The sequence below is a fragment of the Lytechinus variegatus genome, chromosome 4 (assembly GCF_018143015.1).
Source record: "Lytechinus variegatus isolate NC3 chromosome 4, Lvar_3.0, whole genome shotgun sequence".
In the NCBI taxonomy this organism is placed as follows: Eukaryota; Metazoa; Echinodermata; class Echinoidea; order Temnopleuroida; family Toxopneustidae; genus Lytechinus; species Lytechinus variegatus.
This window is the reverse complement of record NC_054743.1, coordinates 40,128,626-40,182,774: the sequence shown is the minus strand read 5'-3', so window position 1 is coordinate 40,182,774 and position 54,149 is coordinate 40,128,626. Positions and strand designations below refer to the sequence as shown.

At 36.9% G+C, this 54,149-nt stretch overlaps 2 protein-coding genes across 2 annotated transcripts; one reads left to right on the top strand and one right to left on the bottom strand.

The window, feature by feature from the left end:
• Positions 1 to 14,206: 14,206 nt before the first annotated feature.
• LOC121412691 (Golgi-associated PDZ and coiled-coil motif-containing protein-like) lies at positions 14,207 to 18,905 on the bottom strand. Its single transcript, XM_041605467.1, has 3 exons — positions 18,506 to 18,905; positions 17,368 to 17,532; positions 14,207 to 14,420 (listed from the first exon to the last, which is right to left on the bottom strand). The coding sequence occupies exons 1-3, from the start codon at positions 18,707 to 18,709 to the stop codon at positions 14,241 to 14,243; spliced, it is 549 nt and encodes a 182-aa protein (XP_041461401.1). The 5' UTR covers positions 18,710 to 18,905; the 3' UTR covers positions 14,207 to 14,240.
• Positions 18,906 to 25,621: 6,716 nt separating this feature from the next.
• LOC121414042 (protein MFI-like) lies at positions 25,622 to 39,937 on the top strand. Its single transcript, XM_041607089.1, has 11 exons — positions 25,622 to 25,674; positions 26,624 to 26,695; positions 28,959 to 29,088; positions 29,912 to 30,009; positions 31,393 to 31,720; positions 33,538 to 33,684; positions 34,497 to 34,733; positions 35,589 to 35,728; positions 36,791 to 36,961; positions 37,889 to 37,944; positions 39,258 to 39,937. Exons 5-11 carry the CDS (start codon positions 31,478 to 31,480, stop codon positions 39,416 to 39,418), a joined length of 1,155 nt encoding a protein of 384 aa, XP_041463023.1. The 5' UTR covers positions 25,622 to 25,674; positions 26,624 to 26,695; positions 28,959 to 29,088; positions 29,912 to 30,009; positions 31,393 to 31,477; the 3' UTR covers positions 39,419 to 39,937.
• The last annotated feature ends 14,212 nt before the right edge of the window (positions 39,938 to 54,149 follow it).

The window sequence follows — 54,149 nt, the reverse complement described above, 5'->3', positions numbered from 1 at the left end:
GCATCCTCTTTTGAACCAGGCACCTTTATTTATTTATGACCAAGGAGTGTTCAAAGTTATGGAGCACTTCATGTGCATATTCTTTTGAGTTTGGGTGATTATGAGCTAAAAATGCATGTTTTAGAAAGACTCTTGCTCAGATGCAAGCTAATCTCCAATGGGTAAAAAAAATAATCAAAAGACAATTGGGATCAGGGATGGAGACTGAATGGGTAAACCAAGACTACACGTAATGTAGCGCATTCATATGATACGCATGTAAATATCAGTCCTGAGGAATACATTTATGCAAAAGAACACACGTTTCAACTTCCTTCTGCTCAAGAAACGTCAATGGAAATGAATATGTGTGTTGCTATGCAAGGTGAACCTAATGCAAATACCACCAAAGACCCACAGTACATGTAGTTCAAAGTTTTCAAGTAATTCTCATTACCTGCACATGCATGCGATGGGAACATTACCATGTACTTGTGTGCAGTTTTGAAACAGTGATGTTTCATACAACTTGTTACAATAACAGATTTTCAGTAGCTGACAGTTATTGTTGGTACTGAAAATGAACTTCTTCATTCTGATTTGCTGATAGTTAACTCTTTATAGAAATAGTGCATTGTTATTATAATGAGTCTTTATAAGACGGGACCCTGAGGCTGTGATCTTAAGTAGATGTGAAAATCCTAAAATGCACAGACTGACTGAAAATGTATTTTGCTCGATACATACAGTTTATCAGCACATTTCAAATTGCAATAAATCAGAAATGAAAAGTCAACAAATACTGGTATTGTCTGTAATGGTAGTCTGTAATTGGTACTCAAAGGATATGCATCACAAATAGTTTGACTAATGCTTAGACACCGTTCTCTCTACCTTCCTAAAATCGAATAGTGGAAACTAGTTTTATATATCAGAGCTGCCAACCTGAACAAGAACATTTCAGTATTTCTAAAGCAGAAAATCAGTATTTTGGTGAGGAAATCAGTATTTTCAATGAAACACCATTGGACAAGATATAAAACTGAAACATTAGAAATCAGTATTTTGCATAAAACCATCAGTATTCTTTTTATTTTTCAGTACTAAATACTGAAAATCCGGACTACTCGGCAGCTCTGTTACGTGTTATGAGAACGGTCAAAGCGGCCTTGGAAGCGATCTTCCAAACTGGTTCAAAAAACCACCTTGCGATGTGGTTTTTGAGAATGCTTTGCCTCGTTCATCTGGTTTTAGCATAAGTGAGGACACAACTGTTCTTCGGGAAGTGATCTTCACAAAGGAAGGAAGGAATTTTGAGCGTGCTACTCCACTGTGTATTGAATTTTACGCAAAATCTATCAGCTCACTGAGAGCTTTCCCATAGCAACAAGATCGCTTTATTACAGTTCAGTGATTTTGAAAACCACTTTCATGTGATCAAATGGGAATGCTAGCAAAGCTGGCAAAGTGATCTTCCAAACTGGTTTCCTGAAAAGGTTTCCAGAAAACTACATGTTCATGTAGTTTTAGACATTGTCAAATACTTCTATGCAATTTTGTGATAAGGGGGGGGGGATAGCAGATGTGTACAAAAACACTTTAACGCATGCATCCCATCCCCCTGTATTTTTGTACACAATACTACATGTACCTCCATTCAATAAAATACATGTACATGTACTATCAAGATCAGAACCCTGAAAAGAAAACCATACACAGATGGTGGACACCTTAATAATTAATCCCCTCCACAGCAAATTAATTACCCTATATTTTTAAGTAGAAGCCGTTCCCTACTCCCCATAGCTCTGAAATGAGTAATCATCAAGGGTTGGAGTACACTAAAGTCGCACGTGCTGACATTTATCATGGAAAGGTATAAATATTTAATGAAAAGAGAAGTCAATATTTTAATTCTAGACTTCCACGTCAAGCCACGCTGAAATTTCATTTTTTATCAAATTTGGATAGCACGACCCACAATTATCATGGGATAGGATAGCAAATGGAAGAGAGAGAGAGCAGTAAAATGGGGGAGGTTCAGTGACTGAGGAGGGCTAATTGGAAGGAATTCTCTATCACCTGCCGGTAATCATAATAATTTGAAGCTGGGAAGGGTGTTGGGGGTACTTGTTGAAAGCACATATTGACATTTCTTCCATGGGAGGCATTATTAAAGGTCATCAAAATTGTGATTTAGATTGAGATTTGAAATAAAAGGAACTGACAGTGAAAGACACTACATGTAGGCCTACATTCCAACAGAGATGTGTACATAAAATGTAGAAAATTTCAAAATGGTGTACATTTCATCAATGATGTATTCCATTGCACTTTTTGTTTCTGGAGTAGTGAATTACTGATTATCAGAGCTTGGGTATTCTGTACAAAACATCAGTTGCCACTTGCCAGCAAGATCTTTACAGAGTTCAGTTGGCCTTGTGTATTTAAGGTAAACACATGTACATGTAGATCAGTGAGCCTGTGGATCCAGAAAACACGTAAAAATTAAGATCAGAAACATCCAATAAACTGTAAGTACATGTACACATGTACATGCATGTACATGTACATTGTATGTACCTTTCTTGTACCGTGTACAGACCATGTACATGCATGCAAACCCATCCTCATCCCCCACCACCCTTCCTCCTCTGTGCCTGGCAAACTTGTCTTTATGACTATAAGAACCATGTTTGGAAGCCCTAGACTATCCAACACGTCACACACCTTGGGAAGGCTGGGTCAATACCAGGCATTTACCAATCAATTCAATATTTACATTTCACCATGAGAGAAGGTGACAGGTGCCAATGTTCCAATTTGAACGAGACTGTGAATTATTGCCATTAAAGAAAGTATGTAGTTGCAGCATATAATTATTTCATTGAGAGTCTTTAAAAATCAAGGTTTACTGCCACCATATTATCATAGCTCTAGATCTGGTACATTGAAATTAGCTTATCTTTGTGAAATCATAATATCTTAGCTGAAAATGATAATTCTGATGATTACTAGTATCACACACAAAGAGACATGTGACACTGTTTATTATTGCTTCGAAAAATATCAGAAATTTTAAGAAATTTTGTGTTTACTTTGCCCATTTCTCAGCACAATTACACAGTTTTTCCCAGTGCCATTGGGACATTTTTTTTTATTTTACATACAAAGACTTGGGTGGTCATTAATTTATTGGATTCAGCTTGAACTCGTTTTTGGATCCTTACCACAACTGGCATTTACCTTTCAAATAGAAAAGATCCTACTACCTGTATCATGGGTGTGAAATGTATGAGATGGATCAGAGGTAATGGAGCTTCAAGGATGCTACATGACATTCATATATTTGCCAATTCGGTAGAATTTATCATTTAAGTGCTACTTATCTACCAAAGTGCTTCATTTCATAGCCATGTACATGTACATGGATGATTGTCATAATGAAGGTTAAAACAGAATGAAAATGTGTGTGCAGTTCAGTGTATTAATTGTGCAGATTTTCAAAACAATATAGATTTTCACTGAATCTTGTCATGTACATGTAGTTTCCACTTTTTTATTTTGGTATAAAATCAATATGCTATCTAATTGAACTTTCAGATCATGTACTACATGCACCTACATTTTATACACATCTAGTTTTCTTTTCTGTACATGAAGGGGTTCTTCCTTTGCGAAACATACAGGACTCGAACTAGAAAACTACATTTATTTGGATCTAGTTTTCTATTCAGAGGCACAGCTAGAGAATTACACGTATTACACGGAGAAATACATATGTATGATGAGAATAGATATATCTTAGGGTTGGCTTTGAATGACTCTATAGACTTGCCATTGTGTATTGCGGAAGAGAACTGTATTCCGCAGAAAAGTTGGAGCACTATGAGCGAAAGCTTTTCCACCAAATGAGTATTTGATTCTACAAGTTGTCAACAACCCGGTTCCTGAAGATCTTAGATTTCTAGGGGATACATATTCCGAGATATTATCCTTAAAAATAATGAGCACAATAATTTTCCATGCATGTAAGCAACAAAATCTTGAATTTTCTTTTCTTCGCCACAGGCAACCAGGGAAGTGCTTTTTCAAACAGGCATTACTGTAATGCGTACATCTAGATCAGGGATTCTCAAATGGTGGCGCGCGCGCCACTTTTGGCGCACCGAGCCTTGCGGAGTGGCGCTCGGGAGCCGGTATAAAAAAAGTTAAAATAAGGAAAAAGTTGGGGAGAAAAAATGTATCTATTAGTAACCTGGAAACAAGGATTAGGTGATCATTTTAATACAAGGAGAAAACAAAAACTCTTTACTTGACACTAATTGCTAATTGATTTCCTCAGATTTTTTTTCCAATTTAGCACTCGATAACTCCTGTTATGGAGGATCGATGGTGTTCTCCTTTTTATTTATTCTATGATGTACAAAAATTATTTGCCACACAAGTGATTTGAAAACCCCGTTTTTCATGTTTGTAGGATTTCTATTTCAAAGGCGGGAAATTTTGCATTTACAGGGTATACGATTTGGTTAATCAAACAATATGATATTCAAAGAACATCCTGATCATAAAAGATTATGAATATGGGACACAACAAGCAGAAACTTTGTTTCCGGAGCCGATTAAAATCCGAAGTGGCAAAAGTGAAATACATGTATGCTCAGATGTATTGCCTGCCGTGATTGCTTACATGCACTCTTGCTTAATACGAACTGAATGAATAATACTGAGTTGTAGAGAGAGAGAGGGGGGCAGTTTGGGGCGTAAGTGCAGTGCAACGCCTAATTTTCAGCCCTTGCAAAATCGGGGATGTAACTTCAGCCACTGGCGCACAGATGGGGGTTATGATTGGGGGCCCCCAAGTGTTTCACGGAAAGGGAAAGAGTGGAATATTATTTTCTTAATATGTCAAAATATAGATTTTTGTATTGAAAAATTCAATACTTTTGCTTCAGCTGCCATATCTAGCCCCCTCGTTTTTTTCTCACGACGCCACTTGCTTCAGCCAATAGATCTGGTACAGTCTGAACTAGTGGTATCATTGGTATATTGTGAAAAAGTTCCTAAAGTCATTGGTCATTTTTTTTAATATTAATATTGTGCAGTTTGTTGGCATTTGTATTTCTTCTGTTGATATTAATTAGAGCCCCTCTGGGCAATTAAAAGGCCTTATATTCCAAAACTTCTGGAGGCTCTGCCCCCTCGACCCCACCAAGGGCCTCTGGACCCCTCTGCTGATACATTGCTGGTTTGCGTAATGGATAGTGGAGCATTATAGATTCTCAACAAGAAATATGGCGCTTCAAAAAAAGTAATTGAGAATGGCTGATCTACATGTAGATAGATACTGTGCAGTACATGTAGTATGGTATGCCAGTCAAGCAGAGGTTCATCAATTCCTAGCGCTTTTTTAGTCGATGTGATAGTCTCATAGTCTCAATACACCAACCTAGAAATGTTCTTTCCGATGAAGTTTTTTTCTTGATTCGTGTTCCTATGGGGTCCTAGAACAATGTCAGCTTGGTTGCCCAAAGTTGCCGTTTGGGCAATTTTGCTAATTTGCATAAATCCAAAATGGCCGCCAGATGCCATCTTGAAAACCTAACTTTTGAACCCCTTTCCCCAAAATGATGAGTAATGACTCGTTTTAGGGGTTTAGAGATGTGTAGAACCGATTTCTGTAATCATTTTTGCAATATAAGGTCATCTTCAAGTCAAATCCAAGATGGCTGCCAGATGCCATCTTGAAAAATAGACTTTTGATCCCCTTGCCCCTGAATGACGAGTAATACCTCTGTTTAGGGGTTTTGGGGTGTGCAGAATCCATTTCTGCTTTCTATTTTGCAATGTAATGTTATCTTCAGGTCAAATCCAAGATGGCCGCCAAATGACGCCATCTTGAAATATCAACTTTTGAACCCTTTGCCCTAGAATCATGAATAATAACTCTATTCATGAGTCATTTGGTATGTTGATTCAATTCATGCTGTAATTTTGCCCCGGTGGGGTCACCCAATATGACTTGGGGACCGCATGACCGTTACCAAAATCGCGGGAAAAGGGGTCAATTTCACGTAACGTCCGCGGACAGAACACTCCTCGAAGTAGTGAAAATAGGGGTGCTCACCGTCCTCGATCTGATGGAAATAGGGGTCAGGAAAAAGGGGAGAACGATCACGGGAAGTAAAATCCGTCGCCGAGTCACCAGCCGCAGAGGGCTCGCTCATCATGCTCTGTATCGTTATGTGACAACTCTATTTATTTTTACAAAGAATTCTACATGTACTTTTCTTATTTTTCAAGAAAAACAAAGTTCTTTTGGATTATTGTATCAGTATGACATGGCTCTTGGTCATCTGTAAGGACTGAGCACTCTGACGCCTGTGCTCCAATTTCCTCTAGTGAGGAAAGGGTATAAATGCCCTGTCCTTGAAATATGGTAAATAGGGGTAAGTTTGCGAAATGGGCAAAATGGGCAAAAGTGTCCTTACAATCTTATAATTAAGGGTGTTTCAAGGTACCATTTTACCGCAATTTTGTCCTTGTTTTGCGTGAAAATAGGGGGGTAAATTTCGCAAAATGTCCTTGAAATTGACTGCAATAGGGGGTTACGTGCATTTGTGGTAACGGTCATACGTGTCCCCCTCTGCGGGTGAGTGACCCCACCGGGAATTTTGCATAAAGGATAATCTTTAGATCAAATCCAAGATGGTCGCCAACCGCCATCCTGAAAATTACTTTCCGAGGCTTACGTGTTAGAACTAATGTAAAGGGATTTCAGTAAGAATACTCATTTCTTTCATTAATTCTCAAGTTTTTGTCCCAGAATCATGAATAATCCCTCTTTTCATGAGTTATTTGGTATGTTGATTCCATTTCTGTTAATGATTTTGCAATAAAGGATAATCTCCAGGTCAAAATAATCCAACATGACCACTAAACGCCATATTAAGAAAAAAACTACTTTCGAGACTATTGAACCTTGAAGAAGTGCTCTCCCCAATAAGGTTGTTAGTATGTATTGGAGCTCATGTAAGGGGATTTCAGTGAGAATGATTCATTTCTTTTAATCACTCCATTTTTAGTTCGAAGTCAAGTCATGGTCAGATGGTTGATAGATTTCGTCATTAACCGCATACTTTAGAATGAAACCATTCAAGATTTGGGCTATGATTTCGGGAGTTTTAATCCTTTTTTATATCTATGCGACCATACTTTTCCAGTGAAATGACTTTAAAGAATTATTTGAATTAAAAAGTGATTTCTCCGTATTTTTTTAAATAGTTAACTTATTAACTTCCTTTAAAATTATTATTGGACTTTTCCTCCTGACAAGAGCCATTGACTTGGTCAGCAGGAGTGCACTCTTTAGCCTCCTGCAGAAGATAGGCTCCCCCAAGACTGTTCCACGGTCAGGATTGTTCTCATTCGTGAAATGTTTTACAGAAACGATGTCGCTCCTGCTTCTCAAGAAGTGGGAGTACAAGACCTCGTCATACATAACAGCTGCCTGATCTGTGCATGTAAGGGGTTTGGATCATCCATCAGCCTTTGAGACAGTCAGAAATCCTGATAGACTCAAGACACCGACTGTCCTCCAGATATGTATATCAACAGCACACACTCGTCTGGTTGTGGTGGACTCCTCACCTACCTTGGACCGACTATATGTCTCTAGCCCCCTTTCACACGACAAGCATATAAGCATCAGGATTGTAAAATCTGTCAAAGTCATGGCCAAGCTCCTGCACGGAAGTTAGTCCTGGAAAACATACGCCGACCAAGAAAAGTGGCTAAACACCTTCCATGTCAGCTGCCTCGGACGTATCATACACGTTAAATGGCAGGACAAAGTGAAAAATACAGAGGCCCTTCAGCGTACGTGCTGGCATCAAAAGCTTATTCTCGCTCCTTAGTCAAAGGCACCTCAAGTGGTTGGGGCATGTTTGCCGCATGAAACCTTGGCGAATCCCTTCTTGGATTTGCCAAGGTAAGGTGAGCTGTGTGATTGGTCTCACCCCATCGGTATATCACACTTCCGTTATAAAGACACCTGCAAACGAGACATAAAACTTGCCAGCATAGACACTAACACTTATGAAGGTGTAGATGGTAGTCGCCATTCTATGGAGAGCTACTAAGTACTGGGGTCAAGACGTCAGAAAATAATCGGAATGCTAAATTGGCAGACCAAAGACCTAGGAGGAAGGCTAGGGCAGCATCTCTATACGGTCTCAGCGCCATCCTCCTTCATCTGTAAAAATTTGCTCTATAGAGACTGCCACTCTAGAGTGGACCTCTATAGTCACTCTAGAAAATGTAAGGCCTAGCGCTACACCACTAATATTTTAAGGCGAACTGATGCCTACCAATCATTGGACAAATTGATTTAGAAAAAATATTGACAAAACACTTTCAAATTCAAATAAGACCGTAAAAGCATCTTCAGTACAAAGGTATGGATGGACATTAAAAAAAATGAAAATACACTCGAAATGGATCCATAGCCCAAACCTAAAGAGGATTCATTCTAAGTTGAGCAGTTAATATCGAAATCTGACATCTAAGATGTACATGTAACTTCACCTTGACTTTGAACTTGAGAATTGATAAAAGAAATGAGTATTCTTACTGAAATCCCTTTACATTAGTTCTAATAGGCCTCGGACAGTAATTTTTCAAGATGGCGGTTGGCGGCCATCTTGGATTTGATCTGAAGATTATCCTTTATGCAAAATTACTGCATGAATTGAATCAACATAGCAAATGACTCATGAATAGAGTTATTATTCATGATTCTGGGGCAAAGGGTTCAAAAGTTGATATTTCAAGATGGCGTCATATGGCGGCCATCTTGGATTTGACCTGAAGATGACATTATATTGCAAAATAGAAAGCAGAAATGGATTCTGCACACCCCAAAACCCCGAAATAGAGGTATTACTCGTCATTCTGGGGCAAGGGGATCAAAAGTCAATTTTTCAAGATGGCATATGGCGGCCATCTTGAATTTGAACTGAAGATGACCTTATATTGCAAAAATGATTACAGAAATCGGTTCTACACATCTCTAAATCCCTAAAACGAGTCATTACTCATCATTTTTGGGACAGGGGTTCAAAAGTTAGGTTTTCAAGATGGCATCTGGCGGCCATTTTGGATTTATGCAAATTAGCAAAATTGCCCAAACGGCAACTTTGGGCAACCAAGCTGACATTGTTCTAGGACCCCATAGGAACACGAATCAAGAAAAAAACTTCATCGGAAAGAACATTTCTAGGTTCGGAAAATGTCAAATCGACTATTTAAGGAGAAGTTCACCCTGACAAAAAATTTGTTGTAAAAATAGCAGAGAAAAATGAATATCAATTTTCAATAGTTCGTGAACAGTTATTTTTTATTTTCTTTTTAGGAGCGGGTGTGAAAAAAATTGTGTACTATAGTACAGGTGCACAAAAAAAACATTTTCAATTTTCTGAGAAAAGGATATTTCATTGATTTTTTAATACATCTACATACATGAACAATATAGGGGAAGGCGTGGTACATGTACATGTAAGTTGTGACAGTTTTTGCTTTTTGCATGTTAGAATTGATATGATTAATAATCTTGTCTAAATAAGTACCTTGCCTTGAAATTTCATTCTTCTGAAATATTTTCCACCTATATATAACTTTCTACCCCAACACTGAAAGTCATCGTGACCTTAGAAAAAAACGATGTCAAATGGCTCAACTTGCCCCATATATGGGGTAAGTTTGAGCCACCTTCTGGGGTAAGTTGAGCCACAAAAACTATGTACAAAATGTATGGGGGGAGAACCAGCATGTCAATTTTTTGTTTAAAGTCTTTTCACTTGCTAATTCTCTATAAATACTAACATCCTGTAAAAGGAAAAGAGCAGGCATGTAAATTTGCTCCTTTCAGCCTGCATTTCAATCTATTTTTATGGTTTGTTTGTTTTTTAAGATACATTACCATAGGAATTACCATGGCTCAACTTGCCCCATGCTGTTTGGCTCAACTTACCCCAGTCCGAACTTAGTGCGATAATTTTGTATCCACACATTTATTATGCATCCATCATATAAAAGACTATGACAAGAATGAAGATCCATACCTGGACTAATAATATTGTTATCATGTCTTTATTATATTAAAGACGTGTGTGTTTATAAAGCACTTATCTATTTCACACTCTTTTTTACTTTTTTGGCTGAAATTCATATTTTTCCCTCTAAAAAACTACTTTTTGTTTCAAAGTTGGAAACAATGTGGTGGGGTTAGGGGTTATGCTATGGGTCATCAATACATGACACCACCACAATGTCTGACTCATTCATTATTGGCCTGGGGCTGGTGGCTCGACTTGCCCCTATGCTCAACTTACCCCGCCTACTTGTAGGAATGCTGCTCGCACATCACATCAAATCAATTTAATACTGGATTACAAACTACATGTAAAAACTTTTTTTATTCTCATATGGATTTTCCTCAAAACTTCGCCAATATCTTAATTTTTTTATTTTTACAATAAACTTTATGTCAGACTGAACTTCCCCTTGAATTAATGCAAGTCTAATTGTAGCATACTGTATGTCGGCCTACTGATTTAAAACTTAGGGTAATCACATTCACAAGACAAACTTGGGAGATGTTCTGGCTTCAAAACTATACTTGGCGGTGATGAGTCAGAAACTCTGGTTGCTTCGCTGATCCTGCTAATTCAATCCTGCTCAGTTTGTTTACTGTAAAAACATGGATCTCATTTAGCAAATTAGTACGTGTCTGCTTCATTTTGCAGCTAATTCACACTGTCAATTGACATTGTCTGGTGACATTTCAAACTTGTCATGAATCCAACCCAAAAAATATTAATTGATAGGAAGTACATGTACAGTATCTTTCAGTTTAATTGCTTTCAAACATAATTATCAATAAACAATAGGTGGTTTCAGACCGCCTCGAAGTTCGTCAGTTCCAGGTATTCTCTGATTGGGAAATTTACCCCGATCAGAAAATACCAGGTATTTTGGTAATGTGAAAGCAAACTACGCGTAATCTCCCCGAAAGAAAATACATGCTAAATAGAACTTTCGCTGGGATTTTTCCAAGGTCACAGGTATTTTGGCGATGTGAAAGCAAATTACGGGAACTTTTAGCCCAGCATGTCGTTGGGCATCGTTGGGCGCGGGAGCTGTGGGTGGCTGCTGGGCTAGTGATTTTGAATCTCGCGCCTTGCCTGCTCATCAGACCATACTATGCGCATGCTCTTAACTTCAGGAACTTATCCCGAAGGACATGTTTCGGGGCGGTGTGAATGCAGGAACAATTAATGGGTATTTTTTAGCCGAAAACAGTTCCCGTAATTTAACGGGGATTCTTGTGATCGAGGCGATCTGAAACCACCTATTGTTCATTGGCGATGGTTGAGCGCACAAGAAAGGTTCACCAGTCTTCTTAAAATCGCTCTTAACATGCATACGGCTTTATGAAACGGCCTCCAGATTTTGGAACAAAACAGAATAATTTGAAGCTGATATTGAGACAAGGAATATACTGTCTAATGTTAAATTAATTGTATGAATACGTACATGTACATGTACAGTATGTTCAAATCCGTGACTAGAATAGATTAAAGGTAAATTTAATATCTACAGTGTAGTCCTAATGTCGTCATTGCAATCTTTGGTGGTGAATTTTTTTTTACTTGATTGCTAGGAAAGCATGAATGCTGTAAGCAAGCAACCAGAGGACCAACGGCTTATTAAAGGTCCTCTCCGAAGGACCTGGTACTGAGGATTAATGCCTTACCAAAGGGCACAAGCGCACCAAGTGGGAATCGAACCCGGGTCACCGGAATATGAATCCCCCACTCTGCCGACTGAGCTATCGCGCCTCCTCTTTCAATTGGCTACCATTTGAAATTGGTAGCCAATCTACCATTTGAAACTAATTTGGCCTTTACTCCAAAACAAAGGCTTGTAATCATCCCAAAATTATATTTTCTGTTTGAACTGCAAATAAATAGGTACTTTTCATTCACCTTTTAAGAAAAAGAGCAAAAATCGTGAACAAATCATAAGAAGCATAAATACATGTATGGGCAAGTCCAAGAATTCGCGCACGTTACGTATGGGACATTTCAGAGGCTTTAATGACCTGAAAAATAGTGTTAAATGATTTTGATTAGATTGAATACCCTCATTATGGTAGACATCTAGAAGAATAATCATGGAAAAAATTGTGACATTTGACCTTGACCTTTTAGAGAGAAAAGATGGGCTGTTACGTATGGGACGCAGAAAAAAGACAACTTTTGAAACATTTTTTCAAGTTGAGAATTCTCTGAAAGTATTTCATTTGACAAGTTGTAACTTAGTGTGATAGAAGTCACAATACTTTAGTATATCTAAGGCAAGTTTCATGTCATAAGCCAAATCCCTCTAATTACAGACTCTGATTAAACAAATTAATGACATGTTACGTATGGGACAGTTACGTATGTGACATTTTGTCCCCAGAAAGAATGTACACAATTTTCCCCATAATTAAAAAATTGAAATAATTTAAAATATGGAAATAACAAAAGAGTTTCTGTCTTTTAAAATTTTCTATTGAGACCTATTTGATATGACCGAAGAGGAAATTAGCCATTTCAATATTTTTTTTCTTGTTTTTCATGGTTTCATGAATTTCTTATGTATTTTTGTTTTTCATTTTTTTAATATTTTTCCATTTTCACAATTTTTTTGCTTCAGTTGTTTTCCTTAATCAGTATTCATACCAAATCAGTCTTTAAAAACTTAAGAAAAGGTAAATACTCACTTTTTAGAGCACTCTAGAAATTTGTTTTTCTCCATTCACTCTGTACACAAACCTCCCCATTGACATTATGTGTAAATGTCCCATACGTAACATATTGTCCCATACATGTACGTAACAATATTTTAATTAACTTTTAATTAAAAAGTAAACTCTATTTTTGAAACTTTTTGGGGTATAACATTTTCATACTTTATAAATTAGAACTTCCCAGAGAAGCAACTATACAAGTATTGTATTATGAGAAATAACTTAAAAAAACATCCTCAAAATGTTACGTATGGGACATTCCATCCTTGGAAAAGACCTAATTTGCATTTAATTAATTAGATGACACCACTTTTTTCCCCAAAAAGTAATAAGATGTTAGGGGATCCATGTCCAACCTATGACTAAATCTTACAAGTTTTCTTTTTATTTTCTATAAGTTTTTATAATTGTCCCATACGTAACGCCCATTTTACCAATTATGCAAATTAGGTGCCCGAAATTAGCATAAATATGCATATTATCAAATTTTTCTTAATGAAACTTTAAAATTCAACATTTGGGCCTTCTTACCCCACCAAAGATAACTTCTTAAATTAAAGATGAAATTTTGCCTTCTGGGGTGACCTTTTCTTGGACTTGCGCGTATGTACCCAAGATACTTGTACAATGTAAATCTAGGTACATACATGTAAAGTAGGAATCTCTTGATACATTACAGTTAGGTTAACTTTGGTGCCACTATTTCAATCAGACGTTTATATATTTCAAAAAGACAAATGTATGTTTCTTGGAAAAATACATACAATAGTGATGTTGAATTATGGAGAGACAATACATGTAGCTCCACAAACAACCAGGACCATCAGAATCAAAAGAAACCCCAACAAGAATGAACTGGGATGGGGACCATACTAGCTCTCTTGAAACTAAAAGAAACAACTAAAACTTAAATAATGACATAATTTACGAATGTACAAAATTACAAGATGGTTTTTTGTTCAGTACAAAATTTATATTGGTAGGCCTCGTCTTTGAAAACCAAATGAACATTGGTTCCTCCACCCCTACCCCCCCCAAAAAAAATAATAATGAACATAAATTTTTAAAAATACATGAAGTATTAACGGCAAATATAGGGTGTTAAGACAATGAAAACAAAAGTTGATGAGCGCCAATCACTCAAAGAATATGTATTACATACTAGTAGACAAAAAGCTTTTTCGTAATTTTTGTTTTTACTGAAAAACAATCTTGAAAAATCAAAAGTAAATATTGCACGATTAGAGTACAAATTCAAAGTTAAACAAAGAATCTTTTTTAATAAAGAAAACTAATGACAAAGGCAGATTGTGTATTGGACAATGCCAAGATGGGACTTAAAGCATTCAGTGGTCAATGGAATAACATTCTTACAAAAATGCAATGAAAGATGTACATGCACTCACCTGCCAGCTAGCTCTTTATCCAGGTACTTGGCTGCCAGCCTGGCTCCATACACCTCTCCCTGGAGCCCGAGGATATGCTGACGGAGCTCAGCGTTCTCCTTCCTCATGACATCGAGCTCGGCTTCTAATCTGACCTGCTTGAAGGAGTCTGCCTTGAAGGTCTCCATTTCACCTTCCTGAACAGACAAGGAAACATAGGCCCGAATTCACAAAGGTGGTTTTGAAAACCCACGGTTGAGTCCATGGTTTATGCAGATTTCCTGTATAAATTACGCCTAATTTAGCGCGTATTCGGCACGTGTATAAAAAATTCCAATGCTGATGCGCGCTTTTGTCACAGTGCGCTAAATTGACACCTCTTGCCGTGGTTATCTACGCTGTTTTATTCATTAGTGCACTGTTTTTATTCATGAGTATTGAGTCCACTCTTCAAACAGTGGACTAATGAATAAGATAGCGTAGATAAACAAGGTAACAGGCGTCAATTTGGCGCACTGTGACAAAAGTGCGCATCAGCATTGGACATTTCTTGTACACGCGCCCGATACACGCTAAACTAGCGTAATTTATACAGGAAATCTGCATAAACCATGGACTCAACCGTGGGTTTTCAAAACTACCTTTGTGAATTCGGGCCAAAGAGGCTGTTCTCACTACGTTCCTAAAACTAGTTTAGTGGAAACTAGTTTAACGCGTAGTGAGAACTGTCAAAGCGGTCTTGGAAGCGATCTTCCAAACCAGTTTGGAAAACCACCTCGCGATGTAGTTTTCAAGATCGCTTTGCCTCGTTAAACTGGTTTTAGCGTAAGTGAGGACACAACCGTTCTTCGGGAAGTGATCTTCGCACATTTTGAGCGCGCTACTCCACACGACAGATGTAGAATGCCTATGCTGCGGTTTCGAATTTCGCGCGAAACGTGTCACCCCACTGAGAGCATTTCCATAGCAACAAGAGCGCTTTACGTGAAGTGATTTTGAAAACCACTTTCGTGTGATCAAGTGAGAACGCTAGCAAAGCGATCTTCCAAAGTGGTTTCCTGAATCGGTTTCCAGTAAAGTAGTTTTAGGAACGTAGTGAAAACAGCCTCAAAATTATCAAAACCTGTTTACAAAGGCCACTACAGTGAGCACTTGGGAGTCACTACTAGCAGTTATTACTATTAACTTGTCTTGGGTTTATCAAAAGATCATACATCTAAACCCCTTGCAACAGAGATAATGACGAAGTCCGAATTATTGAATGCAGACTCTTTATTATTATTCAAGTTTTGTATGACAATGATCCCTTTTGGGGATTTTTTTTACTAGAAAACAAATTGGGTGAATAAAAAAAAAAAAATTTTATAATTCTACATGTAATTCTTTAAAGATTAGTACACTGCACAAGCATAATGTAGATAATGGGCAATCAAGTTGAACCAATTGATACATATATTTTTGTTCGATAGAACTGTGATTTGTTTTATAACATACATCACTTGTGTAACTTATTACTCATGCCCTGCTCTTGTTAAGTGAAATTCGCTGACAATTCACTTTGTTACAGGCTCCTCCAAACTTTTAGGAAGGGCTTGACATAAGCAGTGGTCCCTTGGCCCGAGGCAACCAAAATTCTGTAAAATGCAACACCTGGTGGCCCGGTTGGGCTACCAAATTTTTGATAAATTCTGTTGTTTTCTTTTGTTTTAGAACCACTAAATTTGCTTTACGGGCCACCAAAAATATGAAATTGATGATTCATTTTCAACATCATCGCAAAGTCCAAAATATTTGGTCGCATGATGCTATTTAATACAATCAGCATACAGGATATGTAGGATAAAATACTGTCGAAACAATACAGTTGACTGTTCAAAGTAACACCATCAAAGTTCATGTGAAATAAAGCTCTTACACTGTACTATTAAAGAAATGATCAGAGTTAATCCATTACAGAGACAGGAAATTCTACATTTACACCTTATTACCTCTGTAGGAAGTTTGTGTAATTACCTTATATTTACTTGGTTGCACATACCCATTGAATTACATATAATTCACACATGCAGGTACATGTACCATTATTTTGTAGTACTACATGTACATCTATGCACAACTTCAAGTCCATTGTTGAGTCATAGAAAAGCAAGTCAGGACTGAGCACAAACCACAAACAACACCCTAAGCAGGGGACCCTAACCACCAGCCCCCCCCCCCCACCCCACCTCCACCCACAAAGGAGGGCACTGAAGGAATGAAGAATGAATGAATGAATAAATGAACCAACAAATGACCAATGAATGAATCAATGAAGGAACAAAAGAAATGAATATGAAACTTGTTTACAATGTTCAATCAAATTATCAATCCCCTCCAACATGTCCTTTTTTGGTACTCTTTTTTTTCCCAAAAAAAAAACAAGTGACAAACTTTCCTGGAACAAAATTCCTCAAAAATTCCTATTGTTATTATTAAAAGGTCAAGTCCATCCCAGAAAAAAGTTTATTTGAATGAATACTAAATAGAGAAAACTCAAACCAGAATAATGCTGAAAACTTCATTAAAATTGTGTGGAAAATAAGAAAGTTATGACACCTTAAAGCGTCACTTATTTTTCCCAGAACAGTTCTATGCTCAACTCAGTGATATGCAAATGAGAGAGTTGATGATGTCACTCACTCACTATTTCTTTTGTTTTTTGTTTGAATTATACAATATTTCAATTTTACGGATTTGAGAATTATTACCATTTTGTTTGAACCACAAAATGTTAAAACAATCAAATTCCACATACATGTAAAGGGAGGAATGAATCTTTGCTCACATGACAATGAGAAAATTCAAATATTTCATATTTTATACAATAAAATACAAAAGAAATAGTGAGTGGGTGATTGTCATTGGTCCTCTCACTTGCATACTGACAAGGATGTGCATATAATGTAACTGTTTGGTGAAATTTAGCAAAACTTTAAAATGTCATAACTTTCATATTTCAGATCCGATATTGATGAAATTTTCAGTGTTATTCTTGTTTGAGTTTTCTCTTTCTATTCAAATCATCTTTTTGTTGGGGTGGATTTGTCCTTTAAATGTTGGCATTGACCACCCATTCAAATTTCCTGAACTTCCCTAAGTACATACCAATTTCTTCTTGATTGCCTCTGAGTCAACATTCTGTCCAAGGTTGGAATGAAGCTGGAGCTGCACTGCATGGAGTTGAAGAAGCTGATTGTGTAATTCCTTCTCCATTATCACTTTGCTTGCTTTGGAGTCACACAGGTCTGCTCTCATATTCAAAATATGTGCCTGAAATATTTCAGAAAAAATGGAAGTATACAATTAATTGTTTGATCCCACTCCCAATTCACTCTGTTATTTTATCTTGAGCAAGAGAAATTCACTAGTTATAGTCAGTGCTACAATTTAGGGAATGACGATGTTGCACTGCCATCTTTCAAAAACTTGGAAAGCTAAAATAACTTAGAAAATGCCAAAGACTAGAATACATGTAACTCAATAAGACTGAGCGTACTAACACATTTTCAACTTAAGACCCAAAGACCTGGGGCCGATTGCACGAAAGGGTCTTTCCAAGGACCGTCTTTTGTGTCGCCCATCTTTTATGATACGCTATAGGCGGGTTGTTTCTGAAATTTATGATAAAGAATAAGATTTGTTAGTTTGCTTTTAAATCAAATTTTATACAATTTCATGATATATCACATCATTTTATAAACAAATATGTTGTTTAATTTAACGGACGAATGAAATATGTTTGCAGATGACTTATTTAAAATGCGTTTCACATGGCGCATCATAAAAGATGGGCGACACGAAAGACGGTCCTTGCAAAGACCCTTTCGTGCAATCGGCCCCAAATCTGTTGATAGTGATGAACACTGAAAGAACTTTTAAACTTGGGTTAATGATGTGACTGATTTTTTTACAGAAAAATTAGATCAAAATAAAGGAACATCCTGAAATCGACAACATCAAGTTTTAAATAAATCAGGATTATTTTCAATTTTAGTTGGATCATCAATAGCATTATATGATAATCCAACTAAAATTAAAAATAATCCTGATTAAAATTAAAAATAATCGTATTATACATGTAATTAATACATCTCATTCTCACTCTCAGTCAACAATCATTCTTTCTCAAGTTTCTCACTTTCTGTTACATGAAACATGAAATAGACACATGCAATCTCACTCAGTACACAATGTAAGATTTACACTCATAGTAATACATTTTTTGTACATAGATCTACCGTACCTCCAATTTAGCATTATTTTGAAATATTGTCTGTGCTTTGTGGCACAGCTGAGCAAATGCCGAGCTGAGTGCCGTCATTTTGGCCCTTCCTTCGTAAGTCAGATCACACTGCTCGGGATCTATTTCTCCTAACACCAAATCCAGGTCTACAAATGCCTTGTCGAATTCCTTTTCAAGGAGATCCAGCCAGTGAAGAGCCGCCATGATGATTCTTCCGGTGGCAAACCAAATGGAAATAGAAAATTGATCTGCTCCTGCTTGGCTGAGTTTTCACGCACAGCAGACACGTAGGCAGTTTCTCGCCGGAACTCCAGGGGATGACTAGTCCTACTACGCCGATACACTGGATGCCCCAGCAGAGATACAGAGCGAACACGTAAACACTTCAGCAAAACTGTACGGTACTTTTCTGAAATGAAAGAGGGCGGTGTTTTAAAATTATTTGACAATCATTGATTTCACACCCAAAAAAATAAATAAATAAAGGCCTGAAAATTTTCCTGACATGCTCCTCACTCCGAAACTCAGCACCAACAAAATTTAGCGCAGCGCAGTACCGTACGCTGCCCAATCGTCGCTCAGTTTACGTATTTTCCTTTATGTTTCATTCAGTTAGCTACGATACCCTTACTTCTATATGTCATCTGAAAGGAAAAATACTGGAAAATCGTTTCATAGGATAATAATTATATGTCTTCAAAGCACCGCTGTGTGATTCGCCGTTCTCGTCACCCCTTGCGCCTGCCCCATTGCCGCTCACCACTGCCCTAACCCCGCTCACTTAGCGCGCGCATTCATACATGTAGTTTATAAAGGCCTGTCTAATTCTTTTTTCTACCTTTTTTACTTGCACTTCTGAGTGAAAAAGTGTGTAATTTTGTTGTGATAAAATATATTGTTTACATTTTCTATTACTATACACTGTATAAAATGTTCCTTTCGCCAAGTGCAATTATTTTTAGGGCCTCAAACTTTTTGTTACTGATCTGCGCCTATATCATTTTTTCCTCCAAACTTTATTCCGTATTTTTATAAAATACATAGGCCTATTAAAAAAAAACATTCCCGATAAACTTTTCACTGATTTCTATTATCTGATAATATGAATATGATTCTAATCCATTCATGAATTTTATGAGTTCATTATTTATTCATTTATTTCGGAAATGAAAAGTATATGAAATTGGAACAATGTATACAACATATAGATTGAGCATGCACTGGGTCAAATAAATAAAGACCATTTTACCTATCCAGTGCTATATTAGTGCTTACATAAAATCGGAAGCAGATAAAAGAGTCAGCATGTATAATAGAATAACATGCTTGATATAGGTAAGTTAACTTAAAATATTGATGATTTTACATTTTATAAAACGCTAAAGCTCTTTTAGCATATTCGCCATTCAAAGTAATAATTTTCGTCACCCATCCAACTTGAGTGCCCCCCCCCCCCTTGTCGTCCCTTCCGCTCATTGCCCCCTTATGCCATTGACTATTGATTTCCATTATTATTCTTTAATATTACAAATAATTATTTGCATTCTTCTTCAGGTTCTAATTCAAATTTGTTGCTTTTACACTGTCTTGACTCATTATTTACATATGTATTTGATACATTCTACTTTTTGTTTACTTTTTCGTTTACTCTTTAATAGGCCTATTCCCCTACTCTAGTACTCTTTCTTGTCGTATTAATATTTTATGGGACTCTCAATGCATATTCTTTGGAGCCTTCAACCAACAGGCTTAATTTGCTTTTACTTTTAGCTCCCTCATATCCACATCTTTCATTTTCTTTCTTTGTCATTATTTTAGAGCCAGTTACAAGAATATATTCTACTATGTTTCTATTGTTATAATTATGTATACATTTCATATTTTTACGTATACATTTCATATTTTTACGATATTTATTTATGCTTATCTATGAAAACTTTATTGTATAATATCATTGTTTGCATTGAATTGTTCATTTTTGAAAATGAGAAATGTTGATGTGAATAAACCTTGAACTCTGATAATATTTTTTTGGGGGGATTCCATATAATACTGACTTTAAAAAAAAAGCTCATCTTGAAAAATAAATATTTAATCACCTCGCTGGTTTAAGAGGAGAGGGAACAGGGCATTCAGGAAAATTTGATTCGTTCAAAATAAATTGGTCAATTTAAATCCTGTTCCGTTTTCAAACAAAACATAATTTAAAAAAAGGAAATCTTCAGAAACATGATAAAGTTTCATCTATTCAAATCAATCAGGAAACTACTGACCGAGTTCAAAAGGCCTATAGGCCTATATTAGCGGGAAAATTTTCTTCTTTATTCATTTAAATTCTTTATTTCATTTAGATTTATATAGATAATAATCAGATAAGCCAACAGTTAATGGGCCTAACATCACATAGGCCTATTGTGGTGACGTGTATAAAGTCCTTGTTTCATTTCAATTAAATTATCCCTAAATTTCATACTCAGAGTAATAACATGGTAATCATCAAAATATGAATAAGCCACATATAATACAGCAGATCGATAATAGCCCAGAAGACATGTAGGGGCCGTGGAACCGGGGGAGGGGCTTCACCCCAGAACAAAATAAAACTATATCCCTATGTCTCCAAGTTGTTTGTACGTCGGTATGCAATCTTTAATACTAAAAGTTGAAATTGATATACATCGAAGTCTCATTTTTTAGAATTGATGACCATTTTGTTATAGATTTGTTATAGAGCAAGATAATTTTGGTAAAACTTTTCCCAAACACTTTGGGCCGGGACAATGATTACAATTAAATCTCGAAATACCTCTGGTGAACAGTGACAAACGTTATTGATCATCTGTCAACATTTCTGGAAACGTCAGCTTATCTGCCTGCTCCATGATAAATCGTTGACGACCGAGGGGCTTTTATTTGCCGTCACCCTCAGCTAAAGGGAGAGCGGGAGAGAGAGGGGGAGATAGAGAAGAAATAGAAGGAGAACTGAGAGGAAAATGTAAGAGTATAAAGAAAAAAATGGCCGCGTCGCAAAAAATACAACAACGGTAGGGGTATCAATCAAGGCCGGAATAGGAAAATAATAAAATGAGAAAAAAAAAGATTAAGAGGAAGAAGACAAGACGAAAATTAGAGTTGGTGGACCGACAAACACCTATACCCTTCATTTAGAAAAAGAACTATTCGGCTCGCGCTTCGCGCCCGCATTGCCCGTTTGTTTCATCACATTCATGTCTTGTTTATTTTCAAGTCATTCTCGGTTTGTAAGATAAAACATCATTACAAAAGTGCTTAAAATGTCTAATTTTTTCTCTGAATATAATACTCTCGTTGTGAATTTTGTTCATGAATTCAAATGAAACTCGATCTCTTTTTTAAAGACTTACTTTATTATTCATGTATTGCAGTTATAATCTGCCCTAGCTCCTATGAGCATAATTATAAGCTGGTATATAGAGCTAATTTCTATTAGAAACTTGTACAAGCAAATATTACCACTATTATTCTTATTGAAGCGATGTTTCTTATGAGGTAGGCCTATAATTTCATTTCATTTATTGGTTTCTGCAACACTTTTTCATAAACACATGAGCAATGAAAATACAATAATAATATACGTATAGGCCTAACTGACAAGCAAAACATTGAACATAATTGCATTTTCTATTAATATATATCGATTGTTCGAAGGTTGCAGGGGTTACCACTATAAGCTAAGCTTGACTGCGTGGCAGCCCCAGAATATTGAATTATGACCTGAAATAAATTCAGACATTCCTACATTGTTTACACTTAATTTCCATCTCATATTAAATTCACGCGTTGAATTAGAAGAGTAATCAGGTGTTACCATGGCAACATACCATTACCATGCATTCAAATGAACTTCCATGCAGAACACTGTTGTGTTCGAAATTTAATTCAAATGAGTTGGTCGAATGTAGATCTTTTGGCATTTTCATCGTCATTTTCCACCATTCATCTTTTCCCACCATAATCATGATAATGTTGATTTCATAATGATGATAATTCAATAAATGCCCCCTACGTACATGGACAAAGTTCATTGACCTTAAATTACCTTTGACCGTGGCATGACCTGAAACTCGATTAGGATTTTCACTGACTCCCTTATTTCGAAGTTTCATGGTAGCTATAGAAATCTATAGGCCTACTACAAACTAATGAATGTCAAAAACTTATCCTGTTTTAAGACTTAAATGTTTACGACGCCGCCCGCGCGGGGCCGTCGGAAAAAAGTGGTGCCCTGTCTCTGCAGGCATTAAGGCAATTGTATTTTTCTGCGAGAAAGATAAGCCGTTACCATGGCAATGGATCTTTTGCAAATACCTTGATGACTTGATATGTCTATATCTAGAAATTGATTTTGGAAGGCTTACGAATGGTAGATTGGACCTCTGAAATTGACAGGGGAATATATGCCATAAAATATAGGCTCAATATATATGTTATTTTTTAAACATATTAATCCGTTGCCATGGCAACGGCGGAAGGAGGCATTTATAAAACTGGCAACAAGAAGATTCATGTTCAGCACCCTCAAAATATTCGAAATGACACAAATAATCAGATTCTAAAGAAAAGTCTACTTGACAAATTATGACAATTCCGTTTATAGGCCCTCTCTAATAATGATTATCATACTACATTCAGGTGAGCGGAGTTAGGGCAGGCTGCTATCTCAAGGTATGCCCTCGCTAATTCATTCACACAGCAAATATTCATTCTGGAGAGTTTGTCATGACAACATATCAGGACCTCCCTCACCTGCGACTCACACATTTTCATTAATCATAGAAAAATATAACAATTTTCACGTGTTTTTAGAAGTTCTTAAAGTGATTAAAAAAACCTTAATCTGGTGCAGTTGCGGTGCAATGATCGAAGTTAAAACAGTTATCCGGTTACTTTACACTTGAACGCAGTATTTCACGATGAATTACGAAGGGATTAGTTTTATTTTTCCACACTTTGTTTTTTCATGTAATAGTCTCCTCTTGGGTGCTTAATAATGCGAGTATATACTAAACATTAAGGAATTTTTGGACGAATTGTTAATGATAATCAAAATAAGCAGCGTGCGCATTGCGCTTGTGAGGGTGAGCGAGAATTGGGCAGCGTACGGTACCAGTACACAGTTTTAGCTGACTTATGTCCATAACGAGAATTGACATTTCCTGCTAGTAGGCTATAAGTGACCACTTGTGTGTAAACACTTGCCGCCCCCAACCCCCACCAAAAAAATAGGACCACGAAAAACAACATAAGGAGGAAATGCAAGAAATTGAATGGTAATGTGTGATACGATATCATTTATTTGCTAATATATTTATCCATAACAGTCATCTGAACATTATGTTAAATTAGTCTATCACAAGATTTTAATTTTAAACAGTAACAAAAAAATCAGTTTTTTAATAATCATTATGCAACTCTATATGAGTTGGTACTTGAAACAACTCGATAGACCAGAAGTTAAATGATCGTCATTTCTTAAGGAAACAATCAAAAGTTATGAGGACGGAAAGGGCTTATTAAATTATATTTCAAAATATAAAAAGAGAGCGCTCATTGATTGCGAGGGATCAAACATGTAAAGAATTAAGACTCAGATACCCGATTGGGATGTTTAATGAATGAGGGGAACACATCCGCCGAGGGGGGGGGGGTTAGGTGCTTACTTGATAAATTATATCTTTACAATTCGGGCCATCATTAGCAGAATATTTCTTATCAAATTAGTTATAAGATCCTAAGAATCAATTCAACACACAGTTTGTGCATATACCCAATTCAAAATTTGTTTCCTTATTTCTGTAGGTTGCAGTTTCGGATTTGTACTCCTTAAGTCTTTTCGTCAATAGAGAGTTTTGCAGTTTTTTTATGTTTGTTTGTTTAATAATTGATGTCGCATGTTTCAATCACATTTGCAGTGCCAGTGCATGAATTGATACTATAATGATGATATTTCATAAGGTGCGAAAATAAAACAAATTGTCAAAAGGCCAACTCTAGCTGCAAAACAACAAGCAGGGTTAAAGAAAATGAAAGAATGTAGGCCTCCCCCGAATGCAAGATTGATTGATAGATTGATCGACTCATAGATAGATAGATAAATAGATAGATAGATATATAGATAGATAGATAGATACATAGATAGATAGATAGAGATAGATAGATAGAGATAGATAGATAAATAAATAAATAGATTAAGTTTACTGATTGAATGATTAATCGATTTGATTGATTAATTGATGATGGATGATTGATTGATGATTGATTGCTTGCTTGCTTGATTATTTGAATGATTGATTGACTGATGATTGCTTGCTTGCTTGCTTGATTGATTGATTGATTGATGATTGATTGATGATTGCTGATTGCTTGCTTGCTTGCTTGATTGATTGATTAAGCCTTTCGCCAAGTCTCATAATTGCAAAAATGGATTTACAGGCCCATACATGTAGGCTTGATTAGGACAACCAAAGAAAGCTCAATCGCTAAGTGGGGTCCTCGTCGACAATGATCGTGTTTTTTTTTTGTACGCTGAAAAATATTTAGCATCTATTGATTGATGCCAAACAGGTTTTTCCCTTTGGATGTGGATATATTCCCACTACTACAGCTTATCAGTCTTGATGAAGAATAAGAATTGTGATTTTCGAATCCCCATGCATTCACAAACTTGAGGATGAGTTTAGGCCCCTATTTAGACAAAATAACTGAGTGGGCCACACATTGTACCTGTATCCCCTGCATGGGATAATTTTTTTCTCTGAAAAGTCAACAATTTTGCAATTTCAATAGAAAATTCTTGTCCTACCCCCCCCCCGGCCCCGCCGCCCATGCAGCGTGTTTTTTTTTTGTAAGGGGGAAGGGGCCAGAGGACGTGGGGGTGTCGGGTAAATATGCATAGGTATCGACCCCTTGAATTATGGGGAAAGCGCCGGGAATAGGATTGACAACCCCCCGATGATTTGTACAAATCAAAACAAAAGAGGAGAATTAGAAGAGGGAAAACAACGCGGAAAACAAAAGAAAAAATTATAGCGCTGGATAACTCAAATCTATATGTTGACGATAGAGGGCGACTCTACTAGTCCGAAGAGAAGGTAGATTTCTTGTGTCTCTCTGGAGCTAGCTGGACCCTGGTAAATATATTTATTTATTGACGAATCATTGTATTAATGGCAATTACTGTGTGGATAATTCTGTATGATATATTGTAGTTATATTGTTTATCTTATTTTGTCTTCGAATTGATGTTGTTATATTTACTTTTGCAAGTGTTTACTGCCGTGGTTACGGACTTGACAACGGACGCCGATTCGCTCAGTGCGTTCTTTACGGAATCTGGAAAACTTCTCCCCGAGAGTTGGGGGGCAAAATCAGGCTCATTTCTGAAGGACAATTGAATTGGTGATGGGGCACGGGCAGTCGGAAGAGTGGTATGGTATGATGCCATGGCGATATGGCATGGGTAGGGGCAAAAATTACACGCTTTTTTGTCTTTCCTTTCATTACGGCAAGACTAAAGAGTTCCATATGCACCCCACTCGTGACATGGAGAATGTTCAGAAGACTATACTAGTACTACTACTAGTACTAGGCTATGGCATTATACATGTAGCACAATAATTTAGTATTACTATTGGGGCTGGGCTTATAATAAAAGAACATTGTCATTACCGGTATGGTATGGTGGTAACCCAGGGAGCCTAGGACTTGTCCGTGTAATATGAGGCAGCCATATGCTCTCCAAAATGGGGTAGAAAGGGGTCGCAATAGCACTCAAAATAAAAGGGGAGCATATGAATTATGCACTTACCGGTACATGTACCTCGATTATATGAATGAAGGTCTATCAGGACACAGAATCCCGAGTCGACCGACATCAGAGGCAAAAACTGGACCCTCAAAAAAAGGAAAAGTTCTGTCTCGTTCGTTCTCCTGTCAAAATTGAAAACAAAATGGCTGATCGATACCAAGAACGAATGGGACAGAGGTCTAACTTTTTCCTCTTTTTTGAGGGTCCAGAGGAAGAGGGAAAACAATGGCCTGTTCAAACTCAAATTTTGTGTCATTTCTGTCCTATTGCAGTTTGATGATTTTATGCCATGATGTTGTCCTGCAAAGAAGCAACAAAATTATTGAGACTGGTGAAGTTTAAAGGTAGGAATTATAAAACAAGGTTTCCTCTTGACTTTGAACAGAATATAAATTTCACTTTTGATATGCCTTTAATGGTTCTCCACTTGAAGCTTGTGCATTAATTAAGCTTTATTGTGTCTTCATATGATTTTTACATTTACATGTACTTGCATCCTTATGAATTTAGATGATGTTATTTAAGAAAAAATGGAAATGTTCTTATTTCATCTGCAATAAAACACCAAATAAAAAAAAAACAATATTCAGAGTGATTCGAATCTAAATCTCACAGTTAAGTTTTTTTTTACTGATGAAAGATAAGATAATGGGAGATGAGAATGCTTTGATACATGTACAATGTAGTTGCCATATATCTTTGACTTTGTTCATTATCATCAATGCCTTGGGTAAAAAGTAAATAGGTTTCTTGTGGTTTACATGTATGTCGTCACTTCTATTGTGCATAAAAATATAGCTTGCATCAGTTGTGTTCCCTTCCTAAACAACACCACTTCCACTCATGCAATTAATATTAATGTTATCTTGTTTCTGTAATAAAACTTTTTTTTCCAAAACTTTCTTGCTCTCACTACTTTCTTAACGTTCTTGCATTGAGCTATCGTCTTGTCATCTTTCTTTTCTTGTCTTTTGTCTCATTATCCTAATCCATTCCTGCACCTCACCGCAATCCCTGCCCCTTTCACACCACTCCATGACTAAACCCGGGTCGCGCCCAGATGACCCGCCGCCACCGGCCGACCGTCACCTGGCCGCTGCCCCCAAGTCTGTCCGGAGGGCCCTCATCCTCAATGATGGGGGTGATGCAGAGGACGGGGACAGACGGAGTGCAGCAGCCATTGAACTTCAGAGGATGTGGAGAGGGTTTTGCATCAGGTAGCACTCATTAGGTGATTTCATGTTCAGTGTTGACCTTTTGGTGTTAGTGTTAGGTCAGTTATTACATGATTATGACACCAAACTTGAAATGAAAGTGGTCCTGAAAAGTCACTCACTAGTTGTTGAGATGTCAGTGATGTGATCTGGATTGGTTTTACAAACTTGAATAAGTTTTGGAGCTGAGGGAAGCAATCCAAATTTCAACACCAACACCAAGGCCAACACTGGACTTGAATTCACCCATTCTTTCCAGAGCCATCTTTATTAAGGGTGATTTCAACTACAGTGTTGAAAGCCGATTTACCCTACAAGCTGGCAGACATGTGACACTCTCTATTCCTAAAAAAAATGCACAAAATAATATGACTGGTGAACTAAATTTATTGCCTTGTTACAAATGTTAGGAGTATTGGGATTTTATAAAGAAAAGGAAGAAAGAAAAAAAAAACAGTTCGGCAGCCACAGTATCCAGATTGAAATGAGTCACATGTTGTCATTGATACTAAACTGTCTGCAACACTAAACAGGATTCACACTTATTTTTATTCCTCTATCGGTATTGTAGCCCAGCCTTATTCTTGCTCTGGGACCCGTTGCAGAAAGAGTTGCGTTAAACCTAAAGTAAAAAAAAATCAATCGCAAGTCAAAAATGCGCGCTGTTGATTGGTTGAAAATCAAGTTGCGCTGATTTTTGAAGTTGCGATTGATTGCAACTCTTTCTGCAACTGGCCCCTGAACATAAATATGAAACCAACACTAGCACCATTCTGGAAATCACCTAATAGATTTGAGCACCCCTTTCCAGATGGTTTGAATATAATCCAAATTGGTTTCTAAACTTTAGATGCCTGAATAAATTTAGTCGATGCTTGTCTCCCTTTAATAGAAGCAAGATGAACAAATTTGTATACTGCATGCACAGTTTTTCAAACCTTTCATACTGCTTTATTTGCATTATTATTATTTTTGTGATCACTGGTGAAAAGCTCTTTCCTGAATTCATTAATTATTCTTATTTCTTGTTCTGTAACCATCCATGTCATGACATACTTTCTATACACTCCAATCATTTGCAACTTTCCCATTTGTGGACAGGTTATAGTAAAGCATGTTTTGTAAAACCTAATTTTGTTCTTCTTCATTGCATACTTCCTATACAGTCACTCCAATAATTTGCAACTTTCCAATCTGTGTACAGATTATATTAAATCATGTTTTGTAAAACTAATTTTTGCAAACATGTATTGCTTGTTGTCACATAATATGAATCACCTCCACATTAACAATATCTTAATAACGCCAATTTTAAAAATACTGATTTTGCCACTAATGTAGATCTTCATTTCAGCTACTGTATCATTCTTACCATTCTGTCTAAATCTGGTAGGTGTCGTTTATTTGATGTCCTAAATGCTCAGGCCAGCGTTGAGCAAAACAGACCTGTATCAAGTGTTTACAGCAGGTTTGTTGCCTCAAGGGCTTCCTCCTATCAACATTCAGTTGCTGCTGTCAACCAGGTAATGATCATTATCAACTTTCTTTGTTAACTACAAGATGGTCTAATTTCCATGTTATGCTTTGTACCAGCCATTTTATAAGGCATTTACATACTATATGTTTATACATGACTTGTAGCTGATTCATAAAATTTTATATAGTAAATTTATTACAAATACTTTTCTAAGCATCAAAAAAGCTACAACACTATAAAACTCTCAAAAAATGTAAAAACTTCTTCTTGGTCCAGACTTTTATTAAGGCTTTAATCCTATATAGCGTTGGTTATATGTGTTGATCAAGCAATCGTGACAAAAATTGGCATGCACCTCAACCATGATGTAATCTAAAAAATTGGATAGTTCATTGTACCAAACTTATCAAAAATTATATTAATCAATTATTCTAATTCATGCATAAATCATAATTTGGCTGTAAATCTGAAAATATAGCTCCAAAATTGCCAATTTTTGGTATGGACACTCTTTTTTTTAAGATTCTAATCAAATGTATATAAAAAATATGGCCTTGATTTTTTCCTTATGTTTTGTATTTGTATTTTTTTAATTACTTATGTTTTTATTTTTTACTTAATATATTTTATTGTTTCCTCTGATGGAAATCATCATTGACACTATTTCACTCATAAATGATATGAAATCAATTACTTTTTATCAGTATAAGTAAAAAGAATGATAAATATTACACAAGACTGTAAAGGACATGATTCATGAAACTTGACAAGATAATTTTGTGTTACAGATTCCAAAAGATATTTGGAAAAGCCTTATATAAGAGTGAGATCTTTAATAAAAAATTCTTGAACATTGACATTCCTTTTAGTCTAAAGAGCAGGAGTCAAGGGTACGAGAGTCAAGGTTGCAGGAATATCATCAGAACTGTTGTCGGAGAGCAGAGGAGAGAGGGGAGGAGTGTATCACGTAAGTATATCACGCATTATTTGCCACGCAAGTTAACCCTAATTTTCCGGGGGGGGGGGGGCATAATGGCCCCCCTCGACAATTTTCACGATATACATGTATCTGCTGCGCAAATTTTTTTTACCTCACCGCTCACTGACTTTTTGCTTTCAAGTCTGGCGCAAATTTTGAGACCAAATTTGGGTACGCGGTTACGACATTACGCAACATTATGTAAGTGCATGTCAGACCAAAAATTGCTCATAAACGTGATTTCATGTACAAATCCAATGTAAATTGTGTATTTAGCCAAAATTCATAAATGTATCATTATTTCTACTTTTATTGATTAAACTTCATTCATTTTGCCTTGCTTATGAACAGAATGAACGGTTTCCATCAAAAAACAATAAAAAACAAAAAGTAAAAGAACAAAGAAATACATAAGAAATTAAAAAAAACAATGAAATACATAAGCAATTGGTCTTGGTACCAGAATTTATTTCATTCACAATTTTTAGGAATGCTATAAATAATATTTTCACAAAAAATAGCATTCTAGGAGCTTTATTTTAGTGAATCAGAGCAAAAAGTATGATTTCATGAATAAATTAGCATAATTAATTCATATGCACCATCATGCAAATTTTCGTTGTGATCATGTAATCTGCGGCTGAGAACTTAAGGAGGGGGGGGGGGCAGGAATGGCAAGAATCAAAATACCCCGGGAGATATAGGGTTAATAAGTAATAGATTAAAATTACTTTATGGGTAAGAGTAGTTGCAGCTTTATTCATATCATACATTTTGAACAATCAGTTAACTTTTTAATTGTCATATGAGGAAAGGATACAAACTCCTAGCATTGCTTTAGTTTCTTCTTGATACAGCACAAGTCCTTTAAGTCTGAACGCTGTTATTACAACAAATATCAGCTGTATCGTGACATCAACTAGGTCTGTACTACAAAGACTGATTAAGATTTTTTTCAATAGCATGTAGGAGTTCTGATTATGATTCTAAAGAATAAACAGGGTTAGAAAACAGGAAATTACAAACAAAATTGGTTCATTTTTGGGGAACTAGGAAGTGGTATGTGGTGAGAACCTTGTTTGTTAAACTATCTAGTGACGCCCCCCGCCCAAATTTTATTGGACTTTACCCATCTTTCTCAAGAACAAATCAAAATTTTTGAATTAGTGAAATTTATACTTCTATGTCCAACCTTAACGACGGCAATTTATACACCTTTTTTTGTGAACTTGCTATTGGTCAGTGTGGTAGATTTATTGCCATTTATTGGCACATAGTTCTTAGGTACTGTAATTCTACTGGTTGGCTTAAGATTGAAAAGAGTGTGTCCATTCAATATCTTTTTCCCTATATTCTCTATTTTTGCTTCAGATTTGAAGACTTCTGTGCCCACTTCATCCAGAGCTGGTGGCACAAGGTCCACACCAGACGTCAGCTGCGAGGCGTTCCAGACATCATGGCTGCCGTCACACCTCTGAAGAGTGCCTCATCTGTTGGCAAGTCGGTATCCATCGTCCTGTCACCAGAGACGGGAGTGGTCAGGGGTGAGACCCACACCCCGGGGGCACCACCCCCATCAGTCAAGGCACAGTCGAGGAGGTCGAGGAAGTCGGTGCCGGTCAAGAAGACGAAGAGGACAGAGCCATTGGTGCCCAATGAGGCAGCAGCTATCATTCAACAAGCATGGAGGAGGCATATTGTAAGTTTACTGTGCACAGCAGGTTATGTACATGAGTCACATGAGTAGATGATTGAGATATTCCCGACCTTTCGTTTGAGGACGCGGACGCTTATTTACAACGGTAGTTGACTTTGGAAGGGACTTTTTGGGCCCGTCATCATGGTCGTAACACTCAGTCCTGCAATGCAAATTGTGTGACATGAGATTTTTTTTTCGTTTCGCATCTGCGACGGAAACATTCAATATGCGTTTCGTGTGCAAAATTCTGGTTGCTACTATGGTAACAGCGATTTATCCGATTGAGGACGACTTTCCAAAGCCACATTTGACTCCTCCTAGAGCTCGAGAGGCCGCCGGGGGGCCCACTTCCATTGATTAGTGGATACCAGTAGCGACCACCCGTAAAAGGGGACAGAGTGGACAGGTACGTTACGTATATAGGCCTATGTAACGTTATAAGGGTGTCAAAACGATGTTTAAAATGCTGAAAAAAGGGATATATATCCAATACTTGTAGGGTTTCACAAGCCAAATACTTGTTAAGAGATGCATTTTCATAATCTGGAAAAGAATTGCTTCCCTTGTTTAGGGTACTTTTCGAAACCCCATGGTCGTGCCTGGTATCCACTCATCAATGGAAGTGGTCCCCCCGGAATTTGAATCTAATCCCCATTTCTTGGGAATGTAAAACATAATGCCCCTCACATCGTGTGCGAGAGGCATATCGTTTGTGTATAAGGAGTAAACAAAAGAAACAAAGAAACAAAAGGAAACGAGTTCAAAGGTATCGCATATGATGTGTACATGTCAACGCATGCGAAATGTTCGGCTGGAGAGGTTGATCTGATCCATGAAATCAATTGCCAGTGATCCACCAATAATCCACATTAAATGTAATATCGATTCGATGGACTGTAATGATCTATATTTAAGCCTTCATTCAGTAAGTTTTTCCTCACTCAATATGTTCTCGATTTGTTTGAAAAACCACTTTCTTATCCATGTCATAATCTATTTTAGGTCCTGCATTTTGAATATCTCCAGCCATCAGTCGTAATATACATGTATGTATGGTGCGGGTGTCGCGGAAAGGGATTTTGCACACGAAAAACAGATTTGTAAAGCCTGTAACCCCCCTGTTACACAAAGCTTAGCATTGATCGTAGAGCAGTTTTCTACGTTTGATTCTATTGACTGTAATGCACACTCAATCTTAAAAATCAAGTGTATGATTAAGCGTTAACTTTTGTGTAAGGGGACCCTAATACTAGCGTCCGTGATGATTGCGAAAGGTCCCAATTGACTGGTTAGAACATATCTCTAAAGAAAGCGATGTTCAAAATGTAACATCAATCTCCATTGATTTACAGATTCAATTAAAGCAACAAATATTAAAACAATGAAATAAATGAAAAACATGAACAAAATGAATACTTTTAATAATTTGTACCATTTTATGAATTTGCAAAAAAAAGGGAATTAACAGCAATTAATAGTTTTCATGTTCAACACATATATTTACATATTTTTTTAACAGTTGATATAATTTTGCTCTCTTTTTCTGCAGGAAATGATGCATTTTGCTTATTACACCAATCAATTGATTGCTATGTGACATTGTATTTGCATGATTTGGAGTAATTGTTTGAAGGGATATCATCTGTGAGTATATGACTGCACAGATAAAATATCATACATTATATGGGAAAAATGTCATCCTTGTTCATACCATGTAGAGATTCATATCTTGTCACCCAAACAAAGAAAAGTGATAAATATCTCACCCTTCCAAAGCAACCCATTCATCATCACGACCCATTCTGCTCTCCTAACAGGATGTGCAGGTGTACCGCTACTACCGAGACCTCATCAACTTCCGTTGCCGTGGTAACCCAGCGATGATGCTGCGCTGCATCAATCCAAAGGAGGCCAGTTTGCTGGATGCTGCTGCAGGGATCCACATCAAGTTTCGACTTGCCGGGGTAAGTTTGAAAATAGCAAAGTTGATATTTGTTTGATATTTTTTATTCATTTATTTCCTGCCATGTTGACTGTATTTTTGTTGGACGTTTGTCATCATTGCACATGGAAATATATGCATATTTAGCAATGATTTTATTAAAAGTATTTTCTCTTTTTTAGTTTGCTCAAAAGTATTGTATATTGTTCCTTTTTTTACATAAAGCACCACACTTTTGAACTATTATAATATATATTTGGTAATGGCAACATTTTTACATAAGGTACTTTAGATTATCGAAATTTTATGAATGATTTATTTTCTCTTTTTTATTCATACTACATTCACTCTGTGCAAAAGCCCCCCCCCCCCAATTTTTTTTGCCTGATGAAAAGAAAAGTCATGTCACTTGTCACAGTAGTAGAGGGGTACTTAAAAAGAAAGAGTAAATTGATATTTGCAGAAATATTAAAGTCCACTTGAACTTGGGAAATACATGTAGAGATTAATGTTTTATTATGGTAAAGCATGAATTCTGTTCAATGGGACACCTCTATGTACCTCCAAATTCTTTCAGGTGTTTATTTCCATGAATTCATCTGAGGCAACCTCTGCTTGATTAATTCAAATAATAATGCCACCCACCAGTCCATATGCATTACGTTTGGGTTGAATTTGGAAAATGAAGATGAATATCTTGCCAACGTACTTCCCTTTTGTGGAAGAATTAGATCCCGGTGATCGGCAAATCAGAGAAATATAATATCCACAATACTCATTGCCCAATCTCTGTACCTACCTGTAATAAAACTGATGTCCATTTCCACGTCACAGGCCAAGTTTCCACCGAACATCTACTACAAGATCTTCACCCATCGGACCATCATCGACATGTGCGCCAACAGCCCTAAGGACTACACCAAGGCCAATACCAAACGGTTCGCTGCCAGGGATGTCCACAATCGAAGGGAGCAGGGCAGTCCAAACCTTGGGCAAGGTGGTGGTGAGGTGGATAAGACAGGATGGTATCAGAGAGAGGAGAATAATGGATGGAGGCTTGTTTCTGATAGGGTGAGTTGATATATTGTAAACGATGGAATCTTCTGTCCTTGAAGTTGCATTGTCGCTGATCTCAAATTCAATCGTCCGCCCCGTCTCATAAAAGAGCCGTGATTGATCCAATCAAACATAACTATGGAAAGCCAGCAATGTCCTTGAACCTTGAAGGAATAATCCCTTAAGCAGCTCAATGTGACATTAGGGTTTATTTATCCTGCATGTTTGTTCAAAATATTTTCTAAGTATGATGTATATTCATACATTCATTGTTTTCTTGAGAACTCAGTGTGCTTCTCTTTGTTTACAAAGGACATCGTTCTAATTTCTTGTGGAAAATACTATGACGATGATGGATTTCCATAGAAATGAGGTTGATCGGATCAATCGTAAGTCTTTGTAAGACAGAACCCTGGTGTCACATTGGTTTTGACACAAGCAGAAAAATGAAAGAACAATCTATCAAAGGTTGGGCATACATGTAGTTCCATCATAGAATAGGAGACTATAGAATTTTTAGGTTTAATTTGTTATTTTCTTTATTAGATGTCACATGAGAGCAGCTCTCAGTCATATTTGTAATATACAGTATGATATGAATTTCATAAAAGATATTTTCCTAACAAAATATTTTACCTATGCATTCAATGAATTATCCATGACATTCAATACCAGGCTCTACAATCTTATGGGAATCTTTAAGTTATGAAAAGCAAAATCTTTTTTTTTATTAGACTTTTTCTGAGATGCACCGTATATTTTTTTCAAAATCTGTCCTGGCCTTTGTGCAATTGTTGATGACATCCATTTTACAGATATATATTGAATTGACTCTACTCATTACAATCTCACTCACATATTTTGGTGTAGTTGATCTTGAGAGCAGACCAGGACCCAATTACATGGGAGAGTTCCAGGACCAAACAAGATTTCCAACATTCCAAGCTTCTTCGGAAAGAGGACGTTGAGAAGAAAAAGAAGAGGAAAAAACTCGATTGGATGAAAAAAATGTAAGTTTGTGATAGATGGTAAACACCACTCTGAAATTTTCTAGCAGTTTATATTATTTCTCCAACATATGGATTAAAGTATAATAAAGAAATAACACAAACAAGATGCATGTAGTGTATATAATTTTATAATCAAATACAACTTCCTGCAAAGTAGCATATTCTTGAATTTTTACTTGAACTGCATGCATGTAAATTTAGGTATCCATATAAAAGGAGTTTGGTTTTGGGTGTGTTTTTCTTACTCGCGATGTAAGTTAAATTCAGTTTAAATGGACAACTCAGGTGGAACGCTGAAGTAATAGCCATGATTCATGTTGTCAAATCGTCCATGGGAGTGTTCTTGAATCTTGGATTTAAATCATCAAGTGTTTTATATTAACTCAGATAATCTTTGTAGGTTTGCATGGTGGAGTTTATAGCATGGAGAAGGTTTATGGTTCACCATGTGCAATGTGAAGAAGGGAAGGAAATGCAGTCAGAAAGATTGAAATTAAATGACGAGATAGGATGAAAAGAGTAAAGAGAAAGAATACTTCTAATTTCCTCTTTTCATCCTATCTTCTTTTTCAATTTCAATCTTTCTGCCCGTATTTCCTTCCCTTCTTGACATTACATATGGTGAACCATAAACCCTGGGGTGTGAGAGTTCAGATTTTTATCTGATTTCAGATTTTTTTGTTTTGATTTTCAGCTGAATTTCAAGTTATGTTTGGTTTTCCTCTGTACAAAAAGTATGGGAGCTCTTTCTATTTCAGAATTTTTCAATACTCTTCAGCTTTTTTCAGATTTTTTTTATTTGTGACCACTCACACCCCTGCATAAACCTTTCCCATGATATATTCACTCAGTTTTGCATGTGAGTTCATGTAGTACGTGGGGCCAAGGGTTAATTTCCCCAATATAAAACAAAGCCCTTACTACGATTCAAAGGAACCTGTTATTTTGGTATTTAGTTCTATACAAAATGCTGCATACATAGGAAGATCAGCTCATGTACAGCTACATGATTGTATAATTAAACAAACTGTGAGTGTAAATAAAGTTAACTCTGACCTGCAGGTACAAAGAAGGCATGCTCCAAGCCCAGGCCGACGATGAGGGTCTGAACACTCTAGTTGAGGACGCTACCGAGGGTCTCATGGCTCAGATAGAGAACAAGGGACCAGAGTCCGTGGATGACTGGGAGGTCGATGAACTCCTACAATGGACCAGTGGATTGAACTTTGATGAGTAAGTAGATGAGAATCCTTCCCTGGGTCCATGTCACAAAGCTGTTCATGAGTTAAGAGCAACTTTAAGATCAACTGGTGATCCTTTCTTACGTGCTAAACCATCGCCAATGAATGTACCATTTACCACAAGAAAGGATCACCAGTTGCTCTTAACTTACAAACAGCTTTATGAAACAGCCACCATGGGTTTCTGTGATGATGTCCTTTGGCAAGACATTTATCTACATTTGCCACTCCACCGAGATGTTGTGAATTGGTACTCAGTGGGAAGAAGTTACTTGCATGCCTGAGCACCTGTAGGGTCCCCATGCTAAAGCTGGGGTAGCAACATGCAAAATTAGTAGCATTGTATTAAGGGATATACTGTATATATTGTTATTGTTATTATTATCATGTATTTAATTACATGAGGTTATTCAAATGATGATAACTTCTGAATTAAAAGTTAAAATGTACTATGAAAATTGGTGTCAAAAGTTACATTTTGATTGGATACATCCATCATCATCAATTGATAGAGGAAGACTACACAATTTTTACATTTGAGTGATGCATGAATGTTGGCATCATATGAACTGACTTGATTAAAAGATAATACCATTCATACCTATGTTTAGGCATTGAAACTTTTAAAGATTTTTCATGTATGAACGGATAGAACATATTTAGTACCATCCAAATGTTGTGGATTAGCAGTTTTCCAAGGGGGTAAAAGGCTAATGTGGCTCTAGACTCTATGTTTTGAATTCTTGAAGATTTACTTTGAAAGTTTTGATAGTTTATCATTATTGTATTGTTGCCTATTACGGAACGGTACTGATGTGATCTCTATGCCGATTTCTAAAGGTTACAGAGGAAGAAGTGCAAAAAGGACAAGAACAAGCTGTTATAAGTTGAAACATTTTTCTTTTTCTCTTTCCTACAGCTACCAGAAGTCATGGCAGGAGATAGCCACTTCTGCAGGATCAGAGACATATATAGGTAAGTCTTGACCTTTGACCTCTATACCTAGATCCTAGGCAGTTATTTTTTAAGATATAATCTATTCAGTAAAAGTTACACACTAGAGTCATAGGATATTATTTCGTCATCATATTTTCAATGAATAGAACAAAAAAAGTTGTTTCAATTTTTGTAGCTAGATGGACTTCTGCTCTTTGATTCTTTAAGAATTTTGTTGATATTTTCAAATGTTGCTCTGATACCAGTGACCTTCCAAGGGATCATATGTTTGTTGTATGGTTAGAGTAAAAAAAGAAAGAAAAGAAAACTGGGGCTGGAAATTGATGGGACTTGCTTCTCCACATTCGATTTGAAGTGTTTTAAATCACATTTATCGTCATTGTTCAATAAATGAATTTCAATTTAAATTCAAGGTGGACAGTTAGTTTGCAAAGAACTTGGTCAGATTAGATTTGTTATTTAAAGACCCTGTCACATCATTTTGTGCAAGCATTGCGGATGACTATTTTTTGATACCCGCAGGTCGCCCGCAAGTTGCCTGCATTGACAGTATCTTTCACACATCTCTCAAGCAGTTGCCCTGGAGCGCACGCAAGTCTGATTTTTCGCGCAGAAAAGTTTTGAAGATGCTCAAAACTTTGTTGCGCACGAGTTGCCGTTGATTGCAACTCAACTCAAATGCAAGGCTTGAACAGAACGATGTGACCAGGGCCTTAAGGGATGTTGACAAGTATTATATCTTAAATACAAACTGTAGATGAAAAATATCTGATGAACAGTCATTTGTAAGATTCCATATGGAGATATTTATTGAACTGTATCTTTGTTAGTCCATTTATATCAAAAGATCAAAACATAGCACTGTATACGACACCAGTATTTCAGAGAGGAGGGGTAGGGGAGGAGTTATCCAAGTCCATCCATAATTTATTGTTCGAAATAGACATGAAATGAAATACTCCGAAAATTTGCTTTGCCCATTTGATCGTGGGCCTGGCAGCCATTGTGCAGCGCCAGATCGACGAGGCTCTATCCCTTATAATCGTTGAACGCCAAACAGGGAGCAGCAACTCCCATCTTTTAACGTCTTTTGGTGTGACGCGGCCGGGGTTTGAACCCCCGACCTCCTGGTTGTGAGACAGACACTCTACCAACTGAGCCATCACACTGATTTCACAGAACATGAAAAATTGTTATTTAGTAAATTACTGGTATTTACTCCTTGCATTTTCAGTGAGAGTCACCTTATGTAAACATTAAGATATGTTTAATTGAGGCACCTTCGCTCCTTGTAAATTTGACACTTCCTATACTCTTTTTTTATCAATCAGATGAAAGGCTGCAGTTCAAGACAAACAAGCAGGATCCTTACGAGTTCACCTTCACCATGAGAGAATCTCTCCCATCCCCACCCTCACCATCTAGAGTCACCACGGCGAAGACAAGAAGTGCAACAACAAAACTTCAGATAGAAGACATAGCCGTCAACTGATATAGAAAGAGGAAAGACTCTCACTCTGCACTGAGAAGTCATAATTGTTAATTGAAATTTGAAAGAAAAAAGACTTTCATGCTGCAAAGTTGACAACTACAATTTGAATTTACTGTCCATGGAAGCAGCCAAAATGGCGTGGAAATGTCATTTTTTAGACTTTCGGATGTTGCTTAAGCCTGTCCATTGCAGAAGGAGTAAGCACAAAGATACAGGTACAGTCTCAGCCAGCAAGCTTCACCTCTTTAGTTATGTCTAAGTGCACCAACACGCCTTCTAATAAATGACCTAGCAGTCAGCTGCAATAGTCAGTGAAACCCATTCAAAGTATATTATAAAAGTCTTCATCAAACGTTCACCTATAAGTATGTCTGACATTGCAGTGGCAGAGGCCAGTGGTGCTGGACTGTCTGATCTAATATGCTTTTGAGGGTGAAGTTGGGGAACCATGACAAAACAACCTAAAGTTAAAAGGTCAATTCCACCCTAGGAAAATGTTGATTTGAAAAAAAAAACCAAGCAAGCACAATACTGAAAATTTCATCAAAATTGGATGTAAGATAAGAAAATTATGACATTTTAAAGTTTTGCTTACTTTTCACAAAACAATGATATTCACAACTCAGTTACATGCAAATGAGACAGTCGATGATGTCCCACACTTACTATTTCTTTTTTTTTTTATTGTTTAAATTATACAATATTCAATTTTTTTTTACAGATTTGAGACCAACTTTACTGAACCATATAGTATTAAACAATGCTAATTCCACAGTTCAGGGGGGAATAAATTTGTTTCACTTGACAATGAGAAAATTAAAATATATTGATTTCATATTATGTAAAAGAAATAGTGAGTGAATGACATCATCAGTCTCCTCATTTGCAGAACAACCAGGATGTGCATACAACTGTTTTGTGAAATTAATTGAAACTTCGGAATGCATAAACTACTTATTTTACATCCAATTTTGATGAAATTTTCAGTGTTTTGCTTGTTGGATTTTTCTCTTTAAATTCAAATAATTTTTTGGTCGGGGTAGACTTGTCCTTTAACTGTCCAAACTTTTATCTTATGACGTCAATGGCCTTATTTTTGACAGAATACAATCGAGAATCAGTCACTTTTATATGAATGCTTACAGCATTGCTGCAGCTGACCCAAGCACCCAGAATTTCATGAAGGGATGGACACCTTTTCCCGCATCATCATTTGACAAATCACATTGCTCCTCTTTTATTTACAAAGAAACAGATCATAATCTCCTGGATGAAGAATTATGACATTGTTAGATTTCCATACCTGAGACAGATGTGATCAATCACAAATCTTTGTAAAACAGGGACACTGAATTGCATGAACACCAGTTATAATGGAAGCAGTGATTTAGGAACATACAAACATACCAAAGTTAAAGCATCCAGGAGAGACTATATTTATGACAAATTGAAATATACTTTTTTATTTGAATCTGAGAAATTTCTTGATATATAATATTGATGCTCAATCCTAAAGTTGTTTTCCAAGGCTGCGGAAATAATCCAGATTAGCACGATATAAAGGGTATAAAATCATCTCCCATATATGAACCCTTTGGCAGTGAGATTATTGTTGAAGTTGATTGGTAAACCTCTATATGTCATGAGTAGCTCTATTCTATTCTTCCAATTATCTTCCGTCCTGCGTCTTTATTGCATCAACGTTTTTCTTATTAATATATATATACATAATTATATGAATTTTAATGTATTTACATTTTCATATTGCAATAAAATGTGTAAGTCATTTATATTATTGTATAGTGTTCATACTGTATGCATTCCTTTTTATCAATCATTAATTATTACCCCAGTTCCAACTCCCACATCTGGTTTTCTATACAGCAGCATCCAAGCCCCCTCTCTTTTCATAATCACCTCCCCCATCCTTACATGTCAATGCCCAGCATCCCTGCTCCAGCCCTCCCCTCTTCTCTTCTGGTGTCCCCATCTTGCCTATTCTCCGCTGTCCTTCCACTTCCCCTCATTATTGGCCCATGGTAACCTTTCCACTTCATCAACCTGGCAACATCTCATTTTATATATTTTCCATCTTGCCCCCAATCCCCTTCCCTCCTTTTCCTCATTTTCATCTCAGTTTGAGAAAAGTCTTGTTTCATTCCCTATGTCCTCTTCCATCCATTTCCCTTCCATCCATTTCCCTTCCCCCCGTTCCCCCACCCTCGCAACAATCTGAGCAACATCTCATTTCATATATTCCTTATCTTTCCCCCATCTCTCTTCTTTCCACCCCTTTCCCAATCCCTACCTACCCCTCCTTTACTCCCCCCCCCCTTTATCTTCCCCCTGTCCTCCTTTAGACTTGCCCCTTCCCATCCATGTCTCCTCCCATCCATATCCTTTTTAATCCCCTATTTCTCACCCCCCTTCACAGCCCCTTTCCCCAATCCCTGCCTACCTTTCCATTAATCACCCTCCAGCTTCCTGTACTCCTTGAGGCCTGCCCCTTCCCATCCCCGTCCCCTCCCACCCCTATCCTTTCCAATCCCTTGTAACTCGTCCCCCTTTACAACCCCCTTACCCAATCCCTGCCTACCCTTCCATTAATCCCCTCCATCTTCCTGTCCTCGAGGCCTGCCCCTTCCCATCCCTGTCCCCTCCCACCCCTATCCTTTCCAATCCCTTGTAACTCGTCACCCTTCACAGCCCCCTTCCCCAACCATTGCCTACCCTTCCATTAATCCCCCTCCATCTTCCTGTCCTCAAGGCCTGCCCCTTCCCATCCCCGTCCCCTCCCACCCCTATCCCTTCCAATCCCTCGTATCTCGTCTCCCAACCGCACCATTCTTAGCATTCCTCTGTATGACTTCATCCGACTTTATAGATATTCTTTCCTTCCACCTTGACCGCATTTTCCCCAGGAATATCCAGTTGCTGTCCCTATAGCTACATCTGGTTCCTCCTCTGCAACAAACACGTTTGGTTATGAACAGCTTATCAGTGTGGTCAATGTTTTATTAATAAGCGATGAGTAAATGATGGCGAACGGCAGTTGTATAGCTCGATCTGTCATGTAATATTCTTTACTGGGGTCTACAAGAAGAGTTGGCAGAATTAGAGGGCTTTGATAAATATCATAGTGCCAAGAAATAATTATTGCTTTATATAATTTACATAAAGCAATAATAATAATGCATGTGCTTCCCTCTAGATTTGAAAATCTTAGACTTAAAAGAGTGATGACAATAAGATTTTCAAACTTGATATTATATTAGGGAGAAAAGCTGCAGCTTGAAAGCTCGTTTGCTATATGCTAATCAACTAATAAGACATTAAAGAGAGAGAGAGATGAATAATTGGAACAGCAGGAAGGAAGGAAAATGTAAGGGTTGTGTTGTAATGCAGGTGCACATTGGGGTGGGGACAAGGAATAAGAAAGTATTTGATAGAGGGGTGGGGGAGAAATTAGAGAGGGAGAGGAAGTGGACACCGGGGGAGCGTTTCATCAACATTTTTGTCCGACAACTTGTCATATCTGACATCTTTCCTTGATTGTGATTGGCTGAGACGTATTGTTACCATGGTAACGTCTGACAAGTCATTTCATGAAATGCTCCCCTGGAAGATGAAAAGATGAGAGAGGGGCGTATGAGGAACTCTAATACAGCGCAAAATTATTGAACCAGAGGGAGGGGGGGGGGGGGGGGCGTCGGATGGGTGTTCGTGTTCTAGTGTGAAAGAGAAAGCTTGAAGGATTTACCCCAAATAATGATGCTTTTTGTTGCAAGTTTTGACAATGTTGACTGATTTGCCAATACATATCCAACGAGTTTGGTTACCCCTCCATGTATCCCTTCCGTTTAGTTAGTTTTGTAGTGGTTCGTGCAAGATAGGCCACTCAGCAGTTAATCCTGACTTTGATTTTTAAAATATTATATGCTTGCAATGTTCCCTTTGTCTTAAACCCGAATGTTACACATACATCGCTTGGTGATCATCGGGAGTATGTCAGGAGTGGGGGGGGGGGGGTACTTTCTTCGCCGTAATTATATCATGGACGTTTTTATTTCTATCAGATTCAATGACAATATCATCCGAAACACTGGCTTACTAATGAGGGCTAGCTTTGGGAGACATGGCCCAAAATATATCACGATCAAGCCCCCCCCCCCCGGAAAAAAGGGAAAAAAAGATGAGAAAATGAGAAGAGTGAAACATATATATATATATATATATATATATATTTCGAAATTGATCACAAAATCAAGAGTTTATAGTAAAGGTGAAAAAATTCTTGCTCGTTTCGATCGCTCGCTCACAGCTTTGTAGAGGATTTGGCCCGTATGCCTGTCTGCTGACCCCTCAATTTTTTTGTGTCAGGGGAGAAGTGTGATAACGATGTGCAGCCGAGATCAAAAGATGAACGGAATCCCAAACATTTGGCTCGTTACTAACCCCAGGGAAGGACGACTCATGTGAAAGTCTCGTAGAGAATGTGAGTTGAGGAATTTAGGAACCGAGCATACGTACACATCATGTTCGCGTAAAGCGCGAGTATAATAGCCAACTAATAGGCCGGTGCTAAATTATCTTTATTTAATATTTTCAGGCAGTCTTACAGCCTACCCTCCTTGCACAATGTTGAACAATATTAAAGACATTTTAATTCCAGTTTGTCTCCCACTATCATCTAATACGGTGGCATAAAGAGCCCCCACCCTGGCCAATGATACGCATGATTTTTTTATGATCATTTAAAGAGAACTGGTACTATTTCCTTGCTGGGGTTATAGCAGGCATGGTGTCTTTAGCCTGTCTAGTGACACCTTGGCATGTTCTTAATTTGAACACAACCACTCTGCAAATTCCTATACATGCAAAAACTATGGCGCTAACCGGTGTACATAGAGGACCACACCAGTTTCACAGGTGTTAAATTGGTGGTGTCAGTCTTACACCTAAAGGTGTTATTACAGCACCTTTTGTTGTTACATTTACCCTTTTTGGTGTTACGCTTAATCTCTAGGGTGTAATTTTAACACCTCAGGGTGTGGTCCTCTATTAACACCGATTGGTGTCAGTTTTAACACCGCAATTTGACAGTGTATCGTGCGTTTGGTTTGGACAAGGACCATTCGGTTCCAGGAGAGAGAGGAAAAACTATACATAAGTTACCTATATTTCATTATTATTCCTTTACAACGAATTTATTTTAATACTTACCAAAATAGACACAACAGCGCCAATTGTGTGGTTCATCACTGGTACTTCGGTTTTGTATCAATATTTCAAATTGAAAACCTCTAATGAAAAAAAAAGTGGTTACAGGGGATGGTGTATAAATAACCTGTCAGCTTTGTTTTTATTTCCTCATGCAATCAAAATGCCGGGGGGGGGGGGGGACTGCCAGCCAATACCTGGGGATCACCTAAAAGGATTTTCCATTCTTTTAGGTGATCCCTGGGCATTGGCTGGTGCTCAATGTTTACATTTCTTTTGTAATGTTTCTATTGCTGTCATTCTTTCTTGCCTAGAAATGAAAAGAATGAATAAATAAATAAATGAATAGATACATGTAAATAAATGAATAAACAAATAAATGCAGAATGACCTTAGACCTAGATAGTTGTCTCGGGCAGACATATGGTTGCAGTTGAGGAGAGATAAAGGTAACAAGATAGCTGCAAAGAGAGATGATGATGAAGAGGAACAAAACATGTTTAGTCTAGAGTTAGGAGAGAAGTGAAGATCCCATCAAAAAGTGTTGACCTACCCAACTCTTTATTAGAAAAAAGAAGAAGTTAGAAGTATTTTAAAATGAGTGCTAGACAAGTAACACCAGCTTGTAAGAATAGGTCATAACGCTGACATCTTGAATAATCTAGTGCTGTGAAAAAGACCTATGTCGCAAACTTCGGTTTGGTAGCCTTAGAGAACTATCAAGTAATTGTTTTACCCACTTTTTTCATTCAAGTAATTAAGAGTTGGCATACCGGTACAAATCTATGTACGATTAGTCACATGCAATGATAATTTATAAAATATCGCCGAGCTCTCCATCTCTCTCTTCCTCTCTGTATCTTTTTTCTTAGCCAATCCCTGCCTCCTTAAGTTTCCGAATAGCCCTCATCCATAATTCCACAATAATCCTATCAGACATAATAATTGCAACGTAGGCAAATGACCACGAAGTTTCTTTCCTTTGTGCATGGAGACGTCCAGACAATGTCCATGCCCAATACATAACCTCTGTGAGATCACGTGATATATTCTATTATGCTCAGCTATTCTTGTTAGCGCATTTATTGACACACAGTCCTTGGCCGGAAAACATATCATGCTTTCATATCTACTGTAGACAGAAATGTTTAAAATTGCAATTTCTAATTGTTCTAATTTTCATTTGACGTCTGAAGAAAGGGATCTTATTTTTAATTACTTTTTTTATAGTTTGGCTTTTCTCGTCTGCTCACTCTCATGGAGTAACACGTATGCATGAATCTGATATTAACAATTATTAAAGAATGGCAAATTCGGCTACTGACCCCTATTATTGATCAAGTGAATACCATCTAAACAAATGAAATAAATAGTTGAAATGAAAAAGGATGAAAAGTAAGACAAATGATATGATAACCCTTTTTTCATTCCAATAACAGAACAAATTAACAATTAATTCATATCGCCTTCTTGTCCCATCAATATATCCTGGCGCCGTTCCCTTACTTTATTCTGTCATCAATATCATCTCAATACAACGATTATCTCCAAGCAAAACAGCAACAGAAAAATCGGATTTTTAGACGTCGATATCTGAATTAGCTACATCGATTTAATTGATTTGTTCCTAAAAAGGATGAGATATTAGGAAATACTATGTTATTGCGTTGCATAAAATGTGTCTTTCTAACTTACTCGTCCAATGCAAAATAGCATTGGATAATGTGAACCTGTGTACACTGATAAGAATAATTCAAACAACGCTGTTTACTAAGTGAACCGCACAGTAGTTGTTTAAACATTTCAAACAAGTGTTTATAATCTTAAACAACAGTTTAAATTCAAATATTCAATTATCAATAATTCAAACATGGTTGTTTAAGCACTTGTTTGAACTGTTTAAACAACTACTGTGCGGTTCATAGTAAACAATGTTGTTTAAATTATTTTGAACAATGCAAGGGTTAGTTGCAACATGACCTAAAGAATATTTCATTTCTTCATGAATCTTTAATACCGTACAATATCACATAGTGTTCTTGGCCCTCGGAAGCGAGGGTGAAGCACCCTGAGATTTTCCTGGCGGTGTTTCGTCTGTTATACACTGTAGGCAGCACCACTGGAAATCAGGTTATACGTGTATACAAAAATGTAGAAATTTGACCCAAATCACGTTCATTTTTTCTTATCATTTTTCATTTGTATTATTTCTTGAAAGGAAATAACTTTTTTTTTATAAAGCAGTAAATCTTACAACCTATTCGTGCGATGGTACGGGATTTCTCCCCGTCTGAAGAGCGCATCTATTGACCTTATAGAGGCCACGATCAACATCCAAGGAATGCGTCTGTCTAGGGGCCCGTTTAAACTGACATCCTAAATACGGGCATCAGATTGGCTCAGAATCGGACTACGTTTGATTGTTAGAGTTACGTTTGATCGCAACTCTTTCTACAACTGGTTCCTGATCAGGGGAATCAATCGATCGTCTGTTGAAAATGGTTGTATTCATACTTCAAATTCATGTTAAAATCTACAGTTTCGAATTATAGCCAAAATGACGGACGTACGTGTTTATCATGCTGATATCTCTACTGGAAAGAACACAATGCCCCCACAGTGTGTTCACAGTGGGAGCACAATATGAAGTCGCCTTCACACTCTTAGATTTGAGCGCTTCAACAGTGTGAATCACAAATCCAATATAGTCGACTGTCATGACTATGTGAACATGCTGTGAACAGTCACACTGTCACTGTCGAGGTGTCCACAGTGTGAACATATCTTCACACTGCTGAATTTGAGCATTTTAACAGTGTAAATGATATGTTCACATATTCCAATATGTGAACACACTGTGATCCCACTGTTTTCATACCAATAGAGATATTCCTTTTTATTCTTGTATACCTTTAGTATCATGGTTCCATGATTGAGAGATGTGTAGGCATCAGTCATTAAAATCTCTGAGGCGTTGCGTACGCCTGTTCATAATCTTAAAATCAACTTATGATGATTTGATATTGTAAGTCAAATAGATAAAATAAATTAGGGGGGAGGCTAAGTTATAGTTAAGACTCATTGATTTTCATAAACATACATTTTATCTCAAATATCTAGTACAAGGGTAAGCATGAACATAACATATGATATTTTTTTGAATAACCAGATGATTTGAATACAACTTTGAAACACTATTGCAATAAGTTATCTAAAAAAAATATATAGATATATCAAAACTGAATAGCATATATTCTCGCTGATCATATTCTAGTCCCTTTAAAATAGCACGATGATAATTTAGATATTTCCTCTGAAGTATAAAGTTTGGGGAAAATGTCCTACTTGGTTATGATCACGTATATTTTGTTTGAACCGATATATAAATCAAATTAATATACTAATGCTCGAATTTCCCTTGAAAACAAAACAATCTTGACAAAGCATGCATGACAACAGGCCTTTAATGCAATAGATCATTTCATCCTGAACGAGGGATGTTATGTTTGATACATCAAAACTGCCATCCTATCTATCTTTAATGTGATATTGTTATACACATAACCCTTCTGGTAGATTGCTCCAGAATTCCTCCCATATTTCCCTTCGCGCCCCATTCCTAAGGACAACACATGTTCCCCTCATCTTGTCACAGTCATCTATGTTGTATGTTGTGTGAAGGCCATCGCGTCCCCTCCTGCCAGCACCATCTATCTCTTTGACCTCTATCTGATCGCTCCCCGAGGAATAAGTTATGTGGACTGCATTCACGAGGATGCCATACTGATGAGAAGAATGAACTAGAAGTATAGACCTACTATGTACGGGAACTTTAAAGAGTTTTCTCCTAGACGAAATGGCGAAAAAAATATTGCTTTGTTCACTTAAAAGCGTTCCTATGTCGACATAGCGACATAGGCCTACTTTACATTGCCAAATCTATTTTTTTATGCGTCGTCATGGCGTATTATGACTCGATTAAAAATCACTATGTCGTCGAGAAGATGGTATCTTCAAGTTTAATAATGGAACAAACAAGCATAATTATGATGTGTTTATCTTTGAGGGCAAGGGTATATGTGCGACGGGTGCCAATTTGGGGAGGGGTGGGAAGGGAGAAAGTTATAGAAAATATATAAATAATCTAAATAAACTTTAAGGAATAGTCTAAATAATAACTTATATAAGAAACAAACGGTTTTAGATGTTGGATAATTGTGGAAGGGACGCAATTATGGCGTGTAGTCTCTACCATGTTTTCCACTGAGATTATCATGATTCCTGGGCCCTAAAATTAGCTCAAAAGTTGTGTAAAATCCTCAGAGTGAATTCATTTTAATTCAAACGATTAGACTGATAATTAAATATGTATTGTATTGATTTCTAAAACCTGCACCCTGCCCTTTGCTTATTCAAGCATTTCAGGTTTGGAATGTTAAAGGCTTGATGGGGAAGTTTCATTACTGTTGAACAATTATTTATACCTTTCAACCCAGTAAATAAGGTCGCATTGATCGATCTATCTGATAAGTCAGAAAACATCTAGGAACCAGCAGGATTTCAGGTTTATTTGAGATATTGATCATCGATCGCATCATATTCGGAATTTAACGGGCTATGATGCATTTTAATTCTCTCAAATTTAGATAAAAGTCAAAGTAAAATCCTATCCTTGACATCATAGTTATTCAGATTTTCCACCAATTACATTTAAGAATTTCAAACTTTTAATTAATGTTCCTGACTGAACCATAGCGGGTTTTCGCAACAACTACTCAGACGCTTTCTGGGACGTATAGAATCTATTGTAAAATGTCCTTCATGACAATAAAGTCTTTGTCGGTGAATCGAAACAGCAGTTTCGTCCTTGACTCTGGACACACGGTATATTTGCGATTTTTCGTTAGCTCCGAAAAGTCGGAGCAAATTGCTGTTCAGATTCACCGATCTGCTACAAAGATTTCATGTGACTTGCATTTTGAATACATTTGCTGCATTGTAGGATTCATTCCGCTTTGCTGAGTCGCTTAAGCAAACGATATCATCCATATGCATTCCCTATGGTCTACCGATTTATGATCCTTTCACCATCAGTGTCGAATCACATTCCTGCTTAAGCCTCATGTCGCAGTCAGACAGGCAACACCGATCAGACACATCGATACTGAGTAATAGAAAATTCCGCAATCGTTTCGATCGATCAGGGATCGGTTTAGGGGATGGGACTGTGCATCTAGGTCCCAATCGAGAAACACCCACATCTATAGTACTCGAAACAACCACATCATACCATCCCGACCCGGTCATTTACCTCATAAGTTATTAGTTTAGCCATCACTTATTCGATTGTATATTTTCTTGAAAGAGTGTCACATATCTTTCGTCACCTATAAGATGCCATCTATTAGGTTGTTGATGGAATAAATGCATGGAGCCAAAGTCGAGGCTGCCAGAGAAAGCCAAGTAATGCCACATATATATGTATATTAATTTGAAGACAGTAGCTGGAATAAAGAAATGGAGACTATTATGACAAAAAAGTAGAACTAAAAGGAAAGTGATATTGTAGAAAATAGTGAAAAGACAAATAAATCAAAAGGTGGAGAAGAAATGACACAAAGGTATCTTTTTGGAATCGTTCAAAGAATTAAATTGAATATGTTTTTTTTATTTTACTTAATCTAAATGTATTAATTCATATCACTTTCTTCCCATCGAGCCTAGGAGAGAAGACAAGTTGTAAATCGGCGACACACCCATATCCTGCCCCAATCAATAGACCAATAGCCACCTTGAGCGTCAGCGGTACTAGTTACTGTCACAGTGAGTGGTAATTTGTCTACTGTCGTCTCTGTGGAAAGAAAGCAAGCTGTTATGACACGGCTAGTTACCCCAGGAAGGAAGGGGGTCCTCTGACTGAATACCAACACGGGATAACTTTTGCCATTTATGTCTATTCATTCTAATACACAATGTATTTGTTGCGTATTGTGTTGGTTGAGTGTGCAGTGTAAACTCTTAGGATTATTTGTGTTGTATTTGTATTGTATTTTTATTATTCATTCACGGTTACAAAGCCCGTTTTCATCTAAAAGCTACTTTTCAGCAAAGTCATGAATAATGCAATATATTACAAAAATGAAAATGCGTTTACAAATATGATAACGAAACACAATACTGTATTGTGTTTTCGTTATCATATTTGTAAACGCATTAAAACATGAAAATGAGACAACAATTAGAAAAACAAATTTTAAGTAAACAAAAATGAAAAGTACAGAAACGGAATAATGTACAAAATAATATCTAAATTCATAATTAATGAAAAATGAGGGTGAGTAATTCAATAATGATGAATGTACACAAAAACGAAAGAAAAGAAAGAACAGAATGAAAAGCCCAAACGAGTGATTAAACAAAACTTTGGAGCCCTTAAGTCACTGGGTAGTTCAGTGCCGTATCTGGGAAAACAGTCCTTAATTAGGAAAATTGCCAACTCCTTCACTCACCACATGGTAAACTTCCATTTAGTCTAATACCATTCCGTCCATCAATATTTTGTCTGACCATTTGGTCCAATCATCACTTTGTCGAATCACCATTTCGTCTGTGACCATATCGTCTCATAACCATTTGGTCTAATATCCTATTCATTTTCATTCATTTTTGCACAATTTGCACTTAGTCTAATGCAATTAGAATAAGTGCAAATTGTTTATGGAAGAAATGGCTATTGGACCTACTGGATATGATACAAAATTTTGAGTGGACGAATTATACCACGTGGATAGTGGACGAACAAATGGTAGGAAAATTATAGTAGACGAGTTGGCAATTAGATGAACTGACCATTGTTGACATTATACGAATTGGAAATAAACCGTTAGGTAAAATGTGAATGGAAAAGGTGAAGCGACCGAGCCTAAAAATAAGGTTTCAAAATTGGAAATTAGGGCATGCTCGGTGTCCTAGAGTTTTTAATTCATACAACTTTCTGATGACTATTACTCAAGGTCAAATCTGATCTGATTCGAGAACGAAAAAAGCGAGAAACACTTATTCGTCTAACATCAGGTGTGTCATATGCCAATAGTTGAGTAAGTCAAAACCTCTCTTCTCTATTCATTAAATAAACTTGATAACTGATCGTCGGAACCAGGAATTCTTTCTTTTTCTTTTATTTGGGCTTAGATGGAGGGGATGGTCTCTTGTTGAGAATTTAGACGATTAGCGTTTTCTTCAAAATGCGGCATGGCAGATAATCTAAATCTTTCATCGTAGAAAGTGCATATTAAATCTTTTGATTTAATAAAGGGACAATGTTTACGAGAGGTTGTTTTCTATCATCGGATGGTATCGCAGATGGTCCATACAAGTGGACGATTCAACCATTCATAAAAAAATCCATAGTCTATATTTGATTTCTAGATGATTTGTGGTTGTGCTTCGTAATGAGTTATTCAATTGCTATCGAGCGACTTTATTAGTTTATCTAAAATTATACACCCTTCATTGTCTTACTCAATCGCAGACACTTCATTCGCTGAGTAAATTTGATTGTGGAGTTCCGCATCAATATATATAGAAGACAGAGGGAACGTATTGATTTGTTACTGTAGTAAAGCATTTAATTCTATATGAACCAAACCTGATGTAACGTGGATAAATCTTATCTATGCAACATATAATAAATGGTCAAATCTATGCTATCAAGCCAAATCTTAGTCTTAGGATAGAAAATAAAGAATATATTTATATCATACAGAGGGTAATTAAGAATGGTTGTTGAGTGTTTTAGAGGAGAGGGAAAAGCATGAAGAGATATAAAAAGAGAAAAATAGAGGGAGGGGGAGATGGGAGATGAATAGGAAACTGAGGGGGAGAAAGAGACAATATGTGCAAATGTGAAGTTATATATAATGTCCTACATCTGGGGACATTTTCTTATACTCTACCCATCTACCGCGGACATCCTAGAACCGGAGTCATCCAATAAATAAATCCCTGATGTATTTTCAAATCATCTCATATAGTCAGCTAATTATTTGTAAAAAAAAAATCATTTTTGACCAAATAAACTCAGGTTGTGTGTTTGTGTGGGTGTGTGTGTGTTTAAGCCGGCAGAAAGTCTCCCCGGCGAGCGAACTATCAACTATATAGGCCCACACATTTCCCTTAAATGAAGACGATTGCTGAATCGAAATCAAAGTTTAATTTGTATGAGGTCGCAGATACCCACTTTGGTGATTAATGATTAGCGAGTCTGCGATTTCAGATTACAACACTGCGTTGATGTGTACGTGGGTGGGTGTGTGTGGGTGTTGTGTGTATGAGAGAGAGAGAGAGAGAGTGAGAATACAAAGTAAGCGAATCATAAAATTGTATAACTGGAGAGGGAAAATAAACAAAAGGAAATAGCAGAAGTCGCATTTAAAGTACAAATGGTGATAGCATTAATGATACTTTAAAGGAAATAACAATGATAACAGCGATAACAATAATTATTATCGTTATGATGATAAAGGGAGTATATATAAAGGCAAATTATTTTTCTTGGAATGTAATTTAGGTTAAGATTATTGTAGCAAACCATAAATAGGCAAATTATTTTTCTTGGAATGTCATTTAGGTTTAGATTATTGTAGCAAACCATAAATAGGCCCTATAGAATGTAAAAGGAAAAGGGGGGGGGGGGGGAAGAGGCTATCATTCGATTGATTTCACTTTGGCTCATCTCAATTGGTTGAGATGGATACTCCTACAGTGAGCATAAATGCAATGCATACTTCAAGGTTTCTCATCGTTGGAAGAATACTTATAATTCAGTCACATTTACCCCTACGGCGGCCGTACGGCGAGTCTAAAACAGCCAATTTGTCCTTTTTGTACCCGCTATATATATGTGGTTTTAAATAAGAATTAATATGGAAGTTTTCGACTAGCTTTACGGACGCCGCGGGTCCTGCGGCGCGCCGTAGGGAAAATGTGAATGAGATATTTATCATGTAATTTGAAAGAAAGAATTATCCACCATCACAATTTAAATTATCACATTTATTCCTTTAGAAAACAGTCCCTTTCATCATGCCCACATGCGTACTTATATGATCAAATCACTGCATTTTTCATCATCATCATCTTTATCATAATTCATCATAGAATCTGATTCTGATAAAAAAAATTGATCTGATATAGCCCAGATACCATATTTGTGTATTTCAGTATTGTTTGAGGGGACATGGATATTGAAAAACTAAATGCACTAATTATTCTCTTTTAAACAATTATATTTATCTCTAAATATAACTCATTAAAGAAAAAAAATGAGTAATTTGGTGCGATGGAGCCCTGAAATGCCTGATTTTTATAAATAAAAAGGCTTTTTTTTTATGAGGAAACTTATTCCCGTGTCCAAACAAACGATTCATTGATATTTCGAGATACTAGTCAGATATTTTTTTCTTCATGACTTACCGAAAATTTCACATCTAACAGCATCAAAACAATTAGC

Excerpts from the sequence above, each read along its gene's own strand:
- LOC121412691 (XM_041605467.1), bottom strand. The coding sequence starts at position 18,709 with ATGGCGGCTCTTCACTGGCTGGATCTCCTTGAAAAGGAATTCGACAAG. Across the intron at positions 17,533-18,505 it reads AAAATAATGCTAAATTGGAG|GCACATATTTTGAATATGAG; the intron begins GTACGGTAGATC and ends GAAATATTTCAG. Across the intron at positions 14,421-17,367 it reads AGGCAATCAAGAAGAAATTG|GAAGGTGAAATGGAGACCTT; the intron begins GTATGTACTTAG and ends TTGTCTGTTCAG.
- LOC121414042 (XM_041607089.1), top strand. The coding sequence starts at position 31,478 with ATGGCTGCCGTCACACCTCTGAAGAGTGCCTCATCTGTTGGCAAGTCG. Across the intron at positions 33,685-34,496 it reads TCAAGTTTCGACTTGCCGGG|GCCAAGTTTCCACCGAACAT; the intron begins GTAAGTTTGAAA and ends TCCACGTCACAG. Across the intron at positions 36,962-37,888 it reads AGTGGATTGAACTTTGATGA|CTACCAGAAGTCATGGCAGG; the intron begins GTAAGTAGATGA and ends TCTTTCCTACAG.